We start from the raw sequence: 72,089 nt of genomic DNA on the forward strand, positions 1-72,089 counted from the left end.
AAGAATGAAGACTGGTTAAATTTCCGGAACTCACACCGTCAATATAAGAAGTTCGTAAAGCATTCAAAATCAGACTCCATTAGAGCATATTGTGTGGAGTTTTCAGGCTGTGCAGAGTCCTTAATAAGTATGAGTCTGCTTCCACGGACTCCCAAGTTGAGTATCTTGGAAGCACATCACACGGGAGAACAGGCCCCAGAAGTGGGTTGGAGAGAGTTGGCGGTTTCTGCAAACCTTTCAACACGAAGATTTGCATGGGGAATCGGAACATTGCTGCTATCCTATGCTTTGAACATTTCAAAGCACTTGGCGTGGATGGCATCTATCCAGTAATGATAAAGTAGGGCATAGATCGCTTACAGCGATTTCTACGAAATATTTTTCGAAGTCATCTTGCTCCGGGTTACGTGCGTTTCTCTTGACAGAAGGATAAGTTAGTCTTCATACTTAAGCCTGGGAAAGATGACTATCCAAACCCAAAGAAGACAAATCAGCTTGACATCATTTTCTCTGAAATGCCTGCAGAGCCTGGAAGGCGTGGAAGGTCGCACTCTCTAAATTTAAACCAAAATGCTTACCAATGTGGAAAGTCCAGTGAGTCTACTCTTCGTTCTTTCGTTTCAAAGGTAAAGGAGGCGGCTTTGAAAGGCGAGTACGCGATAGGGTGTCCGTGAATACCGAATGTCCGCCCTTTCAAAACCTCTGTGATGCCACCAGGGAGAATGATGTTGATGAAACTCTAATTAAGTGGATCTATGCTATGCTAACGCGGAGATTGCTGTGTCCTAAAGTGAGTTTTGTTCGCTACCTAACGACAGAAGCGAGGAAGTCAGCCCTCAAGGTGGTGTGCTATTGTCACTTCTGTGGAATATGTTGATCGACTCATTACTATACGCACTGCCAAATCTGCCAATACACGCTCAAGATTATGCGGACGACGACGCTGTGCTAGTTGTTGGTCGGGATTTCGGAACGGTCTGTGGAAATACAAAGGGCGCCGTTGATTTGATTGACAGCTGTTGCCTTAGGCATCGACTTTAAGTAAATACAACATATAGAGATAAAGATGAAATAAACTCTCCCTGCTTATGGACTGTGTAGACGAACCTTTACCTCAACATGGGTAATAAGTCCTCAGATAGTAATGTGGATATATGTTGCTATCATTAGGACAATGTTCTTTAGGCATCTGTAGTGCGTTGGGTTAAGCTGAAACAAAAGGGTTTTCGCTTTAAACTCGCCACACTGCAATGAATTATGTGTCTGCGTATTATCAATGCCATTATCATGACATCCTCCTTAACTCTAAATGCATTACTCAATTTGCAAACCTTGGATTTGTTTATTCAGAGCACAGCAATAAGAAGAGCTCATAGTCTAATTCGATTAGGTCTATGGGTAGACAATAGACGTGGGAGAGAGAGCATTGGAAGAGTTATTGGGAGAACTGAGTCGAGTTTTTGCAATGCCTTCTGATTCTTGGATCCCCATACATCTGTTTGGTAGAAGATATGAAGTTATCTTGAAACAAATTGAAAACTGGGACGAACTAGAAGAATGTATATCGGGATATGTCACAGTAAACTTAACTTGAGGATGAAGCGATGGCTAGAAAACCATAGGAGTTGATCGAAGTCAACCAACAAGACAGAGCTAACCCAAAAAAAACTTAAAGAAACGCCCTAGCTAAAGTGTCTCAACAACATGCGCTTGTACGCCTCTGTGATAGCGGAGCTCGGAAATGCGGAGGGGTCCTTTTGAATACTTCAGTCTTTCAAGTGTCATTAACTAAAATTTCATGTGCATAAGACTGCATCGGGAGCTGAAATACTAAATGGCATATCCCTCGAAGTTAACAGGCAACGGATACAACGCTAAAATGGGGGAAAAAAGTAGCGGCTCGGCCGTCGTTGCAATTAATATGTTAATTCCTCGAATGTTACAGGTAACCTTTTGGCTTAATTAATAGTATATTTATTGATTATCATTGATTGTTTTCGAAAAGTGAGTGGTGTCAGTTGATAATGAAATGTTATGTTGAAGAAATTCGTTTTATGCATTGATTACGAAATGCTGCGTCTATTTTATTTAACGAATCTAGTACTAACACGAAGAGGATTATGCTATCTATCTTACAGGTATTGGGAAATTTAAGGTCAACGAAATTGTTACTGGGGTGAAGGTTGCGGGAGTGATGCTGATGTCGCCGACGTAACCACCCCTTACAAAGATTGAGATTCATCTGCGAAAAACAACAATTTTTTTGCGAAAAACAACAATTTTTTATTATCTAGGAATATTGAATATAAACTTATAGCTAACTTAGGGACTACCTTAACAGTTAAACTTAATCTAAGGTATAACATGAAGCTTAAACTAAATTATTACTAAAAAGGTTATGTGGAAACAAAAAGATATTAACATTTCATTTTGGAGGAAAAGTCGAAAAAAACCTCCACTCGTTGAGCATATATAAAAACGGGATGGGACTAGGAGGGAAAAGGACTGGGGTAGGATGGGAGGCGTGCGAGAGAGGGATGGGAATTAAAAGCTGGGAGGGGTGCTAATGATGGGAAGGTTTAAAAAATTGGGAGTCGGAGAAATTGCCTGTGTAGAAGACTACTCACCTAGGGAATCGAACAGACGGTTCTGGGACTGGAGGGATAAAAGGATCTGGGGGAACAGATGAGTCCGGAGAAGGTTATCTTCAACGATCTCGATCTGCATGGCATTGGCGACAAGAGGATTGGGATGGGCTTGGCACTTGGCCAGGAAGTTGAGGGCAAGATTGAGATTCATCTGAGTTTGAGTTGAGTTATAGAGAAATATGCATACGCAAATAATTATGACAAGAATTATAATGACAATAGTTACCGAAAAGTTACCTACATTACACAACTCTATAGGCGGTAGAACAAAAAGAACGCCTAAAACCCATAAGTCGCCAGGAGCCGCTGGAATTACACCAGAGTTGGTTAAATATGCAAGCGACCAAGTAGTTCATCAACTTGAGTGGCAACGTGGTATTATCTGTCCCATGCATAAAAAGGGAGATATCACGCAGTGCAGCAATTATTGTACCATCTATAAGGCCGGATCTTGCTAGGCCGGATAGCCCCATACGCCTAGAACAGCACTGGCCCATACCAAAGAGGTTTCACTCTAGGCAAATCAGCAACAGATAAGATTTTCTTTTGTGGCAAGCGATGGAAAACTCTTGGAATATGGTCATCAGTCGCAGTTGTTTTCTGTAAATTGTCCTCATTAAATAAATAAATAAATAGCCAGGGTAAAACTATACACGGCCATGAGAAAATTCGGTATCCTGACGAAATTGATAAGACTGGTTAGGCTGACCATGACCAATGTGCGAGGCCAGATAAAAGTAGCAGGATCATTCTCGAGACCAGTCAACATCAACAAGGGTCTAAGGCAAGGGGATGCCCTATCATCCGTCTTCTTCCACCTGGTGCTGGCGAAAATGATTCGCAATGCAGATGTAAATGCAAGAGGAACCATCCTCTCCTCGATATTGTCATTATTGGAAGGACATCTCGAGATGTGCAGTCTACAGATCGAGCAGGCGGCGCGAAATCTCGGGCTACACATTAATGAAGGCAACGCAAAGCAAATAGTGGCAAGGTTAGCGCCAAAATCCAAACAACCAATAACATGGAATTGCAATTTTGAGACCGTTGAAAATTTCTCCTATCCAGGGTCGAAAACCACAACCGATAACGGCTATGACGATGAAATCCGTGCACGGTTGTTGGCAGCCAACAGAGCCTATTTCCGCTTACAAAAACTGTTCCGCTTGAAACGTTTCACCATAGGGTCAGCTGTTACTGTACAAGACTATGATCTTGCCAGTCCTTATATATTCCTCAGAAACCTGGGTTCTTAGCAAGAGAAATTATGAACTTTTGGTTGCGTTCAAGAGAAGAACCCTCCAAAGGATTTTTGGCCCCGTACATGAGGATGGACGATTCCGTAACCTACATAACGACGAAATCGCGTGATGGCGTAGGTCAGGACGCCAGACAACTTTTAGGGATATCGAATTGGTGGACTTCGCCGCAAAACAGGCGTGTCTGAAGTTCCTTATTAAGGCAGGCCTAAACTGGATGCCTGTTTTTTCGCCATTGATGATAATGACAGTAAACCGATTTTAATAAGGTTTTGTTTTACATAAAAGCTTAAAAACAAAACCAACACTTAAATCGAGTCAATACCTGAAACACACTACATCCAGGTAGTATTTACAATAAATGGGCTTGGACTTGCGAATGTATCGGAGAGTTTATCAGTATACGTTATAGATACTGCTAGATGTTAAGGCCTATAATGTATACGGTTAAGCGGCCCCAACAGATTCGGAAGTCTGGGACTATTGAGAGCGGATACTGAATATTAAATACCTGCGACCTGGAGTTCCGAGAGAAGCTAGTATACCTTTTCCCGAGTTTGGTGCACTTTATCTTAAAGTATTCGCTGAGAAGTTCATCATCATCATCATCATCAACGGCGCAACAACCGGTATCCGGTCTAGGCCTGCCTTAATAAGGAACTCCAGACATCCCGGTTTCAAGCCGAGGTCCACCAATTCGATATCCCTAAAAGCTGTCTGGCGTCCTGACCTACGCCGTCGCTCCATCTTAGGCAGGGTCTGCCTCCTGTTCTTCTTCTACCATTGATATTGCCCTTATAGACTCTCCGGGTGGGATCATCGTCATCCATACGGATTAAATGACCCGCCCACCGTAACCTATTGAGCCGGATTTTATCCACAACCGGACGGTCATGGTATCGCTCATAGATTTCGTCATTGTGTAGGCTACGGAATCGTCCATCCTCATGTAGGGGGCCAAAAATTCTTCGGAGGATTCTTCTTTCGAACGCGGCCAAGAGATCGCAAGTTTTCTTATCAAGAAACCAAGACTCCAAGGAATACATGAGGACTGGCAAGTTCATAGCCTTGTACAGTAAGAACTTTGATCCTATGGTGAGACGTTTCGAGCGGAACTGTTTATGTAAGCTGAAAAATGCCCTGTTGGCTGACAACAACCGTGCGCGGATCATCGTCGCTGTTATCGGTGACGATTTTCCACCCTAGATAGGAGAAATTGTCAACGGTCTCAAAGTTGTATTCTCCTATCCATATTCTTCTTCGTGTTTGACCAGTGCGGTTTGATGTGGTTGGTTGATTCGTCTTCGGTGCTGACGTTGCACCATATATTTTGTCTTGCCTTCATTGATGTGCAGCCCAAGATCTCCCGCCGAACGCCGCCTGCTCGATCTGGATGAAGGCAGTTTGTACGTCTCGGGCGGTTCTTCCCATGATGTCGATATCGTCAGCATAGGCCAGTAGTTGAGTGGACTTGAGGAGGATCGTACCTCTTGCATTTACCTCAGCATCACGGATCACTTTCTCGAGGGCCAGGTTAAAGAGGACGCATGATAGCGCATCCCCTTGTTGTAGACCGTTGTTGATGTCGAATGGTCTTGAGAGTGATCCTGCTGCTTTTATCTGGCCTGGCACATTGGTCAGGGTCAGCCTAGTCAGTCTTATTAATTTTGTCGGGATACCGAATTCTCTCATGGCCGTGTACGGTTGTACCCTGGCTATGCTATCATAGGAGGCTTTAAAGTCGATGACCAGATGGTGCAATTGTTGTCCATACTCCAACAGTTTTTCCATCGCTTGCCGCACACAGAAAATCTGATCTGTTGCTGATTTACCTGGAGTGAAGCGTCTTTGGTATAGGGCAATGATGTTCTGGGCGTATGGGGCTATCCGGCCTAGCAAGATAGCGGAGAATATCTTATAGATGGTACTCAGCAACGTGATACGTCTATAATTGCTGCACTGTGTGATATCTCCCTTTTTATGTATGAGACAGATAATGCCTTGTTGCCAATCGTCAGGCATTGATTCGCTGTCCCATACCTAGAGCACAAGTTGATGAACCACTTGGTGTAACTGGCCGCCTCCATATTTAACCAATTCGGCTGTAATTCCATCGGCTCCTGGCGACTTATGATTTTTTAGCCGATGAATTGCACGGACTGTTTCTCCTAAACTTGAAGGTGGCAGTATTTGTCCATCGTCTTCAGCTGGCGGGACCTCGAACTCACCGATGTTCTGGTTGTTCAGTAGCTCATCAAAGCACTCAACCCATCGCTCCAATATGCCCATTCTGTCGGAAATCAGATTTCCCTCTTTGTCTCGGCAGGATGAGCATCGAGGTGTATAAGGCTTCATCCTGCTGACTTGTTGGTAAAACTTCCGCGCCTGGTGCGGTTGCTCCCTGTACTTTTCGAGTTCACAGACTTGTTGGTTCTCCCAAGCTTCCTTTTTCCGTCTGTGAAGTCGCTTCTCCGCTCGACGGAGTTCGTGAAAAGTCTCTGCGCGTGCCCGCGTTCTTTGAGAATGCTACATTACTCGGTATGCGGCATTCTTCCGTTCCGTTGCTGGCTTACATTCGTCGTCAAACCAGCCGTTCCGACTCCTTTTGCGGCTGGGGCCAAGTATATTTGTGGCCGTATCCATGATAACGTTCTTCAGGTGGTTTTGAAGATCATTAGTTGATGCTTCATCTCCAGGTCCTCTATTGACTGCGGTTATTGCGGCATCCATTTCCCTCTTATACGTGTCGCGGAGGGTTGTGTTGTGGATGGCTTTAGTGTTCACTCCCACCTGATTGTCAGAGGGGATTCTAGGTGGTATTGTTATTCGAGCTCGGAGCACCATGCCAACGAGATAGTGATCCGAGTCTATATTGGCCCTCCTATATGTTCTGACATTCATCAAGGCTGAGAGGTGGCGGCGTTCGATCAACACATGGTCAATTTGGTTGAAAGTGGTCCTATCTGGAGAGGCCCACATATGTTTGTTGACCGCTTTCCGCGCAAACCAGGTACTTCCAACAACCATTTCGTGTGACCCTGCTAATTGAATAGTCCGCAGTCCGTTATCATTTGTTTTTTCGTGTAAGCTATGGGAGCCTTCTCCGACTCTGCAGTCTCCTCTGTAGGGGCATGAATATTAATGAGGCTTATATTTCTAAACTTGCCTCGCAAGCGCAGAGTGCATAGCCGTTCGCTTATGTTTTCAAATCCGATAACAGCAGGTTTCATTTTTTGGCTCACTAAGAAACCTACTCCGAGCACATGGTTTACTGGATGGCCACTATAATATATGGTGTAGCGGCTCTTCTCCTGGAATCCAATCCTGTCCAACGCATCGACTGTAACGCTGTTACATCAGCCCTATATTGGGATAGGGTATCGGCTAGCTGCTCATCAGCTTCAAAGAGCTTTCCACTTTCACCTGGAGATACTATTCAACTTACATCAAATAAACTTTCACTAGGGAAAGGCTTTTCCTTTCCGCCTGCTAAAGACGTGATGGGTAAAAAACGGAAAAATATTGAAAAAGATACAGACTCTTAGAGGTAGATAAATATGGGAGCCGTTAAAATACCGCGGACAATGCTATTATTCATGTGATAAGAGCATCAACTCGTCCGCCTCAGATGAAAGATTAACTACACAAATTTACTTAATTGCTTACTAATTGATAAGAGAATTTGGAAGCAAGGAACTTACTCAACATGAAGCGTTTTGCCTACACGGATTTATTTATTTACAAAATGAGTTAGCTTGATAAAGCAGACAATTTTCAAAGTCATGCTTACTCGCTATACGCATTAATAATAATTTTTTTTGGAATGTAATATTCAGATACATTCATTATTAAGTCTAGTTGAATAAATTTTTTGTCTCCTCGTTTTGTATTTACGTATGACGTACTTGATTGTGATTGTAAATTCACGGAGCATATACAAAAATATAGGTAAGGTAAATAAAATAAACAACAAATTGATGGTGGATTTTTTATGTAAGAATAGTTGAGCGCTTAAAGGTTCTATTTACGTTCAGTAACAGTGGTGAAAAAAAAATGTGCTCAAAATTTTCAAAGAAGTGTTTCTTCCCAAAAAGAATACAGTTTTAATCTTTATATTCTATGTATAATATATAATTGTCTAGCATATTCTATAAAGAATAAAATGTGAAATTTCAATTTTTGACATAAGTTGGCATATGTCATGGACCGGCTTCCATGTTTGACCACCGGCATTTGGTTTTTGATGTCCTAACGTTTTCCAAATGGTAGCCCAATAAGACGACTCCCTTCTGTTGAAAAGAGTATTAATTTTGATTGGTCGAATCATAAGATCTGGTGGTCCAGCCTTTGACACGCCATTCAGCGTACTCTTTTCCAAATCGTAATCTTGCGTAATAGTTTTTTCTGATGTTAATGGCCTCCGAGTGGATTGGAAAGCTATCCCCTATCGTTCCCGATTCTCCTTCGTCTCGCTGACTTGTTGGTAAAACTTGCACGTCTGCTGCGGTTGCTCCCTGTACTTTTCGAGTTCACAGACTTGTTGGTTCTCCCAGGCTTCCTTTTTCCGTCCGTGAAGTCGCTTCTCCGCTCGACGGAGTTCGTGAAAAGTCTCTGCGCGTGCCCGCGTTCTTTGAGAATGCTACATTACTCGGTATGCGACATTCTTCCGTTCCGTTGCTGGCTTACATTCGTCGTCAAACCAGCCGTTCCGACTCCTTTTGCGGCTGGGGCCAAGCATATTTGTGGCCGTATCCATGATAACGTTCTTCCGGTGGTTGTGAAAATCATTAGTTGATGCTTCATCTCCAGGTCCTCTATTGACTGCGGTTATTGCGGCATCCATTTCCCTCTTATAGGTGTCGCGGAGGGTTGTGTTGTGGATGGCTTTAGTGTTCACTCCCACCTGATTGTCAGAGGGGATTCTAGGTGGTATTGTTATTCGAGCTCGGAGCACCATGCCAACGAGATAGTGATCCGAGTCTATATTGGCCCCCCTATATGTTCTGACATTCATCAAGGCTGAGACGTGGCAGCGTTCGATCAAGACGTGGTCAATTTGGTTGAAAGTGGTCCCGTCTGGAGAGGCTCACGTATGTTTGTGGACCGCTTTCCGCGCAAACCGGTCCTTACAACAACCATTTCGTGTGACCCTGCTTATTGAATAATCCGCAATCCGTTATCATTTGTATTTTCGTGTAAGCTATGGAAGCCAACGTATCGCCTGAACATGGGCTCCTTCCCTACTTGGCTGTTAAAATCTCCAAGTATGATTTTGATATCACATCTGGGACATGCTTCTTCATTTCACGTTCAAAAATGCAAATTCCTTCAACAGCAGGTGAAGTTTTTTAGATCACACGATTCCCCTTGAGGGAATCTACCCGGATCCGGACAAGGTTCAGTCTATCACAAACTTCCCACAACCTAAAATGGTCAAGGATCTGTAAAGCTTTTTGGGCATGTTAAACTTCTGTCGTCGTTACTTGCCCAAAGCCGCACAACATCAAGCGATCCTCAACGCCTACTTGTCTGGGCCAAATACCAACGACTCACACGTGATTGCATGGTCTATAGAGGTGTCCAGGCGTTTTACCTAGCCAAATGACAGCTGGCGGACGCCATACTTCTGGGATTCCCTCAACTAGATGCACCCTTAACCGTAATCGTCGATGCTTCAGACTTGTTTTTCAGACATCGCAGTAGGTGCTGCCATTCATCAAAAGATGAGCCAAAGTTGGCAGCCGTTGAAATTCTTTTCCAGACAATTACATACATCTTGACGGAATTGTAGCACTTACGATCGCCGCGTACATGGCAATCAGATACTTCCGATATTACCCAGAAGGCAGGCAATTCACTGTTCCCGGACCACAAACCACTTACCTTCGCTTTTAAGCAGAAGCCCAACTTCCGCACTTGAACTTCAAAGTCAGTTTACTTTGTACATCCAGCACATGTGCGGCAAGGACAATGTAGTTGCAGACGCTTTATCACGCTTTTCAGAGGTCAAAATTCCTGTGGCAATTTTTCGGCAATCGCCGAGACACAGAAGGATCCCGCAGGTCTTAAGAGACAACCCCAAACACAAATTTCGGAAGTTTTCCCTTTTCGGCGCAACCTGCAAAATACTCTGCGAGACCTCTGAAATGGGACTTAGGCCATGTATTCCGGCCACTTTTCGCAAGGAAGCATTCTATACAGTATACAATCATTGGTTGTTGCAAGATGGCTTGGAATGGCTTTAAGTATTGCCTCACCATAACTGTTCGTGGTTGCATGTCCTGCCTTTCGTTTTACTTGGCCTGCGTACAGTCCTTGGCGAAGAGTTTACCACCACCTCCTCCGGGCTAATATATGGGGAGAATTTGAGACTCCCTAGCGATCCTGTCTTCCATACTAGGTCAGCCTTTTCCGGCACTGGATTTTTGCGTTTGTTCCGGGACACCGTGACCAAATCAAAATCACCCCCGCAGTACCGTAACTTTTCGACGAAAGCTAACGCCCCTAAGGACCTGGACGTTTGCACACACGTCTTGGTGCACGTGGATGTTTTCCGGAAGTGCTTGGGAGCACCATATGAGGACCCATATGAAGTGTTAAACAGATGGGAGCCCCTCTTTAGGCATCCCATCGACGGCAGGCCCAAGAATGTCTCCATGTCTAGGCTAAAACTACTTTTCCCCGACACTGAGGAAGGTGCACGACGGGTGAGATTCATTCTGGCAAGTCAGGAGTTGGGTTTTGTCGCTGAATCCTGAAGGGGTAGTGTGGATGTGCTGAAATATGTGAGCAGCTTGGCGAAGATTCACCCGAGCTCCACACGAAATAATCATAATAGGATCATCAATTAACATAATTATATGTAATATAAACGATATTCTTATTAATTGTTATTACTTCTTATTTCTTCTTTACATCGTCTTTGAAGAAGTTGCCGACCAATATATTCACGCACTGCTTCAAATATACCGCAACTTCACTACCGACCTTAGTTCACCTGAGCCGTTAAGGATGACGATCAGCACGACAACAACTTTTTTCAGGTGCGTCTATTACCTCAGCAGAAACTCGCTCCTAGAATGAATTTAAGTAGTTTTTTTAGTAAGTAAAAGTAAAAGTTACTACTAATAAGTTCATTTGAGCAGATATCGAAATAGAACATATTTTGAGGCCTATATTTCATCTGAACGAACCACCTTGATTATTTTCGGATTTTTGGGTTGGGTAGTTTCCGAAAATGAGTCCTGCCTCACTTTAAGTGTGTACACTTTGACTCCTTACTCGCGCACTCTATAATTCACTTCAAAACTAATATCAGATTCGGAAAGTACTAATTGAGACCTTTCGTACGATACCCCACACGATGAAAACAATTTTTACATCCCCCCTTTTTTGTCTGTCCGTCACACGCAATTTTTCTCAGAGACTGTTGTAGCGATTGACACCAAATTTGGTGAAAAGATGGCAAATGTGAACACTTACGCATATAGTGAGTTACATTCTTTTACGTCGATTTTAAGGGGAGGCCCCCTTCTTGCAAGAGAGGGGTGTAATTTTTTTTCACCAAATATGGTCATATGGGGTATGAAATGAAATGTCTCGATTAGTGCTTTCCGAAACCAGTCTTAGTTTTGGCATTTATTGGAAAGGGAAGTGCGGGGGGTCGAAACTGATCATGTCTTTAACGGGCCCATTCTCAGAAACTAGCCACCTGAAAAATCTGAAAAACGTCAGCAGGCTGCCACTATATAGTGCCTGGGCTCCGAAATACCTTCCACACCGTTATCTGTTCAAACATAGTTAATAATAGTATATAACTATAATTTTCAGTAATTGGCTGCAAAACGCTCTTTAAGTTAATCGTAACACCACGAAGTGTATGTGATGTGTGATGTAGGCTATAATATAGAGCAAGTTCGATGGAAATCGCACCATTACTAACAGAGGTATAATCGGTCGAAGTTGTTGCTTCGTTGCAAGTTCAAGGCTATGAATACCAATATCACCCGAAAGTGGATACTTTCACATAATATATGCATATATATGAAGTTTCGAACTTCGAATTTAACATAAACTGTTTATAAACGAGTTTTATCGGCTTAGCTCACACTGAACTATCGATACTAGGTTCATAATCTGTTTTTCCGTTCCCGACCCCATCCCGACTTATCACGTCCATTCATAGGGGTCCACTACCGATTCTTATTCTTTACATAAGGGTAAATATGTTAAAGCAAAGAATCTTCATTGCAAACACAGGTTGCCACATACGAGTATGTTACGCCTGTCATCCTCAACGATGACAGTGGTTTCACTCAAGTGCTTTGTTGATACTTTACAAATAAGTCGATTCGAACTCTCATTGTTGTTCTGTGTACAACCTCAAACACATCACTCTAGCAGGGCATCTTTGCTCAGATCTGTACAGATAGGCTGCCATCCAAAACATTTTGGGAAGAACACTATATGTGTGTTTGAACGAATCCTATGCAAGAGCAGAAGCAGTTTTTTTCGACGTGGCTGCTTAAACTGCCGTGCCCTCCTTAGTTTTACTCCAATTCACTCAAATTTTCTCACCATATTCTTGAATAGTTCTCCATTCAAAAAATCAAAACAAAAATGTAAAATGAAAGTTTGAAAACGAGTAGATTCTACCAGTAGGCTTAAGAGATTTCACGCAAAGATTTATTTTTAATAATAGTGGCTTTCCCTGGAGTGTATATATATATACGGATACTTCCTCTGGTAGCAAAGCGCTGCCACATTGCATTTGTCCGCTAAAGGAAATATTGTAAAAGCAAAGGGTTTGGAAAATATAACAAAAATGGACTAAATAATTGGATAAATCGGCGTTCTTGGATAAGCAAACAAAACTATTTTATTTATTTTTGTAAACTAACTTTAAAATTGTGTACGAAGTGTGAAGTGCAAGAACAGTTATTTTTTACAAGCATATATATCTTCGAACGACGTTTTAATTTTATACGAAATTCAGCATTCTCCGATCTAGACCTTCTCAACAAGCAAATGCATTCCTTGTTTGATTGAAAGTAAGGGATTTGCTTCCACATATTCGAATGAAGTTGGTGTTTTTTCGCATGGTTTGAAGCGATAATTTTTCAAGAGGCTAACCAATCCAATACGTGACTGCATTCTTCCGAATCTTAATCCAACACAATTTCTTGGTCCATCACCGAAGGCCAGGAACGCTACTGGATGCCGATTTTTAACTTGTTCTGGAGAAAATCGTTCAGGATCAAACACTTCAGGATTTTCATAAATTTCGGGATCATGATGAATCGAGTAAGCTGAAATTGCCACGCGTGTGCCTTTTTCTATGATTACATCAGAATTTGGAACATTGAAGTCCTGGGTGCAATTGCGAAATAAAATCGGTGCTGCCGGGTATTTCCGTAAAGTTTCTAAAATTGATAGAAAATGCATAAAAATTATCAATTAAAATCAATAAGCTAGGACATAAAGGACCTTACCGCTTATAATTTTGTCTATGTAAACCATTTCTTTTATACTTTCGTAAGTTATCTTCCCATCGTGCTTATTCAGAACCTCCTCTATTTCTTGACGACCCTTCTCCTGAATATCAGGATTCAAAGACAGTTCATACAAAGCGAACATCATTGTAGTAGACGACGTCTCGAAACCGGCTAGGAAAAATAAGAGAGCCTGGCCAGCAACTTCTTCAATAGTTAGTTTTCCAAGCGTTTTTGAATGCTCATCTTTTAGAGAGCCTCCATTTTTCAACTGAATTAATAAGTCCATAAAATCGTTACGTCGCACATTATTCTTTTCACGATAGGCGATGGTTTCACGTACCGTATTCATGAAGAAATCACTCACATCCTTTTTAAATACTCTCATATGAAAGTACTTTTTTGCTATGTTTGGATATTGAAAACTGAGTAGTTGAAGTAGCGTAGAATTGGGGGGATCATCGAGGGCTCTTGAACCGTATCGACGAAATTCGGAATTAGGTGTTTTCATGCTATTACATTCGATACCAAAGGCGCAGGTTCCAATCACATCAGTTGTAAATCGTGCCAATAAGTCCTTCATCTCCAATGTCGCACTTCCTTCTAACAAATCAGCTAGACTAGCATTGAATCGATCAGCAACTTTGACAACTGTCGGAAACATGAATTTCATTCTCCCAGAAGTGAATGTTGGTGATAGTTTGGCTCGCAAAGATTTCCACTTTTCTCCATCCAGGGACAACATATTTGCCGATAGTGCATCGTTTGTCTGATTGAAGTAAATTCCACGCCCGTGAAAACTGTTAAAGTCTTTTATGAGAACACTTTTAATGAAATCTAAATCCGTGGGCACAACGACAGGCGTCGCAAAGAAGAACGCTCCAAGGAAGGGGTTTTTTCCACTTTTTTTATCATAAATATTGCCAATGATTTCTTTGATATGCACTTTCCTCCGAAATGGTAAATTTCCAAATGGTATCGTGGGCTGAACATATTCAACACCACGATCTTTCCAGTATGCATACCTCTTCTTAAAAAACCAGAAAATGGCCGATAGGAATCCAATCACTAGCCACAAAACTGTCGACAGACAATCCATTGCTATTTATTAAGACGGTATACTTTCCTCAGATTCGATTCGCTTTTCTAGAGTCTTTTAAACGATGGCTCAAAAAAGCTTCATTTTATACCTAGCAGCCGCTTGTTATCTCAAAAAATCAACATTCTATCTGGCAATAGAACCAATTTATATAATATGTAACTGCTGAGAATTTGTGGAGGAAAGAAAAGAAAAAAGAACATTCGATGGCGATGAATAATATGTTGAGAGCAATGCTGGAGCAATTAATAATGTTGTCAAATTACTATTGGGCTTCTTAGTAAACTCGAATATCACTGCCACTCTGCAGGCATTTGTGAAATTGATACGGTTCGCGTTGACCTCGCCTTGCTGTAATGCGATGGAGTTTTACAAAACAACTAAGTAGCTACTGACGTCTTCTTCTAAAATAAATGGTAAATGCCGTTGTGGGCGTGGCAATTGATAAGGCCCTTTGCAACTCACACTAGAAATTTCGAAATTTCTGTCACCTCAGAAAGTTTCCTTTTTTTCTGTAAATGCTTAGCGACATGGCTTCCACTATTTCGCAAGAAACCACTTATTTAAGAAAACAATTGCACAATAGTGAATACGATTGGATACTTCCGTTGGTTGCCATGTGAAGTTATAAGAGTTTTTAATTTGATATCCGTTCCTAGAATGGCGAATGCAGCTGTATTTGGGTAATTCAGCATCAACATAAATGACCTGGAATGGTAGTTGAACATTAATCGTTGCGAAGCCTGGAATCTGGCGGGTAACTCTTTTATCCTTAATATTCTATAATAACCGCTTACGCCTTAGAATTCTTCCGGTCTAGGCAGATTGAACCGGAGAATAGCATTAAAATCGAAAGTGCCGATGTAGGCTTCTCTCTTACGGGTGGACAGTACCCCTTCTTGCGGAAACAGCAACTAATATTCAAAAACGGAAAGACGGGCAGACGGACAGACGGACAGGCGGACAGATGGCCTGTCAAGAGTTGCCAGATCTCCCATCAGGCGCAACCGCAGGTGGAGGGTAGGGGCATACTTATTGATAATAAATATGTAAATATGTGTTCATGCACTTTTCTTTTCTGACTGCATGGGCTAGTATTTGCCCATCTCTGGTGCGTGGACTAAAATGGCTATGTGAAGGACACCCAGAAAATAAAACCAACATGGACGAATTGAGAAGGGGTAAAGTTACGGTGCAGGGGCTCGGAACCACGATACCGGCGGCTTTTGGGAGTGAGCAAGCGGACTCCCGGCCGTCGATATCCCTCGTAAGACCATTTACACTTCGAAAAATACTAAGTTGAAGCTAACAACCGGATTGCATCTCGATTGTGTGCTGATACGTCATTGTTGCAACTACAATCACTTGGTGAGTGCTATGTCATATGAATTTCGCGGATGCTACCAAAAAGACGGTTCGATGAGCGATAAACAGCTCAAAGAACTGGAGGCTCCCAGTTCTGGATCAAGTGCAGCACTTTTGGTACAAAAAATTCACCAGTATACATGGTCGGTTGGCACACAACAAAAATCAGATCATGAGTCGGCCGGAAGAATTTCCACCCTTTCTCGCTGCGGAGGTTATCTACCTTATCCCTAAGAAGGACACGGTACAGGATACCGTAGGTACAAGACTGGTTACTTGTTTATCAACCCTCTACAAATTCATAACATCCATTATTAGTGGAGGGGTAACTGTGCACCTCGAGACCGATAACACTGTTTTTGAGAAGCAAAAGCGCTGCCAAGTTGTGCAACTCTTTAAAAGCTAAAGAAACCTAATTAGTTGCTAACTCGAAACTCGAAATACACCCGTCTGAGCAGCTAGCTTACTTGTCGGTAGCAGGATGACAGCCACGAGACCGGCGTTTAAACCGAGCTCGAGAGAGTCCACAGCCAGCTGCCGACCGTGCCGGTCGTTATTGTTAATATTGCCTTTTTAAGGTCTTTTTATGGTTAAAACAAAACCTTATAAAATCGATTCACTGTCTGTCTGTCTGTCTGCCACACGCAGTTTTCTCCAGAACGCCTAAACCGATCCGAACGAACTTTGGTAGACAGATGGGAACTATGAAATAGGATATAATATAGAACGTGATCCTACCGACTTTGGTGGAAGTCGCACTATTACTTTGGTGGAAATCACACTATTACTCATATATTACGTGCTACATACTAATGGGCCAAATGCACACTCAAATGTCTTTATAAAAGAAATACACAAAACCTTTCATACCTGAGTCGTCGAGCTTTCGATTTCCCAACTTGTTTTTGACTTAGAATTGAATTGATTTAATTGAAAAAGTAACTTTTGAAACTGAATTGAACGTCGCAACGGCCTATTTAGATCAGCGGCAGAAAATTCTGTGGTAGTGCCCCAGCACCAAATTCATCGCCTTTCGCATTTAAAAGTGCAGCATCAGCTAACCCGACGCAGATTCAAGTTCTGCTTCGCTCAAGGTGCGGTTGGACTTTCCGCTCCGGCCACGTTTTCCGCTCGTTGGGAGACTCGAAGGATTCTGTTTTTTTTCTCCTAAATTCAAGTTAAACTCGCCCAATATCATACGACAACAACGCTATGGGAACCTCCGCACCCCCTTGGCCCCAGTTGCGGTTCGGGTGACACCGTTTTGGCGACGTAACCCGAAGGCTTGGTAGGATTGAGTCAACAGTCACTTGCTAACGGAGCTCATCTGCTGCGTGAGATGAAGCAGTTGGACAGGGACGGGTAGAGTTTCTGAAGTCGCTGTGGTTATAGCAACTCCCGGAGAGCACCTAGCACCATCCTGGTCTGGACTTCGGGCCCTTTGAGGTGGTAGCGAACACAACTGGCAAAATCCACGGGTGTAGTTAGTGAAATGTTACGGGAGGCCACGGGCCAAATTACCGAGCTTCAGCAGACGGTGACCACCTCGCGGTTTCCGTCTCTAATCTAACGGCAACAATTGGAGCTTTCTGTTTGGGAGCTAGGTCCCGAACTCGTTTGCGATCCGCCAACCGAATTAGGCGATCGGGTAGTCGTGCGTCGGGGACCTCGACGAGTCCTGTAGTTTGCTGGTACCACCGCATTTTTGCCGACAAGGCAAAGCAGTGTACCAGCCCGTATACGTTCACCGCATCAAAAACCAAACTCGTTGGGAGCTCCAGTGGCGGCTCCACGCCACTTTACCATCTACAATCCTTTGAACAAGCGCCATTACCTAATCAACATAGGCGCTGACGTCTCGGTCATAAATTGATCCCGCAGCAACTCAAACCTTCAACCATACATACTTACGGCTACAGGTAAATGGGCGTAAGTTTGGGACTTCGACGAACATTTTCATGGTGTTGTGTTATAGTGGACAATAGCAGTCCCATATTAGGGGCAGACTTCCGAGGCCACTATAGACTGCTGGTAAATCTGCTTAACAGGTGTCTTATAGACCCCATAATCTCCCTCAGGTTTTCAGGAAAACTTGCCAATTGCTTAACTGTCACTCTTTCTATTAGTTTCAAAGAAGTAGTCGAACCTCGCATTCGCGAGCTCCTTCAAAAACACAGTAAAACTACTACCGAAAGTAGTCTCTCGCAGCCAGCTAAGCATGACGTGTAGCACCACTACGGGCCCGCTATTTTCGTCCACTACAACCCCAAAGGCGCGCAGTTGCTAAGAAAAATTTGATACACTTTTAAAATAGTGTATTCGCAGACCATCAAATAGCTGCTAGTTTTCTTCACTACACATGGCCCCAAAGCCAAACGGTGAAAGGAGGCATGTGGCGATTACAGACATCTGAATGCTCAGACCATTCCATGACTTTGCACACAAGTTCGGTAACTGCCGTGTTTTCACGACCTTGCACTTTGCCAAGGCGCACCATCTAATCCCTGTAGCTTTAGAGGACATTCTGAAAACTGCAATATACACACCCTTCGGACTCTTCACACTATTGACTTTTGTTTCGTGTACCTAGATGATGTTTTAGTCGGTTCTTCCTCTAAGTCTGAACATTTGGAACATCTCGAGTACATTTCTTAGCGTCTCCTTGAGGCCGGTCTTGTACTCAATGTTGAAAAATGCAAATTCCTTCAACAGCAGGTGAAATTGTTAGGCCACACGATTTCCCCTGAGGGATTCCACTAGGATCCAGATAAAGTTAAAACGGTCGATTATCTGCGAAGGTGTTCGGGCATGTTAAACTTCTATCGTCGTTACTTACCCAATGCTCCATACTATCAAAGGATCCCCAACGCCCACTTGTCTAGACCCAAGAGCAAAGGCTTGGGTGGTTTACAGAAGCCGTCCAGGCATTTGATTTAGCAAAACGACAGCTGGCGGACCCTGCACTCCTGACATTCCCTCAATCAAATGCATCCCTAGCCGTATCCGTTGATGTTTCAGACATCGCAGTAGGTGCTGCCCTTTACCAAGAGGTAAACCAAATCTGGCAGCCGTTGAGCTTCTTTTCCAAGAGATTGAATACAGCCCAATAGAACTGCAGCACCTAATTGTGAGCTATTAGCCGTGTACATGGCAATCAAATACTTCCGATATTCCCTAGAATTAATCCGTTAACAGTGCAATATCAGAATTTTGCATCCTTTGTCCCAAATCACATAAATAGTAGAGAAATAGTAGTCCAATGGCAGTATAAAGTCTACATAAGTTAGAAGTCTAAGTTCTAAGTTCTAAATTAGGAGTTCAGTTCTAATTTACATAGACAGAGAGAGTATTAGCCTGAGTTATATCAGAACTAGTCTCAGTGAGTTAAGTTAAGTTAACTCTAGTTCGTTAATTCCGCGACTATTTGTAATACGTGATCTATCTTAATAAAGTGAAGTTCATTAAATTAAAATAATCGAGTGTTCCGCGGAAGGAACTTTAAACAATTTTTATTTTTGTTAAAGTTTGAATCACCAAATTTAACTCACGCGGAGACTTATCACGAACACTCCGTGGAGCAGAGAAGCGACTTCACAGACGAGAAAAGCAAGCCTGAGAGAACCAACAGGTCTGTGAACTCGAAAAGTGCAGGGCGCAACCGCTCCAGGTGCGGAAGTTTTACCAACAAGTCAGCAGAATGAAGCCTTGTACACCTCGATGCTCATCCTGCCGAGACAAAGAGGGAAATCTGATTTCCAATAGAATGGGCATATTGGAGCGATGGGTTGAGTACTTTGATGAACTACTGAACAACAAAAATATCGACGAGGTGGAGGTCCTGCCAACTGAAGACGACAGATAAATAATGCCACCACCAAGTATAGAAGCAACAGTCCGTGCAATTCATCGGGTTCAAAATCATTAGTCGCCACGAGCCGATAGAATTACAGCCGAATTGGTTAAATTTGGAGGCGATCAATTACACCCCGTTGTTCATCAACTTGTGCTCAAGGTGTGGGACAGCGAATCAATGCCTGCCGACTGGCAAAGAAGCATTATCTTTCTCATACAGAAAAAGGGAGATATCACACAGTGCAGCAATTATGAGCAACATAATTCTCACGTTGCTGAGTACTGACCCTGACCAATGTGCGAGGCCAGATAAAAGCAGCAAGATCACTCTCAAGACCATTCGACATCAACAACCGTCTACGACAAAGGGATGTCCTATCATGCGTCCACACTAACCTGGCCCTGCACAAAGTGATCCGTGATGCTGAGGTAAATACGAGGGGTACGATCCTCTTTAAGTCCACCCAATTACTGACCTATGCTAACGATACCAACATCATGGGAAAACGACCAGAGATGTACAAACTGCCTTCATCCAGATCGAGCAGGTGGCGTTCGGCGCGAGATCTTGGGCTGCACATCAATGAAGGCAAGACAATAGACAATATATGGCGGCAACGTCAGCACCGAAAACCAACCACCCAACAACATCAAACCGCACTGGTCAAACGGAAAAAATAAAGCGACTACAACTTTGAGGCCGACCGGCGCAAACTCGGGATGTCTGGAGTTTCTTATTAAGACAGACCTAGACCGGATAGCGGTTGTTGCGCCATTGATTATGATGATGATGATACCTATCCGGGCGTTGGTTACCTCTGAACATTCACGGAAACTCCTTGGATAAAGTCTCTTTTAGGTCAGTTTTCATCTTTCCGGTTTTCCCCAATTCGCTTTGCTGTGGCCTGTATGCGATCCATTTTCCGCGTACAGTGTTCTCAGCGGGGAGTGCGCTGTGTCTGATTTTCGCGTGCCTTCCGCTGTTGTCACTCCTGTAGAAGGAGATGAGTAGTAGTTCCTCCAGTTTCATCATCCCGCTTTTGAGATCAGCTTCTAGGAATAGGAAGATATACACAAACTACTGACCTGATCGACTGGCAAACCCATTCTTGCTTCTATCTCCGTGCTTACCCGCCATTAATTAAATGTTCCACTCGAAAATTCAGTCGGAGGTTAAAATGTTGTCATTAGGTTTGCAGCATCCGTAAAAAGAGAATTTTTATTATTTATGGAAATAAATGTGAGCTTGATATAATTTCAACTCATGGTGAAATGAGGGTTCCGCAAGCAACGGACAAAGAAAATGGAAAGGAGATTCTTTTAATAAAGTAAGATTTTTCGCAAATGCTCTCTTTTGCGCCAAGAAACTTGCTATGGTTACCGCTATGAGGAAAAAAATTGTCTTCACCGCATCGATATGACATACGCTGAATTTCCTACATGATCTTACACTTATTTTTAGCAATCAGCCTAGGATAACGAGGTGTACAAATCTCTTAATAGGCATTAATTACCATATAATTTCACCTCTGCTTCCCTCCATCTTTAAATCCAAACCCTTTTGGCTAGTTCCGTGGCTTGGTGCCAGGCCAGTATCATAAACATAGTAGATGTGTTTGGGCAAAGACGATATTCCTATTGAATCTTTTCGCGTCTTCCAATCGACGATAACTTGAGGAAATGGTGAATACAACCATGGCCGACTCCGCTTTGGTCTTCGATTTTTTTCAAATTTCCACCTCGATTCAACGCGTCATATTTTACAATAATAATTCTTATTTTCTACGGAATGCCACTTCAGACACTTTTGTTGACGCCCTCGAAAGCCTTCTCGAAATCAGAAAAAACCAAGTGTGGTGGGAAAGCGATTTCGACCAAACTTGGTAGGATTATAGCATGAGCATCATAGCCTATATTAATGCAAAATTTCATGATTCTAGAATGGACTTAGGGGGGTACTACAGCCAATTATTACAAATTATAGTAATATACTATTATTAACTTTATTTGAACTGATATCAGTATGAAAGGTGTTTCGGAGCCTCGGCACTATAAAGTGGCAGCTTTGTAATTATTTTCAGCTACCTCGGTTGGGTAGGTTCTGAGAATGGCCCCCAGAAAACAGTGGCCCTTTTCCATCCCCCCTCTCTGCAATTTTGCATTAAATGTCAGAACTGAAGCACTAATCGCGACCTTTTATTTGATACCCTACATGACTATATTCGGTGAAAAAAATGTACACCCCATTTCGCATGTACGGGGGGCACCATCAAATAAATAGTAAATAAAAAAATAAATTTCACGTAGAAAGATGTAACTCACTGTATGCAGTTCCGACCCTCCCACAACATTTGGTGTCAATAGCTTTAACTGTTTCCGAGAAAAATGCGTGTGCATTACAGACAGACGGACAGTAAACCGATTTTAATAAGCTTTTGCACAAAATCAAATCAAACCATTCTTTCCCAAGAGCTCTTTAATGTGTTCCGGAATTATTTTAACTGTTCAGTTTGTGAGATAGATATATCAGGATAGCTCAGTGGATAGAACACTAGGCTGCCGTACGGAAGGTCGGAGTTTGAATTTCACTGGAGACAGTAGGATTTGTACCGTGACTTAATGTCAGCTACCAGTCCATTCAACTGTGAATGAGTACCTTGAGCCAAATCAGGATAATAATCAAGGCCGAGCGCAACGCCGACCACATTGCCTCCTACAGGGTGCCGTAATCCTGTAGTGTACCGTTACCATCTTGAATATAGTACTCTAACACACTTCAAGGCCTTGATTCAAATGAATACTTGCGCCAACGATTATTATTATTATTCTAAGGTAGATGTTTCTCTACGCAATCTTTTGATCATCTCCTTTTTCCCCCGACCATGAGAAGCATTCCACAGTATTCACATTCAAGTAAAAGTAGCAATTCTGTCGCTTCTCTTAGTATAATAGAAACAATCCGTATCCGCAATTTACGGTAGCTGTGTGTATGAGGTGGAGGAGAGGCAAAGTCTCTGAGCTCTCAGATCCCAGTGGGCCATTGTACTCTATTCCTCGTTCAACGGAATTTCCCAGATTCATTTAGGTATCGTAGGATTTCTGTTAGTGGATATGATGCTACGCACTGCAATGTGACGAATCCATAGACATCAACCTACTCCACAGAAAAGGCACACCTCCTTGAGGACTTGCTTCCGTAGGTAACAATAAACCTCCACTTCAACGCACAGCAATCTCTGCGTTAGGCCTTAATTAACGTTTCATCTACACAATGCTATATGATGAGCTTTTGAAAAGACGCATGGTCAAATGCACCTTCAATGTCTATGAACACCCCCATCGCGTATTTACCCTTCAGAGTTGCACATTCTATCTTTGAAACCAAATAATGAAGAACAAACTCACAGGACTTTCCACGCTGACAAGCGTGTTTATTTTCACTTTGTTGGTGTGATCTTAGCGCGTTCTCACGAAGGTAACGTTCAATCAACCTCCCCAAGCATTTCAGAGAAAATTATATCAAGCTGACTTATCTTAAGTTCTTTGGATTTGAAAAATCATCTTTCCGAGGCTGCGGAATGAAGAATAACTTAGCCTTCTGCCAAAAGGTAGGCACGTCGCTCAGAACAAAACATCCTCGGAAAAATATTTCTTAGAGGTAGCTCCAAGCTCTCTACACCCTTCTTTAGCATAGCTGGATAGATGCCGTCCATGCCAAGCGCTTTGAAGTGTTCAAAGGATTGTACAGGGTGCGGCAACATAACTTCCTTTTTTAAAATGCGCGCCACTCAGTTAGTTGATGTCATAGCGGAGCGCTAGTGGTCTCGTTCAAGAGGGGATACTGTAAAGTTTTGTCCCGACACGGTTCAGTCGCCATCATGCGTTGGAATAGTGAGGAGCGTGCCTTTGCCGTTGAGGTTTACTTTTCAAGCGGATGTTCGGTTATTGCAACACAGCGTGCATTTCGGAATAGCTTTAATTTAGCCCGTTGGCTTCCGTCCCAGACCGCAAATCAATTGTTACATGGGTCTCTACATTCAGACAAACTGCAAGTGCGACAAAAGGAAGAACTGGAGTCCCTCGGCCCGTTAGATCACCTGAGAACAGCGTCAATGTTGCGATCGCCACGGCGTTCTGCGCGCAAACACGCATCTGTCCTTGGACTATCCGATCGTTCTGTGAGAAGAATTCTTCGTGACGATCTTCATTTTCATCCCTATAAGATGGTGATAGTGCAGGAACTTTCAGAACGTGACTTCAATTTTCGGAGCATACACAAGTCGGGAAACAGGAAACTAGCCTAGACGTTTTGTGCTTCCCTGTGTGAGGAACGATTAGTGCATCACAGTTCTATGTGTACACAGATAAAAATTCCATTGCCCTCTATTTTCTAAAAAACCGATTGTGACCGCGGCTTCGCGATGGGAGCGGAATCTCATTCGCCTCTTTCTGAATTAATTTGCTCAAATAATGCATTCATAATGTGCAATTACCCTAATGTTCGCCGTAGATTGCACATTATGAATGATTTGCCGCATCCTCAGGTGCATGCGCATGTTCTGCAACATGAATTGAACAGAGTTCAAGGCAACGTAGAGGCAAGCGAAGTGGTGCTGGGTTGGGGAAGAGGCGAGAGGTCGAAGGCCTAAGTTTTTTTATTTTTGGCTTGTGGATTGGCAGCGGGAAATTGGTGCGGTGAATCGTTACGAGGGCCTTCGTTAAGAAGAAGACAGTGGGAGTCTCAGAGAAAAATAGTGAAAAGATCAAAAACTGGTGACAGATAAAGGAGATTGTCAAAGATGTGTGCTCGTTGAGTTTCTCATTGAGAGTTCTTTCAATGTCTAGCAAAGAAGCAGCCAACAAACGAGAAAAGGAAACGATTTTGACCAGAAATTGTTGGAAATAAATTTCTATACTTTGGATTTGGGAGTAATTTATTTCGTAAAAGGATCCGAATACACAATAAAACTGCTGTCGGGAATCTGAAAGGGAATCTTTTTGGACATCGGCAGAGACAGGAGGGTACGTTGCGGTCATTGGTTCAACACCAATGCTGGTATCTTTCGCGATTTGGCTTCGGCATTGTGGACAATTGTGTACTATAAACTTAATAAACTCGTATGTATCAATTGCCGCAGAAGTGCTAAAATCCAAAGGAAAGGACTAACCTCGTCGTCTCTCCGGTGTATCAATTCTGGATATTGTCCTTGCCCAAAGGTTCATTTCGGATCCATGTAAAGTGGATGTGAATACCGTCGTTAGTCCGTTGATCGATGGACATTCTGGAATTACAATTGTTCCGGTGTTATCACGATGCAATCCAAAAGTGTTGTTTTCGCAACGCGATCGTGAAAATCCCCGCGCCGCATATGCAAAAAACAAATGAAATAATCAATTGTAAATTTTGTTTTAGAATTCATATTGTAATGTTCTGAATTTTCTTTTTACCACAGAATCATCCACCACGCCAAAAGACACAATGAGTGCGTCACAACTAAAGCATCTTCCATCGTTGCAACGATCTTGAGGATACTACCGAACATTGGTGGGCCAAGACAAAGTCGACCTCTTTTGCTATCTCTAGGATAGTCAGCTCCATGCTCCAGTGTGGGTAACTGTTCTTGGATAACAAAGTAAACTGCAGAAAACTGGGAATGGCGTATCGGCTAAGTGAACTCCGGATATGCAGTGCGTATTGGACATCAGCAGCATGTGTATTAGCAGGGATGCTCCCCATAGATATCTTGGCGAGTGAAGCTCGTACGCAGTTGAGAAGTCTAACGTATTTTGACGGCAACGGACACGGTGGAAATCAATCGCAGAGTGGCAAAAGATAAGAGACGGGTCACAAAGTGGTCGTTGGACATACCGCATCATTCCGGACATTCGGAGATGGTTTGAACGAAGCCACGGGAAATTAAACTACGAGCTAACGCAATTCTCAAGTAGACATGGAGGTTGTCGTGCTTGTTTATATCGATTTAGTCACGACGAGTCACCATGCTGCCCAAGATGTGGTAACGTGACCGAGAATGCGGAGCATATAATATTTGATTGCACCAGGTTTACCGCGAACCGAACAAGAATAGAAGCGATCGCAGACAGGCGCTTATCACCCGAAAATTATGAGGCGTTCATGCTGGCGTCAACCACCAGGTTGTGAAGTCCTTGGTGTTTACCGTAGGTACCTGTCGTGAGACTTAATCCTACGGTCCTCTTAAGACACGGATTGATTTTGTGACCACAATCAGAGCCCCGCTGAGACAAGCAACAACGGTACCAGTCTATACCAAGTGCATGGCTTAGCATTCATACTGGTGGATGTAAGAATTACCTAAATCTCTACCGAACTATGGAGTACGGCACCCGTGTTGATATGCAACACCACGTCGAGGCCCGAAGGTCTCTTCTCGCTTGAGCATAACCACAATCACCATGAAACTCCCACTAAGGGGGGCCAACCGCAAATAACCGAGCTATCCTCACATACAACAGGAGTTCACCCGAAGTATGTGAATCCAGGGGCTTTCCCGGTTCCCATGGTACCAGTATACCCCTGGTAAGGTTTCGTGACCAATTTGCCACTTCAGAATTGTCCCCGTGCAGACTCGGGTCTGATCGCCCTGATTAGGCCTTTGGAGCATTCGCGTACTGAATCACGGCCGGCAAACCAAAGTGATTACAGCGTCTCCCGGTGCCACCACTATGGAGGTTCTCCTCGGCCACTTGGTTTTGGTTTGGCCGATAGGGTTGCCGCCCCATCTTCCTCGCCGCCACCTCTGAGTACCACCACCAGGTTGTAAAGGAACTGAAAGCTATTCATCAACAACTCAAACAGGAAGAACTACGACGAAAACGATCCGCAGTTAAAAGCTAATCCAGCCTCGCGGCATAATCCTTTATAAGATTTCCGTGAGTAGAATGGAACGAGAAGGAGTTTTAGTGAGTAGAAGTTGCACATAACTGCATGGCAGGAGCCAGCAGTAGGTTTTGAACCTTTCCACATTCCATTGCTGAAAAAAAAAACAGACACACAAAACTATTATACAAAAGCTCTGGAGAGAAATAGGTTCTTCATAGATGGGACTTTAATACTTCACGCGAATATCAATTATTCTCGTTAATTATGATGTGAGCATCTTATTTACATGGCGCAAGATGCGGTAAACTTGCGTGAAATTGATAACTTTGGATTGATATAACTTTGATAGTAACAGCCGGATTTCTATAAAAATTGGCGGTATCAAGCCCGATGATGTCCTCTATGCTGGTAGGATGAACTTAAGGAGGGTTTTACATGCTAAAAACTGGTAGCATACTATTAGTAGGTTTATTTGAGCAGATATCGGAATGGGACATATTTTGGGGGCTAGATTTCATATAAACGCATCACCCTGATTTTTTTCGAAAATGAGTCCTGTGTCATTTTCAGTGGATATCCGACGTGAAAAAAAAATTCTGCATTCCCTCTTTGCATGTATGGGGAGCTCCTTTAAAATTTATGTCACTCATCGTATGCGTAGGATTTCATAGTTCTTATATGTCGACCATATCGTTCGTTTGGATCGGTTTAGCCTTTTTGGACAGATAAACTGGGGTTCAATTTTAATAAGGTTTTGTTTTACACAACAAACAACAGCAACTATGACGTTTCTCCTCTTACCATTACCCTGGTATCATAAGTTGACCGCAACTAGGTCCGGGGAGCAGAATTCTCTCAGCATGGTTGCATCTAACAATTTTGACATCAGGACGGGGTCTCTCGGTCTCGAGGATTCTAGTCGCCTTTACTGATCCAATACCATAGATTTTATTATGACTAACCCACGACCATGTACCAATATATAAGGACAGTTCTGTAACTTGCCCAGTCTTGCTGCCAGTAGATAGCATGCTACAGTTTAAAGTGTAGTCTAAAGTGAAAACCATCACTAACTGCATCCGGCGTGGATCTCACTGGAGTTACAACTTGCCTTCATTTTCCGCCGAAAGTGCCGGTTTCTTGATGACAGGCTTTGGGAGACCCTTCTAAAACTGCTTGTAGTTTGTCAAAGAAATCATCCCCCTTCTCAATGCCCTTAATCCTAAGGAGTTGTGATGCTCCTTAAGCTGAATTGGAATCTCTCAGTCAAGATTTTGGCAGAAACTGGCACCCTAGCAATCTCAGCTTGTGTCTGGTAGCATTATGTTTTCCATAGTAGAAGAGAGAAATGCCACAGGATCCACAGAAGTACTTTTCAGAGTCTCACCATCTTATTTCATTTATGCCCAAAATATCGGCTGATATGCAAAGTATGCCACGGAAACCGACAGTATGGGACAATGAAGGGAAAATGTGAAAATAATACAGTTGAGCAAATAATAGAAAAAAATTTAAACGGGTTACATTTTTATTTCTAGTAGTTTTCTTGTTGCAAGGATTGACCAAGATTCAATTTCCATTCCCCAGGTCAATGTCCTTTAAATTTTTCCCACCGCAGTTTTTCTCTAGTATGACTAACACTTATTCGCTCACTCCGAAATCTGAGTGTGTAATTTAAAGCAAAACAAAGCCTAGATGAGATTACTTTGGAATTGTCTCCCAATAACTTTTTGAACAATAATAGAACGATTCGTGTTACTAAACATGACCACCACTTAGGCAATTCTACTATATACAGGTACCTACACTAAACCAAACTGAAACTGGTTTGGACCACCAAATGTAATTACTCATATGCCGTCGTTCAGTAGTTATCAGCGTTCGCCCAGATAGTCGAAAAGCAGCACATGTGAACGATTCACAATCTGGAAGTTAGTACAAGAAGAGCCGTGGATTAAGCTGCATGAAAGCTCGTTAGTGTATCTCTTTTCAAAATGGATAATATATCAATCTTTTTGTGTTTTGTGATTGGGTTGATTTCTTTGATTTTAATTTCATTTAAGAAGCGATACGCATATTGGAGGGATCGTGGAATAGCGAACCTAGAGGCCACCATTCCTTTTGGCAATTTACCAATGGGAAAAGTACATATCAAGGATATTACGGACCCAATTTATAAGCAGAAGAAACCTGGTGCTCCTTTCATGGGGGCTTACTTTTTCAGAACTCCTGTCGTTGTAGCAACAGATCTTGACTTTATACAAAATGTTCTTGTTAAAGACTTCAGTAATTTTCATGAACGCGGAATGTACGTGAATGAGGAAGATGACCCTCTTTCCGGGCATATGTTTTCTTTGGATGGTGAGAAATGGAAATCTTTACGAGCAAAACTTTCGCCCACATTTACATCTGGAAAGATGAAATTCATGTTCCCAACGGTAGTGGATGTTGCTGATACACTCAATTCTACACTAGCCGAGGTTTTGAAGACAGAGTCAGAACTAGAGGTGCGGGACTTATTATCCAGGTTCACGACCGATGTGATAGGAACTTGTGCATTCGGAATTGAGTGTAATAGCCTAAAAACTACAGATTCTGAATTTCGTAACTTTGGCTCCAAAATATTCGATAAACCACTTCATGGACCATTGATGGAGTTGTTCAGGACACAGTATCCCAACCTCGCAAGGAGGCTTCATGTTAGGGTTGTGTCGAAAGAAATCGAGGACTTTTTTATGGGATTGGTCCGCGAAACAATCAGTTACCGGGAGAAAAATAATGTGAGACGGAATGACTTTATGGACCTTTTAATACGGTTGAAAAATGGAGAAGCTTTGGATGAACGTTCTCAGAAATTAGGGCGAGTTACCTTCGAAGAAATCGCGGCCCAAGCATTTGTGTTTTTCGTTGCTGGTTTTGAAACGTCTTCAACAAATATGCTATTCACCTTGTATGAATTGGCATTGAATCCAGATATCCAAGAAAAAGCGCGTCGAGAAATTGAAATTATTCTTAGTAAATATGAAGGGAAACTTACTTACGAAGCTGTGCAAGACATGGTTTATGTGGATCAGATTATTAGCGGCAAGTAAATTCATATATCTTTATATATTTGAATATCTACGTTCAATAGGGAAATATTTCAGTCGAACACTCTCAATCAATTTCAGTGAATTTCGACTGTTTGAAAATAGAATTTTGTTGTAGTTTGATTTCAAATTTCATCCTAGAGAAGCAACTTTATGCTATATAAGTTACTGTGCTAATTTTCGAGCATTCACTGGCTTGAGTTTTTTTCTGTCTTTGAAGTTTATTGGCTACTAGAGATGGCTAGGTGATGTATGTAATATTACAAAAGCAATACCACCTTAACGTGTAATATCATATTACCATTAACGATCATCAAAACATTACCAAACATTACATCACCTAGCATCACCGCATCACCTAACATCAGCGCATTACCTTGCATTGCCGCATCATCTAACATCAGCGCATTACGATATCACCTAACATCAGCACATTATCTCGCATTATCGTGTCATCTAGTATCAGCACATTACCCTGCATTGTCTAACATCAGGGGATTATCTTGCATTATCGCATCACCAACATCAGTGTATTACAAAAATGATGATGATATTACTTCACTGAAAAGTAATATTTTGCAATGTAATGTTAAATTAAAAAGTATTACCGCTCTTCGCAGCACAAGTGACGGCTGCTGGTGTCGAGTGCTGAACTGATGACGACGCCAAGCTGATGCCGATGCCGAGCATTACCTGTGAATCTATTTTTGTTATGGCTGATTGTTCTCTTGGTTGCTTTGCACTAGTTTTGGGCTGGTTTTGGGTTCGCTTTGGGCTAGAAGAATTATTTCGGTTGTAAGTAAATTCGTTGATGGAGATTGTTTACCTTAAATAAAATTGATCTATAATGTTATCATTAGGCTGATGATTGGTGTGTGCATGCTGCTGGTGCTAGACCAAATGTAAGGTTAAGCAAGACAGCCGAGGTCTACACAGTGTTTGGCTTTTATGATAGATGCTGCTCAAAATTTGTGAGGGTCTTATCTATTGTACTTCACTTTTCTTATATAAGGTGTAATCCTTGTTTATGGTGCCTATTATATGTATAAAATGCTTACTTACTTTTAGTTTCATTATCCATTCTATTTGTCGACTGTAGTGCGCTTATCGTTTTACTTTTGGTTTTAGATTTTGTTGAATGGTAAAATATTAATTTCGTGGGTGATTTCATCCCATACAGTTTAAATAACTTAATGTTAGATTGCCAGCCCTAACTAAAGTGTGAAGGGAAATCAATTGATCAGGTTCACATAGGAAGTTAACAATAAATTAAATTCTAACTGATTTACTTTTATATGAAAAACGCATTACTTTCCCACACGGGGTGCTCTAAATCATTAAATATGCATGTTTCATGTTGCACATAATATATGAATGAATATTAAGTGAATTTATATACCTGTCTCATATACAATATAAGAAAATGCTTGATTATGCATAGTAACAAGTGATTGCTTGTCCTTTACTTAGCATCAACGCTCACGCTGTTTTTTTTGTTTATAATGAAGTTGATGTTTGCGATATCACATTGTAATAATGAATGTATTTAATAATGATATTACATTGTAATATCACTTTCAAAAAGTGATCTGATATCATATTACACAATAGGATGATGTTTCGCGCATCTCTGCTGGCTACTCTATCTATTTCAATAGTTACCCTTCCTTTGCTAAGGTTTTTTCTTACTCATTGCAGTTATGCATGCGGTATGGAAAATTTGGATTGGGGTTTTAACTTTTAATTTTTATAATTCACACAATAGAAAGATAACCAATTAATTTAGACAATAGATAAGATATTTCTCACGTAGTGAACAACTTCAAAGAAAGGAACGTTGAAAGTAAGTCCGCGTGAATTACTTTTAGTTGATTGGGGTCGCGGCCGATAAGATTGTTTCTTTCGCATTGTCATATAAGATAGTAGAATTAATAATTTCAGTAACGTTAATTTTTTTAATGTCGGATTTCTTTGAAGAGCAAACAGATGATGATTCCATCAAAGCTAAAATCATGCGATATGTTCTGGGATATAGGCTAGTAATTACAATTTTAACAGCCAAGTCGGGACGGAGCCCTTATTCAGACGACACATTGTCTCATAAAGCTTACATCAAACTACAAATGATAACGGACTGCGGATTATTCAATAAGCAGTGTCACACCAAACGGTTGTTGGAAGTACCTGGTTCGCCCAGAAAGCGGTCCACAAACATACGTTGGCCTCTCCAGATGGGACCATTTTCAACCAAATTGACCACGTGCTGATCGAACGTCGTCACCTCTCAGCCGTGATGAATGTCAGAACATATAGGGAGGCCAATATAGACTCGGATCACTATCTCGTTGGTATGGTACTCCAACCTCGAATAACAACACCACAGAGAATCCCCTCTGACAATCAGGTGAGAGTTAACACTGACGCCATCCACAACACAGCCCTCCGTAACACCTATAAGAGGGAATAAGATGCCATAATAACCGCAGTCAACAGAGATCCTGGAGATGAAGCGTCAACAAATGATTTCCATAATCACCTGAAGAATGTTATCATAAATACGATTACAAACATATTCGGCCCAGCCGCAAAACGAGTCGGAACGGCTGGTTTGACGATGAATATAAGCTAACAGCGGAACGGAAGAATGCATATCGAGTAATGTTGTATTCTCAAAGGACTCGGGCACAGACGGAGACTTTTCACGAACTCCGGCGAGTCGAGAAGGGACTTCACAGCCGGAAAAAGGAAGCCTGGGAGAACCAACAAGTCTATCAGAAAAGTAAAGGGAGCAATCGCACCAGGTGCGGAGGTTTTACCAACAAATCAGCAGAATGAAGTTTGGAGTTGGAGGTCCGCCAACTGAAGACGACGGACAAATACTGCCACCACCAAATATAGAAGAAACAATCCATGAAGTTTATCGGCTAAAAAATCATAAGTCGCCAGGAGCCGATGGAATTACAGTCGAATTGGTTAAATATGGAATTACATCAAGTTGTTCATCAATTTATGCTCACGGTCTGGGACAGCGAATCAATGCCTGACGACTGGCAAAGAGGCATGATCTGTCTGATACATAAAAAGGGAGATATCACACAGTGCAGCAATTGCAGAGGTATCACGTGGGTGCGTTTTATCGATAATATATTTTCCGCTATCTTCCTAGGGCGGATAGCCCCATATGCCCAGAACATCATTGGCCCATACCAAAGAGGCTTCACTCCAGGCAAATCAGCAACAGATCAAATTTTCTGTGTGCGGCAAGCGATGGAAAAACTGTTGGAATATGGACATCAGTTGCACCATCTTTCATTTACCTTAAAGCCGCCTATGATAGCATAGCCACAGTAAAACCGTACACGGCCATGAGAGAATTCGGTATCCCGACGAAATTAACAAGACTGACTAGGCTGACCCTGACCAATGTGCAACGCCAGATAGAAGCAGCTGAATCGCTTTCAAGACCTTTCGACATCAACGACGGTCTACGGCAAGGGGATGCCCTATCATGCGTCCTCTTTAACATGGCCCTCAAAATGCGAGAGGTTCGATCCTTTTTAAGTCCACTCAACTACTGGCCTATGCTGACGATATTGACATCATGGGAAGAACGACCCGAGACGTACAAATAGTCTTCATTCAGATCGAGCAGGCAGCGTTCGGTGATATCTTGGGCTGTACATCAATGATTTCAAGGCAAAATATATGGTGGCATCGTCGGCACCGAAAACCAACAACATCAAACCGCACTGGTCAAACGAGAAGAATAGAGATAGGAGACTACAACTTGGAGACCGTTGATAATTTCTCCTGTATAACAGAGCCTATTTCAGCTTACAAAAACCGTTCCGCTCGAAGCGTCTCACCATAGGGTCAAAGCTCTTACTGTACTAGACAATGATCTTGGCAGTCTTCACGTATTCCTCGGAAATTTGGGGTCTTATCATGAAAAATGTCCGGGCAGTTGCTGTCAAGCGTCCGAGCGGATCTGACGTGTTTCAAAAGTGATTCGAGTAAAACGATAGTGAAAGAAGTGATACCAAACAAATCAATTGTGTGTGGCGCAATGTCAAAGCGCCAAGTTGACGATAGGTCACCGTCGCCAGAGGGGATGGATCCTGAGCCCAAAAGGATCCACCCCTATGGGGACAGCGAAGGCGAGGCCCCATCCAGCCCCGAAGGCAGTCGGGAATTTGCTCCCGAAGACAGTCGGCAATCTGCCTCCGAAGACAGCGAGTCAGTTATGGTTCTCGAATCAATCGATAACGATGTCGCCGTGCTAAGGAGACAAGTCCAAGAACTCAAGACCTCCTTGAAGGAGATGACGAGTTGGTACGACCGGCTCAGTGCCCTCTTCAGTTCTTCATTGACACAATCTACAATAGCCCTCACCAACACAACACCACAGTACAACACACCAGGTACATCAGCCAATGAGAACCGAGAAGAACGGTCTCGGGAAGAAATTACAATTCCGAAATCCAGTTTGCTACATAAAACAGTTCCAACAACAACAGATACAACCTCACCGCAACTAACCGTACCACCAATGAAAGCCGCTCATCATCCTACTCAGCAGCTACAACAGCCATCCACCCACACCCCAACAACAACCACCACAACCACACCACAAGCCGCTCAATCTACTAAACCAAATAAACAAGAGGTAAGTCAGGAAAAATTTCCACTATTAATTATCCGCGCGGACCCCATAACCACAAAAAAGATTACGACCCAAATCCTGTCCACGATCCCTACGAACATAGCACTTAAAAAAACCTCAATTCACTCCACCCACGTCCTCGCCACTTCCCAGGCAGATTATGAATCGGCCAAAAATATTCTAAAAGAAGGTAACCACCCCTTCTTCACGTATACCCCAACACATCTGAAACCCGTCAACCTAGTCCTTCGGGGACTAGATTTTACATACTCCCCTGAGGAAATACTCAAGGAACTACACCGCCTCGGCATCTCCGAAGCCATCAGCGTCCGTCAGTACGAGACCAGCTCGTCCCGACGAAACGCAAAACCCCTCCACCTCTTCCTTGTAACGTTCTCTCCCAAATTCCAACAATCAACCCTTACGAAAGCCAGGGCGATGTTCCACTGCGTCGTCAAGTTTGAGGCAATACAACTCCACGAAATAGCTCAATGCCGGAACTGCCAGCTCATTGGGCATGCTGCGTCAAACTGCAACCTGCCATACCGATGCGTTAAATGCAACACCCCCCACGGTCCACGCCAGTGCCCTTAGAAACAGGATGAGAACCCATCCTGCATTAACTGCGGAGCCAACACACATCCGGCGAGTTATCGCAACTGTCCGATGTTCGTCCAAGCCCGCACCCGCCAGTCACAACAATCCCTCCCTACAAAACCAAACCCCAGCCCACCAACCAAACCCGGTCCCCAACTGAAGCTCGCCCAGATTACTCCTTCACATAACCCGACACCATTCTCATACGTCGCAATGGCTAGGAACGCCTCGCACCAGACACCCAGTTTCGACCTCGACTCCGAGATCCTCTCACTATTCAACACCTCCACAGCCCAACTAGCCTCCCAACTCACCACATTCCTCCCCACATACAACTCCCTGTCCTCACCAATGGAGAAGAGACTCGCGCTCCTCTCCTTCCTCTGCCAAGTGTCCCCCAGTAATGTTCACTAAAGTGGTATTACTGAACGTCAATTCTGTCGTCAGCTGACAAAAACGCCACGAATTGACCAATTTTCTTTCCGCCCACAAACCCAACCTACTCCTTCTCACCGAATCCAAACTCAACCCTAGGCATAAGCTGCACATCCCCAACTATACCACCTTCCGCTCCGATCGCATTGACCGCCAAGGCGGGGGCACAGCCATATTAGTAGCAAATCCCATAGACACCCAACGGGTTTACATCCCATCCACCATCGCCTCATCCATTGAGTTAACCGTCGTCTCCATAGCTACACCGTCCTCCATCATATTCATAGGCAGCCTCTACTGCCCCGACCAAACCCTTAATCCCGCCGACATCTCCAACCTAGCACAGCACCTCAAAACCCTACCAGTTAGTCAACACAAACGTTTCTCCCTCGTACTAGGGGGCGACCTAAACGCCAAACATAATACATGGTATAACACCACCATAAACGCCAATGGGAATAGGTTAGCCAACTGGTACACGCAGCACTCCCAACCTCTACAGCTTACCCTCCTCCCCACCAACCAACCCACCTACCGCCGGCGAAATACCCACTCCTTCATCGACCTCTTCCTGGTAAGTAACCACCTCCTCATCCACCTTAGCCACCCCACCTCCCCCCAAGACCTTCCCACCATTCCAGGCATGAGTGACCATGACGGAGTGGTTTTCCACTTCAACACCACGGATCGCCTACACAAATCCCAGCCTAAATTCCTTCCCAACTACGCTGCCACCAACTGGCAACGACTCAACCACAACCTAGCCGACAAACTCTCGACTATCTGTCTCCCGCCTAATCCGTCTCCTTCCGAAATCGACTCCGCCGTTGAAAAGTTCACGGAGTTAACTCAACAAGCCTGCAATGAAACCATCCCCCTCAGACCCCTAAACTACCAGGGCCTAATCACCCTCCCACCCCATGTCCTCGACCTCATCAAGCAGAAAGCCACCCTAAGACGCCAACTCCACCGCCATAGATACGCTCCCCAGTTTAACTTCCTTAAGGGGGTCATCCCGTGTGATGGCCGTTTTTTTTTGCCTTTTTTTGAAAAATTATTTTGAAGGACTGGATAAAGATAGAAACGTGATTTTTTCACCATATGTTTATTGATATCTCTAGTATATGTGATAAATTTTTCAGTTTGATTTCGTAGCTAATTTTTGGAATAGGTGTTAATTTATGCACCTATCTCCAAAAAAAGGTGTTTTTCTGCTGCCACGCTGGAGGGCGCTGTGTTCATCTGAGGGAAAAAACTAAACGGCATTTTAATGTGGACAATATTCCACGGTCCGCAAACTAGGATAATTAGAAAATATTAAAAGGTAAATTTTTGGTGGGCTTTTAAACTTAATTTTTTGGATTTTGGTGTTTTTTTACGGCTTTTTTTATCAATAAAAAAAAACGACCAGTCCGATTGCAATTATCCTAATTTGCGGACCGTAGAAATATCTACTGAAGAAGCCGCGAAAATTCCAAAGAATTTGGTGGGATAGATTTTGAGCTATGGTGGCAGCCGATTTTCAAGATGCAGTTTCGAGAAAAACGCATTTGAAAATTTAAATGTGATTATCAACAGTAAAATTTTAGCTTACCATTAATCTGCTATACCTAGTCCATAGAGAGTACCCTCCGTTTCTTCAAAAAAGTCTTGTTAGGCCGATTGTTGCTCTCTGGTGTCAATTGTGGCTCTTTTAGCGAGGTCAGTCGATCGTCGTTCGGACCGACAAATTCGCGCTTCATTACGGCGGTCGACATAAACCTGACATATGTGACCAACTTGACATCCCATGGTCACTAGGATTTTGAGAATGCCATTGAATCCTTCATTGAAAATAATTACAGCCAGAAAAGTGGCTATTTCTACGACCTTGGCCCCAGAATGAAGGTGTTTAAGAGCGAAAGTTCAGATCAATGCATTTTACGACTCATTGATATTCTGGGTCTCTGCTCCTAAACATCTGTTCAAGAGATCATCTCGTAACAAATCTTCGTAGATTGGTTTGATGACTATTTGTACTCCTTCAGTCAAAGGTGCCTTCTCGTGGTGAAAACTATTCAGTTCTCCTTTAGCTTCGGCTTTGCGCCATTTGCACCAACTGTCCTCGCCTGCTGGACAATTTTGATGCTGAGGATTTTCGTCTGTAGAACATTTCTGAAAGAAAGTTTCCCAAATTTCTTGCTTCATTCCTTCTATCGAATTTGCGTGTCGACGAATAGCCAGCCCAGAAAATGTAGTGAGGTCCTTATCAGTAACTTTTCCAGCCCCTTTTCCACCAATGTCTTTGTGATTCTTCTTTGCGTTTCTAAGCCGCGTTCCCATTCTTTTCTCGACATGTCCTTCGTATTCCTTTTTTACTACTACGTATGCAGAAATTTGCAGAAATGCCGGAGAAAACTCCAGCAAAATCCAATATACAATATACAAAACTTGTCGCAATTGGAACATCCATGTTCATGCTTGCTAAAAGTTTCTTTGCTGATGTTGATGCGAAGTCCTTTTTCTTCTCTGATAAGTATCGATTCCCATGAAATACTCGTTTTTTAGTGCGAGCATGACGTTGAACGTTAAAGCGATCTCCCTTCGTACGATCCATTTAAAAAAATCACTGAACACACAAACAACACAATACTTACAACAAAATATAACTGAGTATAGCTTGAAAGCCTTTCAGTGCTCACTCTAGACTGGATTATCCTTTTTATTCCAAATAATAAATAAGTTTAAACAGTTGATTGGTTTTCCATCTTTTTATATTTATACCTGTGTTCAAATTTATAAGGCTCAGGTGAAAAACTAACAGGTAAAAAAAGATTCGATGCTCTTTCTCATCGAGTACTCTAGGCGCGGCTGCAAACTCCTTACCTGTTTAACCCTGTAATTTCTCAAGGACTCGGAATATCGGAAAATCCCTTTGCCCACATATTCTCCACTATATATAGATACAATTCATGCAAAAAAAAAAAATCGATTTCTCCAACCCGACACACGGGATGACCCCCTTAAATCACGTATCTACTCCCTGTCACACCTCATCCAATCCCACATTCAGACGCTATACGCTGACCACTACGCTGTGAAGCACGCGAATATCTCGCTCAATAGGCAAACGTGCAGCAAACTACGTGGTACTTGCCCTCGCCTCGCGAAACCGCGCGCAGCCAGCGTCCTCCCCCATAACACCTCCCCCAAAGCCCACGCCGACCTGATTGCCAACAGCTTCTTGGCAGCCCATGGCACCACTCTACATCTGTCCGACCCACCCACGGAAACAGTGGTGCGCCAATAAATCCACAACCTAACTACCACACCATCCGTATACACCCATTTTCCAATCCCCCCACCCCAACAGATAGCACCCAACTGCCTACCAATACATGCCGTCACACCCCAGACAGTAGAATCCATCATCCTTTCCCGAAACAACAAAAAGTCATCTGGCCCTGACCATATCCCTATCATCATCCGAAAGAAATGTACAAAATCGCTATGCCCATTCCTCGCCCAACTCTTCAACCAATGCTTGCTATCTGCATACTTTCCCTCTCCATGGAAAGAATCCCATATCGTTCCAATCCTAAAAAAGGATCAGCCCTCAGCCTCCCCAAGCAGCTGCCGCCCCATCTCCCTCCTCAACGTGACATCGAAAATGTTCGAGCACGTCATCCACGACATCATGCTCCAACACATCACCGACCACGACATTATCCCCCTCTTCCAGTTTGCCAATAGGCGTGGCCACGGCACCTCACACGCCCTCCTAGTTCTCAAAACCAACATCCTAACCCAGATAAACAACAACATCCCCACCACCGCTTGCCTCCTTGATATTCAAAAAGCCTTCGACACAGTCTGGCACGAAGGCCTCACCTACAAACTCTCCCACACTTTCAAATTCCATCCGCAATTATGCAAACTCATCATCAACTACCTGTCCGACCGTCAAGCCCGAGTACGTATCCACGATACCCTATCCGACCCATACAATCCACCAGCAGGCATCCCCCAAGGCTCAGTACTGTCAGCAACTCTATTTTCCCTTTATACCGCCGATATACCACTCCAACACCCCACCAACTCTCCACTAACGGTCAAAACCGTCCAATACGCTGACGACTTGATTCTTTACACCTCGTCCCGAAACATACAATCCGCCCAAAACCGCATCAATACCACAATCCTAACGCTCAACAAATTCCTCCAATCCTGGAAACTCCTCTTCAACCCCAGCAAATGTGAAGCCATCATCTTCCGCGGTAGAGCCACCTTTACCCGCAAGATGCGAGCCGACGATCAAAATCGGAACATCCACCATTCCCTCCGTCCAATCCAGTAAATACCTGGGAATAACCCTCAATACCCGCCTATCACCCGTGCCCCAAGTAAATTCCATCATCGCAAAAACTCTAACAGGACTAAAAACCTTATGGCCCATCCTTAAGAAAGACTCCGCTATCTCCCCCAAAGTCAAACTCTACTGCTACAAGCAGCTGGTCCGTCCCCTAATCACATACGGATTCGTCGCATGGTGCGACGTCTCTTCATCGCAAATGGAACGTCTACGAGTACGTGAAAGGAGGTTCTTCCGACTATCCCTCTCCCAATCATATCTCCACCCCAACCAAGCCGTCTATGACGAGATAAAATGCTCCCGCGTAGACCAGATACTCCTCACCTCACTGACCAAATGCCAAACCCATGAAAATAGCCTCATCCAGTTCTACTCCCACATCCGCAACCATAACACGAACCCCTCATACCGTCACCATTCCCTCCCTGCAGACCTCCTAACCCTGTCCTCTCAGAACAGCAGCTATCACAACGGCAAACTGATATTATTTAACCGCCCATACGATCGACATCGGCCTGGCCTCGTCTACTCCACCGCCCAATAACAAAGCATCCCCTATATGTATCCTTCCTCCACCCATTCACGCAAAACAATAATCTCGCCGCATAAACTACAAAATAAGAGGGGTTTTTCCTGACTTTCCGCTCTATAGCATAAGTCTTAGGATAAGTTAGTATTACCTTAATTTAAGTCCAGTAATATACGAAATGTTAGTCTCTAGGAAAAGTTTTATACTGTTAGAGATAAGTTTAGTATTAAGTTTAGCCATAAGCTATGTACAAACCAAATATGAATGTGTTAACAAAATAATGAAAAATATCCAACTCTTGGCGGCGTTCGGGAGAAGAATCCTCCGAAGAATTTTTGATCCTCTACGTGATGATGGACGATTCCGTAGCCCACATAACGACGAGATCCATGAGAGATACCATGACCGTCAGGTTGTGGATAAAATCCGGCTCAATAGGTGACGGTGGGCGGGTCGCTTAGAATTCTATAAGGGCAATATCTATGGTAGAGAAAGACCCTGCCTGAGATGGAACATCGGCGTAGGTCAGCACACCAGACAGCTTTCGGGGATATCGAATTGGTGGACCTCGCCACAAAACCGGGATTTCTGGAGTTCCTTGTTAGGGCAGGCCTAGACCGCATACTGGTTGTTGCGGCATTAATGATGATGAATCATAATTTTGGTTTAGATTGAATTTTTCCTATCATGGACAGAGAAGGTGGAGCAACTTTATGCAATGATTTAGGCTAGAAAATTCCCAATAGCATATAGGTATTTAGTTTCGTAAGAATTAAGGAGGGAAAAATCTGTAAATAGGCAATAATAATGCAATATTTACTTTTCTTTCTAAAAAGAACAGGAAAGATTGAGAATGCTGAAAAATGCCTCTTCGAGAAAAGCGCTTTTAAAGATTCATTATCATCAACACCGTAGCAACTGATGTTCAGTTCTGGCCTGCCTTAGTAAAGACTTCCAAATATCCCGGTTTTGCCCCGAGGTCTACCAATTCCATACCCTTAAAAGCTGTCCGACGTCCTGGCCTACGCCGACGCTTCATCTGAGGCAGGGTGTCTTTAGAATTTTGTGTAAAACAAAACCTTCTTAAAATCGGTTTACTGTCTGTCAGTCTGTCACACGGATTTTTCTGGGAGATAGTTGTTGCGATTGACACCAAGTTTGGTGGAAAGGTGGGAACTGTGAACGCTTACGCATGCATAGTTCTACCTCGAATTTGCAAAAGTCGGGTGTAAATGTTTTTTTCATCAAACATAGTCATGTGGGGTACGAAATGAATCCCGGATAGTACTCTAAGAGGCCGGTCTTCGTTTTGACATTTATTGCAAAGGTGGCGAATGCGGGGGGTTGAAAGTGATTTATAAGGCTATGATATATAGTTGATGGAAATCGCACTATTGCTAGCAAAGTTGTAATAGGTCAAAATGGTCGCTTTTTTAGAAATTGAAGGTTTTGAATGTCAATATCACTCGAAAGTGGATATTTTCACGTACTAATGGGACAAATGCGCACTCAAATAACAAAAATACATAAAACCTTTCATACCTGAAGCGTCCAGCTTTCGGATTCCCGACTTGTTTCTACTATAGATATTTATAGACTTTCCAGGCTGGATTATTCTCACTCATATGCCTTAAACGACTCGGTAACCTATTGAGTCGGATTTTATCCACCACCGACCACCAATAAAAACATGAGCAGAAAGATCATTGTCATGTGCAATAAAAGCTTTGATCCTATGCTGAAACGTTTCGAGCGGAATAGTTTTTGTTACCTGAAATAAACTCTTTTGACTGCCAACCACCGTGTACACATTTTGTCGTTGGTTGCAATTTGCCACCCTAGATAGGACAAATGTGATCCTTCTGTCTTTATTGTTTTTAGTTTTATTGATGTTAATGTTGTTTTCGTTTTCGGTGCTAGCATTGACACTGTGCAGCCCAACATCTTGCGCCGCTTGCTCTATTTTGAGGAAGGCAATTTGAACATCTTGGGTTTTTCTTCTTGGGTCAGCAGCTGGGTGGACTTCAGTGGTTGTATACAGTTGTGATGGTCGCTGAAATTGAAAATTTTTCTTTGCATACTCTTTAAGTACATTATCTCAAGAATATTCTCACCTTTCAACAATCGGAGTATTAGGTTGGAAGTTAAAGCTATTTATAACGCATTACCTCGCTGCTCCTGCGTAGTTGTGCATAGGCTTCTGAACCTTCGTCATACTCATCATACTGCTTATAATTGCAGCCAAAAGGCAAGTGGTTTATAGCCAGCATCAAACCAATGTTTCAGAGTCTGCAGAGGGCATACTGTATGGCCCTAGAATCGCCAACTCGATGTAAATAAACAAGTTAATTTTTAAAATGAACAACACAAACTTTAAACGCTATTATCTCAGAATCGTGTTTTTGTTAAAGTGCATTAGGGGTGGACTCGATTGCTAACAAACTACTAGTGCAATCAACGCAACATTTTCACTACTTATTTATTACCATAATAGCTAGTCGCTTTGGCCCCCGATGATGTTCTAGACATCTTGGCCTAACTGGCCTAGCAAGATAGCGGCGAAAGTGTAGCTGCACTCCATGATATCCTCTTTTTAAGATTTTATGGGAAATAATGGGATATTGCTATATTTTAGAAATTTACCCGAAAACCCCCCTTCAGTTCAACCTACAAATACAAAATTGCATGAAGGATAATATAATGCATAACCTTGCGAAGTTTGAATGAAATTCAACTATTATTAACAAAGCTATGGAGGGTCCAAGATACGCATTTTACGTGAATTTACGGCATTCTAAGACGTGACGTCATCATCGTATAAATTCGTCTAATAAGCGAGGAGCCCATGGGGATATTTTAGTTTTTTAGTTATTTGTAGACCAGTGTGAGTAACTCGAGACAGATATGTGTGTGCTTATGTATATGCTAATTAAGTTTGCGATTAGCGTCCAATAGGATAGACATGTGTGACCGTTAGTACCAGTGGTATTTATTTTAAGTACATATATGTATGCTTTTGAGCACGGAGTAAAGTGGAAATGCGTGAAGATGCGTTAGATTACTTTGGATGGTCAACGTTTGTTTATTTGGAATGAGCACAATATTGATGTTTTTTATATGTATGTATATATGTGTATCTAGATTTTACCAATTAATGAAGGAATATTTAGCATTTTTAAGGTTTTGTGTGAAACAAAACCTTATTAGAATCGAGACGGTGTCTGTCTGTCCGTCTGTCTGTCTGTCTGTCTGTCTGTCTGTCTGTCTGTCTGTCTGTCTGTCTGTCTGTCACACCCGATTTATTCGGAAACGGCTGGACCGATTGTCACGAAAATTGGTGAGAGTATGTAATCTGGTGATCCCTTTACATGCAGTAAGTGGCGCCATCTTGTGTTAAGTCTAAGGGGGGGCTCCCCATACATGTGAATGAAGGGTGCAAATTTTTTTTTCACAGAATGTAGCCATGTAGGGTATCAAATGAAAGGTCTCGATTAGTACTTTTCGAAACTGGTAGAATATTTGATATTAGGTGAAACATGGAGGAGTGAGCGCTCAAAATATGACCCCCAAAAAGTGTAACAGGTCTCGTTCTCAGAACCTATCCAACCGAAAAATCTGAAAAAAATCGCAGTGGTGCATCTCTACGAAATCTAGGCCTCAAAATATATCCGGTTCCGACATCTGCACAAATAAAGTTAATAATAGTATATTTCCACATTTTAGAAATTTACCCGGCACCCCTCTTATGTTCATCCCAGAAGTACAAAATTCGGCATGCGTGTAATGAAGAACATAGTGCACAATTTGGTCAAGTTTGAAGAAAATCCAATTATTATTAACAAAGTTATAGGAGGTGAAACTTTACAATTTTTTGTAAATTTCGTGCACTCTACAACCTGCATGACGTCATCATCACATATCAATTCGTCAATACCACAACGAAGTAAGTTCTTGTGAATTGGGTCGCAGAGAATTATTTTGTTTTAGTTTTTTTAATTATTTGCCAGCCAGACATGTGTGCATGTAGGTATATAATATATGCGTGCTAATGAACTTTGCGGGTAGTGCCTAATTCAAATAGATATAAGAAGTAAATCCGAAATATGGGTACGATCAATTTATATACGTGCATATATGTGTACAGTATTCGGAAATAGGCAGTTTGTTTGTTTAGGGTGAGCGTAATATCTATGGCTGTAATATGTACGTATGTCCCGTAGTTTGGAAAAATATGAAGGATTATGTTGGATTTGTAGCTAAATACGGATAGAAAAATATGCGTTGAAATTTCTTACATAAGATGAACACAAAAACTTTATATCCGAAGCGCGAGCTTCCGGTATTCCGACTTGTTTACTATTTACGAATGGATCATTTCTGAAATACTTGGCGATGACAGCGTTTGCCGTCTTCATTTGGCGGAAACTTCATGTCGCTGATATTCTGATTCCTGCGCAGGTCGTCAAAGTATTCAACCGATTATTTCAATAGATCCATATGAAATCATTGAATCACTTGCTCTGACTTTGTGGCGACTGGGGCTAAAACAGTTATCGTTAAACCAATTATAAAGTCCTGCATGTAGTTTTATAGATCCTTTGTCGATGTTCCATCTCCAGGACATCTGGTAGTTGCAGTTATTGCAGCATCCATTTCATCCTTATAGGAGTTGCTGAGGAATTTGTTACGAATGACTGCAGTGTTCACTCTCATCTGATTGTCAGAGGAGATTTGAGGTCGATCGTAGATCAGACATTTCACTATTCCACTAACAACTATTTTCGCAGGCCAGCGAGCAGACTTCAAACAAATTGACTTGCTATTCAGGATAAAGACATTTGCCTGGTGATCACTGTGGGTGTAAAGTTCACCGACTTTCCAGGATCTATTGCCAACTAGCGAAGGACTAACAAAGGTTAGATCCACAGCCGAACCGGACCTCCCTTTCAAGTAAATATTAACATGACCGTCGTTAGCCAATACGATATCTAATTGCCCGAAAGCTTCCAAGAGGCAACACCATCTTGCAGTCGTCAGTGAACTTCCCCATTCTGCGGCCAATGCATCGAAGTCACAGGCAATGACTTTTGATTTCTGTCCTTTTACATACAAGTCCACTCTGCCCAACATGTCCTCAAATTCAGCCAAGGTAAGGCTTGGAGGAGCATAACAGCTGTAGACCGTCTATTTTTGCACATATGAACCCATTTGTGGACTGCCTCATAGATTCCTGTATGGCTTGGTCCTCGAATGCTCGCAAGGCTGCCTCGCCTGTAAGTTCAGCTATTTACATACATTAGAGCTGGAACTTCTATAGGGCTCGCTTATTATAACCACTTCGACCTCTAATTCGTGGCTGGTCTGCGAGAGCAGCTCTTGAACGACTCTGCTCTTGTCCGGATTTTGAACTTTGTGAACTTGCAGAATAATAGCATTATAATTTTGTTCGCGTTATTTTGCATGGAAAATTAATGATGAAAATTCCTCTTGTTCATTTTCAGAATCTCTTCGTAAATATCCACCAGGTGTCATCCTAGTACGCCAAGCAGTTCGGGACTATCCAGTTCCTGGAACGGAAACAACAATTGAAAAGGGAACGGCAATTTTCATTCCAGTTTTTAGTATCCACCATGATCCGGAAATTTTCCCTAACCCAGAGGTTTTCGATCCGAATCGATTTACACCAGAACAGATAAAAGCTCGCCATCCAATGTCTTTTTTGCCTTTCGGAGAAGGCCCTCGGAACTGCATAGGATTACGATTTGGCCGAATGCAATCGAGGATTGGGTTAATTACACTTTTGAAGAATTATCGATTTAGCCCATGCTCGAAAACTCCAATTCCAATGGCTTTTGCTGAGAGGAGACCAGTTTTGGCACCAAAGTTTGGAATGCATTTGAAAATTGAAAAGATATAAATGAATGTATCATTTGTTGACTAAAAAATGGAGTGCACTCACATTATAATTGATATTTTTGAAAATATATTATTTTGGAGAAATAATTTCGAAGAATTTTTAAGGAGAAATGGATTTTACAGCGAATGCGCGTAAAACGAAGGGAAGAAATTATGGTAAAACTCAGAAATTATTGTGAGTGAAGACGCTTCAGAATAGTAAATGCCAAATAGCATAGGTTTAGGTCTTTCAGTAATGCCGATGCACAAGAAATAGCCTGCTATTTTAGTGTTTTTAAGGTTTTATTTAAAACAAAACCTTATTATCGGTTTTTGTCTGTCCGTCTGTCTGTTAAGAAAGAAAAGGGGGGTGTATAGTTTTTTTTTCACCGAATGCAAACATATAGGGTATGAAATGGAAATCTCGTTTACTATTTTTCGGAACACATATTAGTTTTGACATTTTTTGCAAGGGGGAGGACTGCGGGGACCAAAATGGGTTAATCATTTCAAAGACCCGTTCTTTGAACCACCCAACCTAAATATTAGGTACGGTATTTAGGCCTGAAAATACTCCTTGTTACGATATCTACTGAAATAAAGTTAATAATAGTATATTATTATATTTTGTAAATGTGTTGCGGACCCCCTTAGGTTCTTCCTAGATCCTTAAAAGTATGCAGTGAAATAGACTTTAATTAGAAACATACTAAAACGTTTAGTATAAATCTTCCTATAATTGAGAAAGTTATTATAGGTTACTCCCCACGAGTACCATGTCGTATTGAAACATCGTGTAGCCAAATATTTTTACAAAAAGAGTTAACAAAACCTTTCATACCTGACGCGCCAAACTTTCGGTTTTCGACTTGTTTAGACATTGTTTTCTGTTGAAACGTTAAGTTACGATTGATGCGCGAACGTACAACTTCCACCACTCTCTTAATACGAGGAGGATGGACCCGCCCACTTTTTGGTCAGTTAACTATAATACATCTCCATTCTGTCTGTATAATTCACGATATACGAAAAGTTCATTTACTTAAGTAGCACATAAATATGATTCGTATTCTTGCCTGCTTTGTGAAGGCCAACAATAGTCATGCACACATGATAATTATATATTCCGCTCCGTTGTGGCGATTGTAACACTGCTTTCTAATCGTTGTCGTTTCTTTAGTGCAAAAATATACTATTATCCACCGCATTTTAGAAAGCATCGGTTTGGAAGGTATTTCAGGGCCTAGACGCTGTGCCAACTTCATGATTTTTCAGATTTTCGGGTGGGTAACTTCTGAGGAAAGGACCATTCGAGACCTTTCATTGGGTATCCCACATGACCATGTTCGGTAAAAACAAAACTTACACCTTCCTTGTACATATAGGAACATAGAAGAATGCTACACACTGCACCAACAAATTTCGTATCAGCTGGAGCAACCGTTTCTGAGAAAAGTGCTTGTGACAGACCGTTAGATAGACAGCCCGACGGAGGTTTAAATTGTACCGAAGATGCGGAAAAGAAGGACATATTGTCAAAGATTGCAATGGGAGCCTCAAAATGTCTGCTATGTAAATTACAGTCAGTGACAGATGTCCCGCGTTCGAGAAGGCGATTTCAGCCTTTTCTGAATGATGATTTAGTCATTGCCAGGCAGCGCCGTCCCTGCGTTCTCAAAGCGTGGTTGAAAACAGAATTGATATTGGCATCGTATGCGAAAATTGCAGAGATCTCCACAATGGTGTTACGATTTCTCCGAAGCAACTAAATACGGAAGTGCACATTGGGAAAAGCAAGCAGGGAAATAGGGTCCGAATACGAACAAATCATCATTCGTCCAGCTCGGAGGGAAAATAATGAATTCGTACAGGGCAAATACAATATGCAACAGGCAATTAAGAACATTGCCCGAACCATTAAAGTTTTATAAAGCAGTGCAAAACACGAAAAAATGCTTGGAAAAAGGCAAATGTCACTCAGGCAGAAGCGGCGTCTCTTCAAACCCAAAAGGCCGTAAACTTTAGAAAAAAAGTAGAAGGGAAGCGAATGATTCTTTTGCATCTTCCCAGGGTATGACGTATGCCGATATGCTCACGAAAATCAAATCCGGTCTGGAAGTGATTGACCTTGGATTAGCTGCTGCTGAAGAACTCTGCGGGCAAGACTGGACAAGAGGTGCAAATACACGCCAAAAAGCAGGGGACTTTTTACAGTGCAAAATTTTCGGTAAAAAAATCAGTGTTTACAAATATTCTAACATTTTTTTTCAGGGGTTTACCAAATTTTTACAGGTTTTACTGTGTTTCACAATTTTTCAATGACTTACAAATTTGTCCTTAAGCGAGGTGAATTTTCAATTGATAGATTCCGGGATGCTTCGTCTTCTCTTAAATATTCTGCAGATGGGAAAAAATCCAGGTAGCAGTTTTATTCTATTTTCCCAGAAACTCATTTATTCCACTACTTCTGCTGCTAAATCCTTTAGTCCACGGATGTTGTTTGATGTTAATTTATTATTTTTTACATTGTTTTGCTTAATATCTTTTAATTGTATTTTGTAACAGCATTCATCCAATTCGATCTTTTAGCCGAGTTATTTCCTCTCCTTTCCTAGTGGAATGATTGAATGAATGGTAAATCCATGAAATTTATTATGTGAGTTCCATATAATTTCAAATTTTCGGATTTCCATTGTACGTATTTGTGATTATTCATTGCAAATTGTTTGTTTAGTTTATGTATAATGTCAACGTCAATATTTAATTTTCTATATTCGTAAAATCTATTCTGATGCTCGAGAAATAATACAAAAATACATGTTTTTTTAATAGACTGACTTAAATGGAAGTGGTTTGCAAATATTTCTATTTTGCATATTTTTACAGTCCAAGTTATCTAACGTGGTATACGTTTCGTAATCTTTACCAATAAACAAACCCACCAGCACCCAGGGGACCATCCCGGTCACTTCGTTACATAGTTACCAGCATAAAATGGCAGCTTATGGAACGATGATCCACCGCCTTCTAATAATTCCACCCGCACAGGGGAAGGCTACCAGAGCGAAAAACTCTACATTACGGACACTGCAAGGAAGAACGGGTACTCCAGCACCACCATAGATACGATGGTCAGGAGACACAGATGAAAAATAGAACGTAGTAATCTAACTCACATCCAACAATCGACTTCTACCGCATTAAAAAGGTCAAGTGTCACCTTCTCAAATCTGTACAAGCATATCAAATGGACAAGGTTCTACATACAACTGGTAGGATGAAGTCGTATCTACCAGCTAAAATCCCAACTGACTAGAGAAAAGGACCGAAAAACGATAGAGGAGATTGGCGATATATGTAAAATCACTTGCTCAGATTGTCGGAAGGTGTATATCGGGCGAAAAGGCTGGTAACTAATTAAAAATCTCTTCTTCTTTCAGAATATACAAATAAGCTTTTAAAAGGTAATTCAATATGTCTTTCTTTCAAGATTTAGATATAAGTCTTTAAAAACTAATTTAGCAATCTAATTAGATTAGTATTATAGATTTAGATTAGTGTAAATATAGCTAATAGACCCACTAATAAGCAAACTTGTTAGAACTGATGAAGAAAACAAGTGGTTCCCGAAATATCAGTATTTTCAAAATATAAATCAACACTAGCGAATAGGAAAAACAAGCTTTTATTATTTCAAATTATTTCAATAAACAAATATTTAGGAAAATAAGGTTATTACATCTCTTATACAAGGGAAAGAAAACTAAGATTTCATGCAAATCAATCAATCAAAACTACATGAATAGCTATTACAACATAAACTTTCTTATTTTTTGTAAAGGCTTTGAGACTTAAATTTTTGATTAACTCCTGATAATTGCTGATCAATGAATCAATTGCTAAATCGTGTGATTTCTTTAATTTGTTTAGTTGGTTTACCCGCTGTTCTGGTTCCAATATGAACGGATGTAAAATGCCAACTTGTAGAAACCATATTGAGTCCCTAAAACTGTCGATTTTTTGCCTATAATTTATCGAAATATATTTGCAATTTTAAAAGCTTTTCATATTCATTGATGTGGTTGTTGGTTGGTGGTTGTGGTTGGCTTCTCCACTCGATCAATCAACTTCCCTCATGGCAATGACCTTCATCATTATAGCATGATAGACCCTGGTCATATTAGCCATATGTCTGTTTTCCCTATTTTGCTTAAACGGCAATCTTACGTTATCTTCTTGTTGAGAAGTCGCTGAAAACCATGTTATAAGTTTCTGTGGGTTATGGGTTGGATCCGCGGTGTTGGTTCTTTTCTGAAGTTCTAACATTGGTTTTCACTCATGACATTGAGACTATAATCATGAAGTCATCAGGCGCAGAGAGGCGGATGTCCTACTGGGGTATCTACTCCTCCTCCCTAACTTATCTATATACATGCTTCCAATATCGTGTTACTGATGACTGTATAAAACAATTCCCCCTTACACTTGAGTGTTGTGCAGTGGGGGTGGGGCTGTTGCATTGTATGGCAGATATGATTACCTAGCTATTCCCTTAAATACCTTCTTTGGTATTTTGTCTGTTTTATCCCACACGTTTTTTAGCAAGATAGAGTACTCTCTACCACCATTACTCTTCTTGCATTTTGTTTTTTGGCAGATCATCAATCTGTTATTGATAATCTGCCATCTTTCTGCTCTTCATCATAATTGTATTACTTATGTCTGAAGTAGTTTTTACTATGCCTTTTTCATTGGTATAGTTTCCTTCCTTTTTTCAATTGCCTTGTGGGGTTGTCTGTCCATCTCCAAGTCGGAGTCCGGGAATTGATATATATTTTACCAGGACATAGTTGTATGATGTTTTTTACCCTTACGGTTGATGAGAGCATCTTGTTGAGTTGTTAGTTGGGACATGTTTTCCCCCTGGGGTACTCCAATATAATACCGAGAGTACAATTTCTCCTTTTTAACTTCCTTCATGGCAATGACCTTCATCATTGTAGCATGATAAATCCTGGTCACATTAGCCATATGTCTGTTTTTCTTACTAATTTTGCTTAAACGGCAATCTTACGTTTTTCTTCTTGTTGAGAATTCGCTGATAATCATGGTAAAGGTTTTTTGCGTGTTGTGAGTTGGGGCCTCGGTGTTGGTTCTTTTTCTAAGTTCTAACACTGTTCTTTCCACTCATAGCATTGGGATCTTAATCATGAAGTCATCAGGCGCAGAGAGGCTGATGTCCTACTGGGGTGTCTACTCCTCCGCCCTAATCTATCTAGAGTCGTGGGCCTTACAGACTATGTACGGCAGCCCTTCTGAAAGCAGTTGGGCACCTGAACTCTTAAGATTTGCCAAAATCTTATTCAAATGACGTCTGTGGATCCTCTTAGAACCTCCTTCAACCTTTTTAAGTGTTCAAGGGACTTCTTTGATTTTCCTTCTTATGTTGTTTGTTGGTTTTTGGTAACTCTATTTAATCCTTTAACATCGGGCTCCCTCTAGTGAGATGCAGCTGTTCCTCAACGCTGGACTCTCTTACTATGTCCAGATGGGAGGGGCGGCTGCTCCCATACGTAGTGGTCTCAGTCACCTACTGTGCAATTACACTCTACTATATGAATATCTGGTAGTAATATGGTAAACCAGATATGCATTAAGATTGCTACACCAGTCTTACGGTAGATAGCGATAGCAACTAATAATAGGATGAGTCTGTAGCCAGAACGCAACAGAAAAGTGCTTGTTTGACGACGGGGACTTGGTACTGTGAGGGAGCAGGACCCTGTCTTAGAGTAACAGCTGTTGTAGTTCGTGGAGATCTCAAAACGAGAACACTCAATAAGAGAATGGTAATCGGCGGATAGTCGCGGAACAAGATAGCTTGCAATGTCGAATGCAAGTTGTTGACCACAAAAACCAACACGTGTGTGCATCTAGAAAGATCCTTGTGGGCGAGAGATTGGCGTTGCACGAACTTGCGTCACATGGTGACGAAATTTCTCAACGAAAAATTTCGCATCGGGAGGCATTTCCTCGTCAAGAAAGAACTCTCCAGGAATTCGAATCGTTGTCCCATAGACTAGCTCAGCAGCTGTTGCGCCAATATCCTCCTTAATGCTTGTACGAAGACCGAGCAAAACCGTTGGCAAAAGTTCGACCCATTCACGGTTGTTGTGGCACATAATAGCTGCTTTCATCGATCGGTGCCGTCGCTCAATCAATCCGTTAGAAGCAGGATGGTATGCAGTGGTTCGAATCTTTTTGCAACCCACTAAGTGCGTCAGCGACTGGAAGATCAAGGATTCGAACTGGGATCCTTAGTCCGATGTTAATATAGTAGGTGCTCCAAATCGTGAAATCCAGTTGATGTAGAATGCGTCTGCGATAACATCTGCCATAATTGATCGTATCGGAACCGCTTCAGGCCATCTCGTAAATCTATCGATCATAGTCAATACATACGAGTGACCTTGTGATTGCGTTAGCGGTCCGACAATATCGACTCGTCCTGGAAGGGGCTTGATGCCATTTTCGCTCACCAAATATCCTAAATATTCGGCAGAAGATGTTCCAAAGCTGCATTTATCGACATTGATGGATAATCCGTATTCACGGAGTCGATTAAATATCGTCAATAAGTGCTTCCGATGCTCCTCGTTCGATTTAGAAGCGATAAGAATGTCATCGATGTATGCATAGCAAAAGTCCAATCCGCGGAGTGCATGATCAATGTACCGCTGGAAAGTTTGTGCGGCATTACGTAGACCGAACGTCATTACTCGGAACTCAAAAAGCCCAAAAGGAGTAATGACAGCTGTTTTAGGAATGTCCTCGGGTACTACAGGAATCTGGTGGTATGCTCTCGTCAGATCAATCGTGGAAAATACCTTGCATCCACTCAGTTTGTGCGCAAAGTCACTAATGTGAGCAATGGGGTACTTATCTGGGACGGTGATAGCGTTCAAACGCCGATAATCTCCACATGGTCTCCATTGTCCGTTTTTCTTCCGTACCAAGTGTAACGGGCTCGCCCATGGGCTACTCGATGGTTGGCAAACTCCCTGTTGTAGCATGTAGTCAAATTCGGCTTTTGCTTCGCGCAGCTTTTCGGGCGTTAATCGTCTGGGTCGGTCAAAAACAAGCGGTCCTTTAGTCAGGATATGGTGGTAGATATCATGAGCCATCACTTTCGCTCCGTCAGATGGAATTGTGATGTCGACAAAATCTCTCAGAATGTCATAATAACTTTCGCTAGACTTCAGTGTTGTCATACCACAAGTTATGGTGCCGGTGAGCTTTGCGATGCAGGATAAGTTGGTCTTTTCGTCGATTATCCTCCTCCTGCGTAGGTCCACTAATAAGCCATAATGGTGCAGCAAATCGACACCGATTATTGGTTGTCGAACATCCGCTAAAACGAACCTCCAGGTAAACGGTCGACGTAAGCCGAGGTCGAGCGTTATGATGCGATGTCCATATGTTTTGATCGGCGTATTGTTGGCGGCATAAAGCTGAAATTGCATTGGCGTGTGCTGATTTTTGTCTTTAGACAAAACTGAAATATCAGCACCGGTATCCACCAGTAAATGCATGCCGCTTTTCCGATCGAGTACTAATAATCGGCTGGGTTTACTGTGAGAGGGGTCGTCCTCGACCGCCGAAATTCGGGATGACGAATTTAGTTTTCCGAAGTCGCGGAATTATTTTGCCACTTACATGGCGGTCGGCAATTACGCGCTTGTTTCCCAAACCGTTGATGAAAGAAGCAAAACCCTCGATTCCGTGAACCTGATCTTTGCCTTCTGGTGCTCCGTTGTTTGGATCGGGACCGGTTGCGTGTCGTGATTTCCGGTCGGTCAATTCGGCTCAATATTTGCTCCAAGACATCATTTTCCGTGGATGCCTTCTGAACGGTTAAAATGTAAGGCAGTTGTTGAATCTCGATCATTAAATCCGCCATTTTCGCCAATTTATCGACGTCTGCTTCGTTAGAAATCGCTAACACCATTCGAATATTTTCGGGCAATTGCTCAAGTAGCAATGATCTTAGCATGGCGTCAGTTACCTGCTCTCCGCCAGTGCTTCGCAAGTCCTGCAGGTAATGCGATGGTCTCTTTCCTTCCAAATTCTTCCCTTGGAAAAGTCGTCGCAGCTTGGATTCGACGGACTCTGCAAATGCTGCCAATATCCTCTCCTTCACGGCTTCGTATTTATTTGTTGCCGGAGGAGTGCGTGCTATCGAGATCACATGCGGAAGGATTTCCGGCTCGGCAAATTGTATCACGTACTTAAATCTTGTTTCGTCTGACGTGATGTGATTAGTGTGGAACGCAGCCTCTGCCTGCTCAAACCAAAATGCCGGGTCGGGTCGATAAAATGACGGAAATTTTTGTATGCGTGCCGCTTCCACGAATACGCCTGCTGGTCGATTAACTATCGGCGGCAGGAAATCACTCTGAAGGGATGTTTTCGGCGTCTCTGGCGATTTGGATTCAGTGGCCATTTTGAAACTCGCGCTTGGTGTCGATTAAACGTATAGAAATTTAAGATGACTGCACTTTTTATTTTAACTCTAGTCGTCGGGGTCACCAATGTAGAAACATGAAAAAGTATGTTTTTAAGGTTCTACCCATTTATTCAACAAACACCGAGAAGGTCGAGAGAAAGAGTGTGTAAAAGAGTCGGATGGCGTCGAATTTATATCCTTGCCGATCCATATAGTGACGTTACTTTGTTGAGCATATCAGTTGTTGAGAGGCGTTGCCATGTTGGTGCTGTCATGTCATTACCATGTCGCTACAGTGGAGAGTTCGGCACGCCATCTATTTGTTCGCATTCGCAACATTCGAAAAAAATTTCAAATGCTGCGAATCCTGCCGCGCCACATCACTCCACCCCTAGACAAAATCTAAAGGGTTTTAGCGACCGATCCTGGAACTTCGTTCACCGTCAATCCACAAAGCGGACACGACGCTGCTTCGGGGCGCACACGGGTTTCAGCCTGGACAAAGAGACCGCCTTTTTGTGTCCCCCGATCTCGAGCTGGCAGAAATGTTCTCCCCTCTCGAGAACGCAGTACGGGCCCACATATGAAGGCTGCAGCGGCTTCCGGACGGCATCCGTCCTGACTAGAACGTGCGTGCACGTGACCAGTTCCTTGGGCAAACAGGCAGGTGTGGACGAGTGTCGGGTGGGTGGTGTGGCTTTGATGCGTCGGAGATTGTCCCTCAGCAGACGCACCAACCCCGACGCTGAGAGACCCGATCTCTTGTCGAAGACAAGAAGAAACCCAAGACACCCGGGTTTTCCCCGTATACCAGCTCCGCGGGGCTGGCAGCAAATTCCTCTCGGCGGGTTGTACGTAGGCTGAGTAGGATGAGGGGCAAGACTTGAGTCCAGGACGGATCGTCGCATGCCATAATGGCGGCTTTCAGCGTCCGGTGCCAACGTTGTAGCATCCCATTGGATTACGGGTGGTATGCATTAGTCCGCTGGTTTTTAAAACCCAGGAGTTTGCCTAACTCCGAGAAAAGGGTGGACTCAAATTGCATTTCCTGGTTAGTGATAACCACTGCAGGGACGCCAAAGCGAGGTATCCAATCTCGACAGAGGGCTTCGGCACAAGATTGTGCGGTAATGTCTTGCAGAGGTATTGCCTCAGGCCAACGCATGAACCTGTCGATGATTGTGAGGCAATACTTGTAACCGTGCGAGTCTCGCAAAGGCCCTACTATGTCGAGGTGTATCGTGTGGCAACACTTGGTAGTGCGGGGGAATGAGCCCACTTCTTTCCTTACATGTCTGGAGACTTTACACTTCTGGCATGCGATGCACTCTCTGGCCCAGGAATTGACATCCTTATTCATGGAGGGCCAGAAGTATTTCTCGGTGACTAGCCGATTTGTTGTCCTGATGCCTGGATGCGCTAAGTCGTGAACTGGGTGGAACACTTCCTTGCGAAAGGTGGCCGGAATGTATGGCCGAGGTCCTTTTTCCGAGTCTTCGCAGCAGAGAGAGAGGTTTGAACCGAAGATGGGCAACTCCCGAAATTTGTATTTGGGGTTGGATTTAAGGCTCTGAAGTGCTGCGTCATCCTCCTGCGCCTTGGCAATAGCCGAGAAATCGAGTGAGGCGGGGATGTTAACCTCGGAGACACGAGACAAAGCGTCAGCAACTATGTTGTCCTTGCCGGACACGTGCTGGATGTCTGACGTAAACTGGCTTATAAAGCTCAGGTGTCGAAGCTGACGAGGGGACGCTTTGTCGAGCTTTTGTTTCAAAGCATATGTGAGAGGCTTATGGTCCGTGAATACTGTGAACGGCCTGCCTTCTAGGGAGAAGCGGGAGTATTTGATGCTCAAGTACACGGCGAGCAGTTCGCAATCGTAGGTACTGTAGTTCCGTTGAGCGGGATTCAACTGTTTCGAGAAGAAGCTCAACGGTTGCAAGACTTGATCCACCTTTTGGTGAAGGGCAGCACCTACTGCGATGTCAGAGGCATCAACAAAAACGGCTAGGGGTGCATCTTGCAGAGGAAATGCCCAGAGTGTAGCGTCGGCCAGTTGTTGACGGGATTTGTCAAAACGCGCGGATAACCTCTTTAGACCACACGATGTGTGTCCTTAGTTTTAGGGCCAGACAAGTACGCGTTCAAAATGGACTGGTGATGGGCGGCCTTGGGCAGGAAACGACAATAGAAGTTTTACATGCCCAAGAACCTCCTCAACTCGCTTGCACCTTGTCTGGGTCGGGCAGTATTCCTTCAGGGGAAATGGAGTGGCCGAGGAATCTCACTTGTTTTTCAAGGAATTTTCATTTCTCAACGTTTAGGACTAAACCAGCCTCAAGGAGACGTTGAAAACTGCACTCGAGATGGGCTAAGTGCTTAGACTCAGTGGAAGAAGGGACCAAAACATCATCCAAATACCCGAAACAGAAGTCGAGGTTTCGCAGAACCAAGTGAATGAACTTTTGAAAGGTTTGCGCCGCATTGCACAATCCGAAAGTCATCCGGGTGAACTCGAAGAGTCCAAAGGGTTGCCTGGGTTGCCGTCTTTGGAATGTCTTCTGGAGCTACAGGGATCTGATGATAAGCCTTGGTTAAGTCCAAGGTCAAAAAGATGCGGCAATTCGCGAGGTGATGCGCAAAGTCGTGAATGAGGGGAATTGGATATCGGTCAGGAACAGTCTGTGCATTTAGCCTTCTGTAATCCTCACATGGGCGCCATTCGCCGTTTAGCTTAGGGACCATATGCAGTGGGGAAGACCAACAGCTGTTTGAGGGACTGCAGATACCCTGTCGAACAAGTTGTTCAAATTCTTTCCGCGTAATAGCCAGTTTCTGGGGTGGTAGAGGGCGTACCTTCGAGAAAATCGGGGAACCAGTAGTGTTAATGTGGTGCTGCACATTGTCCTTCACAGGTTTTGAGAGATTACACTCGCTAGTAATCTGGCTGAACTTTTGGAGAACTGTCCGAACACGAGAGTCGGTGATGTCTTCCAAAAGAACGGAAAGGTTATTGTCAGTGTGAGATACCATTTGGTCCGACGAATTAAGGTTGGTCGTGGGGTCTATAAGGGACTTATTTTGCAAGTCCACCAGCAATCCATAGTGACACAAGAAGTCTGCGCCTAGTATGGGGAAGCTGACATCCGCCAGGATGAAACGCCACGCCCGTATGTATTTATGCGGGAGGAATTTGCTGCCGCTAGTTTGAGCGGTTGCGTAAAAAGTTGATGTTGCCGGGGTACGGGAAGAACCGAAACCTCAGCACCAGTATCGATGAGGTAGTTGCGCCTGCTGAGGGGGTCGAAAATAGTTAGGCGACGTGGTGCTGCGTTCTGGGTGGCCGTCGCCAAGACCCCCCGCGGACCTAGTTTTTTGCGGTAGGCGCGAATTCACACGGTAGCGTACATATGGTCGCTTTATCACCGAATCTAAGATGGTATCAGCAAATGCCTTTGTCCGCAGGCTGTCTTGACGACCTGCTACCTGAACGCTCTTTTCGAGTGGCAGACCGTGAGCGAACTCGCGAGCTGGCGGCCGAACACTGAGCGTGCAGCGCCGCCCGCATCTCGGCCACACTGGCTGTTAAGGCGGCTATCTCGCGCCTCAAGCCGCTCACCTAGTCCGACGGTGGTTGAACGGCCGCTATGGTTGGGCGCACGTACACCTCCTGCACCTGGTCGGAAGCGCAAGCGGGGATCGCCTGGGTGCCCTCCGTGAGCCGTCGCAGCCAGAGCGACTTGATCAGGTCATCGCCGATCTTGCTCCCACCCAATTGCCTTATTTCGCGAAGCAATTGGCTGGGAGTTCGATCACCCAACGCGCAGTAGATCTACTATAGGCAGTACCCTTACAAAAATGACCCCACTTGCAAATGTGCTTGCAGAAGCTTATCTGTACACATCAGAGACGCTAAACAAGGAAAAGGCATAATCTTCGTCAAATCGTATTGGTAAGAGAGAGATCGGTGAGCTTTTGCTATTCTGGTACTACGGCGTGCTCACCCATATAGCAAAAAGTTGTTTCACGTATTCACTTATACATAAGCAAAAACTTGCCAATCTCACCAATACATTGGCAAGTCCGGGCGGTATGTCAAACACAGCTGATCGGGTTTTCGGTACATCTCGCTCATGCTCAAGGGCAAAACAATTTGAAATCGTGTGTACTCGCACTGATTTTCCCCCTTGAGGGGCAAGGGGGACTGAGGTAGCTGTCTAGTATCTACCTGTGACCCAACGTTAAACGCGCCAGCAAGTGGTCTAATTTTACCGACTCGCTTGCCGACAAGCGCCTGATCAACTCGTTCTTGAGCTGCGAGTATGATGGCGACTTCACTACGTCGGACACCAGTCAATGGACTCTTCATCCAGGCCGACCACCGCATAGTTGAAGCGGGTCGCGTCCGATGTGATTCCGGACATTTGGAACTGTGCTTCGAAGACGCGGTGAAACAGTTCTAACTACACGGCAGGCCGAACCCACAAATGTACGCACGAACAAAGAAATCACCACCGAAGCGGACGCTTTTAAGTGCAGACCGAAATCACTTCCCAGAACTTCGCCCAGAGAGCGAAGAACCAACGATGATACGCACCTAAAACGCCTGAACGCCGTCTCTTGCAGCGGGTATACTATTTATTTAGACAATAAAAATTTAGAATTAAGAACAAATGAAGAATTTGAACCTAGAGAAAGTCTCATCTAAATCACAATTTAAGGCGTAAGGTGCCGACCCCATTCAAATAATATCGAAATAATCACTTATTCCTAACAAAATCTAAATTACAATCGAAGGGCGGATGTGAATGCGAGCGGCCGTCGCGGGAGATTCGCTGCTGTGGCGACGATGGTGAAGACGGCGGCAGCGTCGATGCTGAAGACGGCGAGCGTGGCTGCGGCGGCGTCTTTGGTGCACTTTGGTGCGTGCTCACGGGGTCGCCACTTTTGTGTTATTTACTGTCACTTTAGTTTATTACTCGGCCGCGTGAGAAGCCGCCTGTACCTATGTCACTCGCACTTTTTGCCAAAACGGCTAAACCGATCCGAACGAACTTTGGTAGGCAGATGAAAACTATGAAATCCCACGCATACAGTGACTGACATAAATGTAGGTGGAGTTTAAAGGGGGGCTCCCCATACATTCAAAGGGGGGGCCATAGCCCTGTGGGGTATCAAATGAAAGATTGCAAACTGATTTTAGTTTGACGTGAGTTGTAAAGTGCGCGCACAAGGAGTCAAAATGTACACACTTAAAGTGAGACAGTACTCATTTTCGGAAACTATTCTGCTTAAATAAAATTACTATTGGAATGTTACCAGCTTTTAGAAGTTGACCAAAAACCCCCCTTAAGTTCATCCTAGGTAAACCAAATTGCAGTAGCATAGACAACACCATCTTGCATACACATGACAAATTTCATGGAATTTGGGCCATTAACGTAAAGTTATAGTAGCTTAGCAGTTTCGCGGGAATTTGCTGCTTCTAAAACCATGCAAATAAGATGCTGACGTCATAATTAGGGAGAAAAATTCACATTCGCGTGAAATATTAAAGTCCCATTTATGAAAAATCTACTTCTCCCCAGCCATTTTAAGGTTTTGTGAAAAAAACTTATGTGAAATGTGAAGATGTCCCATTCCGTTGTCTGCCCAAATAAGCTTACTAATAGTATCTTACCAACTTTCAGAAATTGACGAAAAAAACCTTTAAGTTTATCCTAGCAGCACTAAATTGCACCGGCATAAAGGACAGTATCAAGCAACTTCAAAAAGCTGGTAATAGTATGTTGGTAAGTATATTTGAGCAGATATTGGAATTGGACATATTGTGAGGCCTAGATTTTGTATAAGTGCATCACCTTATTATTTTCATATTGGGTAGTTTCCGGAAATGTGTCCTATCTCACTTTTAGTGTGCCCATTTTGACTCCTCACCCGCGCACTTCTCAATTTACGTCAAAACTAGTTAGTTTCGGAAAGTACTAATCGATACCTTCCACTTGATACCCTACATGACTATATATCCAGTGAAAAAAAATTTAAATCCCAACATTGAATTTATGGGGAGCCCCACTTCAAACTCGTATGTAGGTCGCGGTTCAAATCTCACTGGTGGAAGAGGGATTTGTTATCATGACTGTGCCAGCCGACTCAGCTTCAAATAAGTACCTGAGTCAAGTCAGGGTCTCGAGCGAGCGCTGACCACATTGCCTCCTACGCTATACTGTAGTGCACCGTTGCAGTCTTGAATGAAGTGCTGTAACACACTTCAAGCCTCTGATCCAATATAAATTGTTGCACCAAGCATCGTTATTATTAAATTTATGTCATTCACTGTATGCGTGGGATTTCATAGTTTTCATCTGTCCACCAAATTTCGTTCGGATCGGTTTAGCCGTTTTGGTGAAAGTGCGTGTGACAGACAGTGAAACGATTTGAATAAGGTTTTGTTTTACACAGAAACTTCAAAATGAGGTTTATTCAAATTCAATTTACTTGAGCTGACCATTTACGAGTCTGAGGTGTCAGTGAATCATACAGAACCCATCACCGTTGCGTTTTGGTCAAGACACTGCTGGTGGGCGGCCGATGTGAGCTTATGGCAGGCAAGCTATACAATGCACCAAGAGTCAGTCGGCCAGTGGCTTTGTGTGGGCAACAATAAACGGCTTGTACATATGCGGCTGCTGCACACTACACTCAAGGGGACGAAATCCGAAAGTGATTGCCGGTGATTTCAATGTATGGCCCTTGGAATGGGGGAGCAGAGAGAATGACTCAAAGAGTCGAAGCCTGCTAGTGACTTTTGCGCAGTTAGATATAGTTTTCGCGAACGAAGGTAATGTACCTTCCGGAGAGAAAGGTCTACTTCTGTCGTAGACCTGACTTTTGTTAGCCCTGCACTGAGACATTATGTGACCTGGCACGCTAGCGAGGACTACACCCACAGTAACCACCAGGCAATTGTTTTCCAACTAAGGAGACAACCACACGATGACATACCCAAACCCGCGAGGGATATCAGGCTGGTATTTAAAATAATTAGATGAGTAGAACTTCATGGAAGTGTATCTAGACCAACCAAGTTAGATTCGCGGTTCCACGGAAATGACTCTACGTGTCACATACACAATGTATCTTTAAGGCATATGATGCGTTCATGCCTGGGAGATGCTCGTTTCCCGATAGAAAACCCCATTACTGGTGGAAAAGAGGATTGGCTGGCCTTCGATCAACCTGCCGTCGCACCAGATGAACGTCCCAGACGGTGGTTGGTAGGGCCGATCAATACCAAATAGGGCCCATAAGTTTGCCGTGGAATCCAAACCAGACTGCGTTGTTTGAAACATGCATCTCCGAGGGGGTATTCCCTACAGTATGGACGAGACAGAAGTTGGTACTGTTACCTTGTCCTGGCAAATCGCCAGGTGAGCCACCCTCCGATAGAACCATATGTTGTCTGGTCCTTATGGGGAAAATGCTGAAACGGGCAACCTATAATAGATTGCTTCCAGTTATTGAGAGCCAAGGAAGACTTTCAGATCAATAGTATGGGTTCCATAAAGCCAGATCAACCATTGATGCCAAATTAGGCACAGCAAATATTGCGTAGTAGGAACCCTTGACGTGAAAATACAATCAATCAAACAATAGCGATGATTGATCTCAGGAGTACGTTGTCTCCGCAGCTGACCGATCAGGTTCTATACTGGGGAACATCATGTACAATGATATACTTGATTTTCCGTTTCCGGTCCGGAGGAAGTCACAGTGGTAGATTACGTCGACGACATTGCACTAGTTGTGGTCGTAAAGTATCTCGAAGGTGCTGCGTAGTAGGCATGCGAAGTAATCTGTGCTGTTAAGGCTTAGTTGGCTAACGTTGGGCCGGCATTGTCAGTGCAGGTTTACATTGGACACTCCATCTGAATGTGCACACTGCAATGGGGTCCGGAAGAACGCAGCGCGCATTCGTCCAATGCCAACTCTATGTGAAATGCTATCGCCGAAAAATTTTGTCCGGAGAATTTTAGCTTGCGTCCATGATCGCAACGATTCAAGGTAAACTGTAAAAAGCTCAAGAAGGGAGGAGAATGTAGTTACAACCGCCGCGAATAGAAGAAAGGGAACTGAGCTGGCTTCCCCGTGATGCAATACTTAAAGGTAATTCCAATGGATTGAGGGGAGAGAAGTTGGGGGTGGTTCTAGTGGTAAAAACCCCACGCACTGGCGACTCAGCGGCACAGATAGACAGACAGATGGGCAGTAAACCAGTGGCAGTGGTGAGTAGAAATTAGTAGATTCTTTATGAATGGAATTTTAATATTATGGCATCAGCATATTATTTGCATGGTTTCAGATGCAGTAACTTTGCGTGAAATTGATAAGTTTGAATTGCTATAACTTTGATAGTAACAGCCGGACTTCTATGAAACTCGACAATATTATGCGTGATACTGCATGTGTTGGTACTCCTGGGATGAACTTAAGGGGACCCTTACAAGAAACTTGAAAAAGCGGGTATACTACTAGTAAGTTTATTCGAGCAGTTGTCGGAATGGCACATATTTTTAGGCCTTAATTTTGTACAAGCGCATCACCCTGATTTTTTCAGAAAAAATCCACAAAATAATTTTGGATGACCGCAAAGTGGAGTTGATTATGATAGCTGAGGCTCTATAGATATCAAAGGAGTGTGTTCGACATATCATGCATAAATATTTGGGTATGCGAAAGTTCTGTTCAAAGTGAGTGCTGCGCGAGCTCACAATCGATCAAAAGCACGTGAGCAGTGTTTGAAGCTACTCCTCCATTAGAAAACCTAATATATGTGTTGACATGTGGCAATTGACGAAACATGTTTTCATTATTTCATACCAGAATCAAAACGATCGTCATTTGGGTGTTTTGCACGTGGTGAACCGACTCCAAAGTGTGCAAAGACGCAACAGTCCGCTGGCAAGGTTATGGAATCAGTATTTTGGGATGCGTATGATATAATATTCATGGACTATCTTGAGAGAGAAAACCCATCAACAGCGACTATAACATAGCGTTATTGCAGCGTTTGAAGGATGAAATCGCAGAAAACGAAAGTGCTGTTTCATTAAGGCACTATATTGAATAATAAAATCAAATTTAATCAAAAATATATCGGCCTACGAACTTTTCAGCCTATGTAAACCCTTAGGAATGTTTTATACAACTTATAAAATTTAATTTACAATCCAAAAAGCAAGTATATTAATTCACACTACCTTATTTGAGCATTACGTTATGACACAGACAAGTATTAACGAAAGCTTAGAGTTTTTGAGTAATAGTGGAGATTACTTTCCATGTGCTACTCCCATATAGCATCACAGAGAGAACACTAGCACATAACAATCTTAGCTCTATCTTAGATCTAGATCGGTCAACATCTAGTCTGTGCTGCCGTCCGCAGAAACCACGCTTCTTAGATATACAAATTGATCGGCGTCTTTAATGCTTTGCTCATTAATGCAGATAGTGAGAGTGCCATGATCAGTCAGACTGAGAACTCTGGTGTTCTGGTTCGCCTTTCTTTCCAAATCCAGAGCCGTTTGGCCAAGACCTATGACCCGGTTAGAGAGCAAACAGATGTCATCATCGCAGTCGAGTAGCTTGAGGAAGAATGTAATCGTCCATTAAATTCCTCTACGTCATTCGGACAGGGCCGTCGCCGATAACAAGTAGAAATAATATCGGTGACTGGATGCAACCTTGGCGGACTTCGCTTTCGACCGCAAAATCTCCCGAGATTTTACCTCGGTGTAATACGTGACATTTTGGACAATGATATGTCGCTCTGATAAAAGCTATTAGTTTCTCTGGAATGCCCCTCTTGCGTAGAGCACTCCGGATACACTCCTTGCTCCCGGTATTGAAAACTTTCTCGGCATCGATGAAGAACAGGTGTGGCAAAGATCTAGATTCCGCGCACTGTTCCAAAATGATCCGTAGGGTGTTGATGTAGTCAGTCCAGAAGTACCGCTGGTGTGTCTTAAAATCTTGAAATGCAGTTATCTCAACATTAAGATCAAGTTGAGATTGTTCTATGTTCTTCCTGTGTCGCTATATGGGAGCAGCACGTAGAGAGTGAACTCCACTATTACTCGAAAGCTCCAAGCTTCTGTCAATACCTCTCTGTTTCGCGTCATCGAATTACACTGGCCTGATACTATCTCAAATGAAGAACTTGGTCGGCGCGCAGGCTTGGTACTCGTATCCGATATGACAGGAAGACGGAATGGACGGACGAATGGATACATCATACATTAAGGAGGGGCGACAATTGCACTACAGTGGAATTTACTCTACCAAGATGGCCGAAGAGTTGATCGCCTCACGAGCACCTTGGACAGAACAATAGAGGACGAGTTCGAGCGTTTGCGGAAGTGGGGAGGGGGTGGCGATTGCGAGATGAAGGCAATTTCAGATAAACAGGACCGATGGCGCGTAGGTGAAGTTAACGCTCTATAACCACCGAGGGGTGAATAGCAACCTTATATATATATATAATAGTTAAAAAAGCCCACGTCCTCAAAAGTCAGGTCTACGACAGAAGTAGACCCTTCTTTCCGGAAGGTACATTACCTTCGTTCGCGAAAACTATATCTAACTGCGCAAAAGTCACTAGCAGGCTTCGACTCTTTGAGTCATTCTCTCTGCTCCCCCATTCCAAGGACCATACATTGAAATCACCGGCAATCACTTTCGGATTTCGTCCCCTTGAGTGTAGTGTGCAGCAGCCGCATATGTACAAGCCGTTTATTGTTTCCCACACAAAGCCACTGGCCGACTGACTCTTGGTGCATTGTATAGCTTGCCTGCAATAAGCTCACATCGGCCGCCCACCAGCAGTGTCTTGACCAAAACGCAACGGTGATGGGTTCTGTATGATTCACTGACACCTCAGACTCGTAAATGATCAGCTCAAGTAAATTGAATTTGAATAAACCTCATTTTGAAGTTTCTGTGTAAAACAAAACCTTATTCAAATCGTCTCACTGTCTGTCACACGCACTTTCACCAAAACGGCTAAACCGATCCGAACGAAATTTGGTGGGCAGATGAAAACTATGAAATCCCACGCATACAGTGAATGACATAAATTTAATAATAACAATGCTTGGCGCAACAATTTATATTGGATCAGAGGCTTGAAGTGTGTTACAGCACTTCATTCAAGACTGCAACGGTGCACTACAGTATAGCGTAGGAGGCAATGTGGTCAGCGCTCGCCCGAGACCCTGATTTGACTCAGGTACTCATTTGAAGCTGAGTCGGCTGGCACAGTCATGATAACAAATCCCTCTTCCACCAGTGAGATTTGAACCGCGACCTACATACGAGTTTGAAGTGGGGCTCCCCATAAATTCAATGGTGGGATTTAAATTTTTTTTCACTGGATATATAGTCATGTGGGGTATCAAGTGGAAGGTATCGATTAGTACTTTCCGAAACTAACTAATTTTGACGTAAATTGAGAAGTGCGCGAGTGAGGAGTCAAAATGGGCACACTAAAAGTGAGATAGGACACATTTCCGGAAACTACCCAATATGAAAATAATAAGGTGATGCACTTATACAAAATCTAGGCCTCACAATATGTCCAATTCCAATATCTGCTCAAATATACTTACCAACATACTATTACCAGCTGCTTGTTGCTTGATACTGTCCTTCATGCCGGTGCAATTTAGTGCTGCTAGGATAAACTTAAAGGTTTTTTTCGTCAATTTCTGAAAGTTGGTAAGATACTATTAGTAAGCTTATTTGGGCAGACAACGGAATGGGACATCTTCACATTTCACATAAGTTTTTTTCACAAAACCTTAAAATGGCTGGGGAGAAGTAGATTTTTCATAAATGCAACTTTAATATTTCACGCGAATGTGAATTTTTCTCCCTAATTATGACGTCAGCATCTTATTTGCATGGTTTTAGAAGCAGCAAATTCCCGCGGGGGAGTGGAGGACTAGCGATGAAAGTGTGCCATGAGTTGGGGCAGAAAGAACCACATGGAGACAGATCGTTCTCTTCTGCCTCCAGCCTTAAACGACGACGGATCGCTCGCGTTGTTCAAAAGGTGTTTCCGTTATTCTTTCTTGTCTTGAATTATTTTCGATTGTTTGAATAAAAGTTTTAATTCGTAACGACGTCATTTGCAATTTGTAATTACTCCGTACTCTGGTGTCATCGTGTTTTTCCTTCCAAATAAAATGGAATTACACTCGGAAATCGTTAAGCGGACTAATCTATCACCCACACGATAGAATCAGCATCAACACGGAATACCCCAAATAAAAACAGAAATCTCTGCACCCCTGATTTCTGTTGCGCAGAGAAGCTTGGACTTGGACGTAGTCGTGATAAGGAGCAGACCAGCCCAACAGCACATTTGGTGACCCCGGAACACGCACCAACAGGGCGAGAAAGCAACTGCAACCGTTGCCACCATCGCCGACGCCGTAGCCGCTGCCGCAGCCACCAACGTTGCCGCAGCCACTATCGCTGCCGCCGCAGCCGCAACCATCCCCACCATCACCTTCTCAAACGCTGTAGCCGCCGTCAACATCACCGCCGTAGCCGATACCGTCGTAGCCGACACCAGCATCATTGCCGCAGCCACCGCTATCAGGCAGAAGCCGAAGACTCCGCCACCGTCGCTGCAGCAGACGCCGCCGTTTCTTTTAGTTCAAGATTAAAAACTAAACCGCCGCTGCCTTCACATCGACGCCGTCTTCACCATCGACGCCGTCTTCACCAAAGACGCCGCAGCGGTCGTCACTATCGCCGCCGCAGCAGCGAATCAATATTTTAATTTATTTTAATTGAATTTTAATTTATTTTAGTTGAATTTACTTGTTGAAAAATCAATAAATATTATACCCGCTGCAAGAGACGGCGCGGAGGTCTTTAAAGTGCTCGTCATCGTTGGTTGTCCGCTCTCTGGGCGATGTTCTGGGAGGTGATTTCTTTGTTCGTGCGTGCATTTGTGGGTTCGGCCTGCCGTGTCGACTAGAACAGTTTCACCGCGTCTTCGCTTTTACACTCGCGTCGAAAAGAAGTTTTCTTTTGTTAGTCAAGATGTCGATCGGCAACAAAGACGCTGCAGGCCCATCGGACCCGCAAGTGACGGCCCTCGCCGTGCGTGTTCCTCCATTTTGGCGGCGGAACCCGGAGCTGTGGTTCATACATTTGGAAGCGCAGTTCCAAATGTCCGGAATCACATCGGACGCGACCCGCTTCAACTATGCGGTGGTCGGCCTGGATGAAGAGTCCATTCTTCTGGTGTCCGACGTAGTGAAGTCTTGGCTTGCGTAGGACCTTTTCGTGGCGTTTCATCCTGCCGGATGTCAGCTTCCCCATACTAGGCGCAGACTTCTTGTGTCACTATGGATTGCTGGTGGACTTGCAAAATAAGTCCCTTATAGACCCCACGACCAACCTTAATTCGTCGGACTAAATGGTATCTCACACTGACAATAATCTTTCCGTTCTTTCGGAAGACATCACCGACTCTCGTGTTCGGACAGTTCTCCAAAAATTCAGCCAGATTACTAGCGAGTGTAGTTTCTCAAAACCAGTGAAGCACAATGTGCAGCGCCACATTAACACTACCGGTTCCTCGATTTTCTCGAAGGTACCTCCTCTACCATCCCAGAAACTGGCTATCGCACGGAAAGTGTTTCAACGACTCGTTCAACAGGGTATCTGCAGGCCCTCAAACAGCTGTTGATCTTCCCAATTGCATATGGTTCCTAAGCCAAACGGCGAATGGCGCCCATGTGGGGATTACAGAAGGCTAAATGCACAGACTGTTCCTGACCGATATCCAATTCCCCTCATTCACGACTTTGCGCATCACCTCGCGAATTGCCGCATCTTTTTGACCTTGGACTTAACCAAGGCTTATCATCAGATCCCTGTAGCTCCAGAAGACATTCCAAAGACGGCAACATGCACACCCTTTGGACTCTTCGAGTTCACCCGGATGACTTTCGGATTGTGCAATGCGGCGCAAACCTTTCAAAGGTTCATCCACTCGGTCCTGCGAAACCTCGACTTCCGTTACGTATATTTGGATGATGTTTTTGTCCCTTCTTCTACTGAGTCTGAGCACTTAGCCCATCTCGAGTGTATTTTTCAACATCTCCTTGAGGCCGGTTTAGTCCTAAACGTTGAGAAATGCAAATTCCTTGAAAAACAAGTGATTCCTCGGCCACTCCATTTCCCCTGAAGGAATACAGCCCGACCCAGACAAGGTGCAAGCGATAATAAGCTTCCCACGTCCGAAAACTGTAAAGGATTTGCGGAGGTTCTTGGGCATGCTAAACTTCTATCGTCGTTTCCTGCCCAAAGCCGCTCAACGCCAATCCGTTTTGAACGCGTACTTGTCTGGTCCCAAAACTAAGGACACACGAGAGATCGTGTGGTCTGAAGAGGCTATCCGCGCGTTCAATAAATCCCGACAGCAACTCTTGGCATTTCCTCCGCAAGAGTCACCTCTAGCCGTTTTTGTTGATGCCTCTGAAACCGCAGGTGCAGCAGGTGCCGCTCTTCACCAAAAGGTGAATCACGTCTGGCAACCGTTGAGCTTCTTCTCTAGGCAGTTGAACCCCGTTCAACGGAACTGCAGTTCCTACGACTGCGAACTGCTCGCCGTGTACTTGAGCATCAAATACTTCCGCTTCTCCCTAGAAGGCAGGCCGTTCATAGTGTTCACGGACCATAAGCCTCTCACATATGCTTCGAAACGAAAGCTCGACAAAGCGTCCCCTCGTCAGCTTCGACACCTGAGCTTTATAAGCCAGTTTACATCAGACATCCAGCACGTGTCCGGCAAGGACAACATAGTTGCTGACGCTTTGTCTCGTGTCTCCGAGGTTAACATCCCCGCCTCACTCGATTTCTCGGCTATTGCCAAGGCGCAGGAGGATGACGCAGCACTTCAGAGCCTCAAATCCAACCCCAAATACAAATTTCGGAAGTTGCCCATCTTCGGCTCAAACTTCTCTCTCTGCTGCGAAGACTCGGAAAAGGGACCTCGGTCATACATTCCGGCCACCTTTCGTAAGGAAGTGTTCCACGCTCATTCGCCCGCACTACCAAGCGGTTCCACACGATACACCTCGACATAATAGGGCCTTTGCGAGACTCGCACGGTTACAAGTATTGCCTCACAATCATCGACAGGTTCACACGGTGGCCTGAGGCAATACCTCTGAAAGACATTACGGCGCAATCTTGTGCCGAAGCCCTTTGCCGAGAGTGGATACCTCGCTTTGGCGTCCCTGCAGTGGTTATCACTGACCAGGGAATGCAATTTGAGTCCACCCTTTTCTCGGAGTTAGGCAAACTCCTGGGTTTTAAACGCCAGCGGACTACTGCATACCACTCGCAATCTAATGGGATGCTAGAACGTTGGCACCAGACGCTGAAAGCCGCCATTATGGCACGCGACGATCCGTCCTGAACTCAAGTCTTGCCCCTCGTCCTACTCGGCCTACGTACAACCCGCCGAGAGGAATTTGCTGCCAGCCCCGCGGAGCTGGTATACGGGGAGAACTCAAGACTCCCAAGCGATCCGGTCTTCGACAAGAGATCGGGTCACACAGAGTCGGGGTTGGTACGTCTACCGAGGGACAATCTCCAACGCATCACAGCTACACCACCCACCCGACACTCGTCCACACGTGCCTGTTCGCCCAAGGAACTGGTCACGTTCACGCACGTTCTGGTCAGGACGGACGCCGTTCGGAAGCCGCTGCAGTCTCCATATGAGGGCCCGTACCGCGTTCTCGATTGGGGAGAACATTTCTTCCAGCTCGAGATTGGTGGACACAAAAAGACGGTCTCTCTGTCCAGGCTGAAACCCGTGTGCGCCCCGAAGTAGCGTCGTGTCTGCTTTGTGGATTGACGGTGAACGAAGTTCCGGGATCAGTCGCCGAAACCCCTAGGTTTCATCTGATGGAGAGATATGGCGCGGCAGGATCCGCAGCATTGGAAATTTATTTCGAATGTTGCGAATGCGAACAAATAGATCTCTGCACCCCTGATTCCTGTTGCGCAGAGAAGCTTGGACTTGGATGTAGTCGTGATAGGGAGCAGACCAGCCCAACAGCACAACAGTATGAATCAAGACTGAAGCACACTAGCTCAGATTACTCCCGGAAAGGACTCCTCAAACTAAAGCACAGGTTGCAAGGATAACTGCTTTTTGCATCTCGATGTAAAGTCAAGCCATCAGATCGAGCGTTTTCAGCGCTGCGAGACTAATCCCGTCGCTGCAATTACCACTGGGACTACTTCGAACTTTTGAAGTCTCCGAGTCTGCTCCATATCGTCCGCCAAGGAGCCATAGTTCCAGATTTTTTCTTGCTGTTTTTCAACAGTGTTCCGGTCCAATGGTACGGCTACATCGATTATGAAGCGCGCTCGTTCTTCCTTCAGAAGCAGAACTAAATAGGGTCTGTTGTGATTAACACTGTGGTCGGTGGCAATAGTGTGATCATACAGTAGTTTAATCGGGCATTTTCCAAGATTCTCTGCGGAGTATACTTATAACAAGGATGGTAAGTTGCCACTAAGTTATACTTCAACGCAAGGCTTCGTTGGAGAATCTTGCAGACGGAGTTGTCACGATTGGTATACTCGGTACTGCTCAGCATCCTGCACGCAGATGTCATGTGCTCCTCTTCACACACTGGAGTTGGTGATTGAGGAGTTGTGAAGAATGTACCGTTTATAATTTTTTGTTGGGAGCGAAGCATCCTGAATTGAAGTTAGGAATGCTTCTGTTTCATTAGTCAACCATTTGTTGGACGTTTCGATGTCAATGCCTGGCAACAACAAATTTTTGATATGACCCACATGTCGATCTTCTGTTGGACTGAAGTGACATTCGACATGAGATCCCATTCTCTGCTTTTGAAGTTTTAAGGGGATAATTCATTATCTGCCCTGACGGTAGCCTGATGTATTTGGCTAGAGGATTGTTTCTGGAAGAAAAACTCTCGAAGAGAATGCACTTGATTATAATGCAATGTTTTCAAATCAAGTATCCCCCTCCCTCCCTGATGACGTGGGACGGTGATCCCCAATTTCTCGGCAGCTCTATTGTGCATCTTGTTGTTTGCAAGAACTACCCTTACCGGTATATTGACAGGCTCTAAATCCGTATTACTCCACTGTATTACACCGAAAGTATAAAGAAGGACGAGAATAGCGAAAATGTTGATTGCCATGAGTTTATTTTTCCCGAACAGCTCAGTTTTAAGACAAGATAGAGACGCCGTTCAAATTTCCCCAGCAACTTAGATTTCATTATTGCCACAGCAGGTGTTGTTGCTTGCAATATACCGAGGTATTTGTAGACGTCGTCCAAATCCATACCCTCAATTTGGATATTAATGTCGC

The 72,089-nt window shown here is 43.5% G+C and overlaps 2 protein-coding genes across 3 annotated transcripts; one reads left to right on the top strand and one right to left on the bottom strand.

Annotated features, from left to right (window-relative positions):
- Window positions 1–12,623: 12,623 nt before the first annotated feature.
- Window positions 12,624–14,540, bottom strand: LOC119647124 (probable cytochrome P450 6a13). Of its 2 annotated transcripts, XM_038047911.1 has the most exons (3): window positions 13,742–14,540; window positions 13,399–13,669; window positions 12,624–13,329 (listed from the first exon to the last, which is right to left on the bottom strand). In XM_038047911.1, exons 1-3 carry the CDS (start codon window positions 14,495–14,497, stop codon window positions 12,914–12,916), a joined length of 1,443 nt encoding a protein of 480 aa, XP_037903839.1. In that variant the 5' UTR covers window positions 14,498–14,540; the 3' UTR covers window positions 12,624–12,913. The 2 variants fall into 2 exon arrangements, with proteins under 2 accessions (XP_037903839.1, XP_037903838.1); XM_038047910.1 differs by having other exon boundaries at window positions 12,626–13,329; window positions 13,399–14,539.
- Window positions 14,541–28,501: 13,961 nt separating this feature from the next.
- LOC119646753 (probable cytochrome P450 6a21) lies at window positions 28,502–46,157 on the top strand. Its single transcript, XM_038047336.1, has 2 exons — window positions 28,502–29,660; window positions 45,742–46,157. Exons 1-2 carry the CDS (start codon window positions 28,571–28,573, stop codon window positions 46,155–46,157), a joined length of 1,506 nt encoding a protein of 501 aa, XP_037903264.1. The 5' UTR covers window positions 28,502–28,570.
- Window positions 46,158–72,089: the final 25,932 nt, after the last annotated feature.

This window comes from Hermetia illucens, chromosome 1, assembly GCF_905115235.1.
Source record: "Hermetia illucens chromosome 1, iHerIll2.2.curated.20191125, whole genome shotgun sequence".
Classification (NCBI taxonomy): Eukaryota; Metazoa; Arthropoda; class Insecta; order Diptera; family Stratiomyidae; genus Hermetia; species Hermetia illucens.

Coding starts and splice junctions, on each gene's coding strand:
- LOC119646753 (XM_038047336.1), top strand. CDS start 28,571: ATGGATAATATATCAATCTTTTTGTGTTTTGTGATTGGGTTGATTTCT. Junction 29,661..45,741: donor TGTGGATCAGATTATTAGCG/GCAAGTAAATTC, acceptor GTTCATTTTCAG/AATCTCTTCGTAAATATCCA.
- LOC119647124 (XM_038047910.1), bottom strand. CDS start 14,497: ATGGATTGTCTGTCGACAGTTTTGTGGCTAGTGATTGGATTCCTATCG. Junction 13,330..13,398: donor CATAGACAAAATTATAAGCG/GTAAGGTCCTTT, acceptor TATCAATTTTAG/AAACTTTACGGAAATACCCG.